The 60,948-nt window shown below is 41.1% G+C and overlaps 2 protein-coding genes and 1 long non-coding RNA gene across 3 annotated transcripts in view; all 3 read right to left on the bottom strand.

The window, feature by feature from the left end:
- Positions 1-1,864: 1,864 nt before the first annotated feature.
- On the bottom strand, positions 1,865-24,285 carry LOC110368546. The gene is made up of 3 exons (XR_002428173.2): positions 23,888-24,285; positions 18,564-18,687; positions 1,865-3,006 (listed from the first exon to the last, which is right to left on the bottom strand). It is a non-coding gene; the product is annotated as an uncharacterized LOC110368546 (long non-coding RNA).
- Positions 24,286-25,419: 1,134 nt separating this feature from the next.
- twist1b (twist family bHLH transcription factor 1b) lies at positions 25,420-26,733 on the bottom strand. Its single transcript, XM_021316409.2, has 2 exons — positions 26,013-26,733; positions 25,420-25,850 (listed from the first exon to the last, which is right to left on the bottom strand). Exon 1 carries the CDS (start codon positions 26,575-26,577, stop codon positions 26,068-26,070), a length of 510 nt encoding a protein of 169 aa, XP_021172084.1. The 5' UTR covers positions 26,578-26,733; the 3' UTR covers positions 25,420-25,850; positions 26,013-26,067.
- A 31,911-nt stretch (positions 26,734-58,644) lies between these two features.
- The window catches only part of macc1 (MET transcriptional regulator MACC1), a 7,687-nt gene continuing 5,383 nt past the window's right edge, over positions 58,645-60,948 (bottom strand). Inside the window, exons 3-5 of the mRNA XM_012862679.3 lie at positions 60,888-60,948; positions 60,583-60,771; positions 58,645-59,665 (exon numbers count right to left, since the gene is read on the bottom strand). The exon at positions 60,888-60,948 is cut by the window's right edge and continues 1,990 nt beyond it. Of these exons, the coding sequence (XP_012718133.2) occupies positions 59,462-59,665; positions 60,583-60,771; positions 60,888-60,948 (454 nt within the window). The 3' untranslated portion in view covers positions 58,645-59,461. The remainder of the gene's footprint in view (positions 59,666-60,582; positions 60,772-60,887) is intronic.

Raw genomic sequence — 60,948 nt, 5'->3', positions numbered from 1 at the left:
TGTATTTTCTCTGCTCTTAACATTCTGGACTATGTCTTTGTGCATGAAAAGTGCTGAATGAAAACAGAACATTTAGAAGTCCAAATACAGCTTGTTTGGGTGGAAGGGGGATAAACCCAAACCTTCAGGGTGCAAGAGCTTCTTAGGGTTAGGAGCGTGTCTTAGAAAGGGCAAAGAGTTGGCCCTTTTCTCAACACTTACTGAAGCTGATTAATGAACACATCTTACTTAAATTGGTTTATGACCTCTACAAGATGTTATTTGGTTGGTTTTAGTTAACTTGAAACAGGAAAGTATTTTTTTCCCCCCCATCTTAAACTAGTTAGTCAGTATCTTCATATCATAAAGCTAGATCTGTACCAATGTTGTCCTCTTTCTCAAAATTGGTTTAGAAAGATTCAGATTCATCTTTTTAACGTAGCATCATCAGTTTGAATATTTCTAAAGCTATGGAAAAGTTCAATGTTTCTCATTTCATTTGAGGGTGTTTTTGAATTTCATTTCATGCCTCTGTTTCCTCATGTTCTTGTTTATTTGCTAGATTTATTCCGTGTTCCTCCCTGCCTGCCCCTGTTCTCAGCTGTTGCTCTTACTCACCTGATTACTTTCCCCTGCTCTCCTACCTTTCATTCACATAGAAACACTGTTTTACTTCACTAAAAACAATTTCTGAAAACCTAAGGTGCGTTCACATTGAAGGCGAATGTGGCAGGCAGAGCGACAGATTTACATATCCCTATGCACGGTAGCAACACCGGAGCGATGTGACACAAAGCAACGCTAAGCGAGGCCAAAGAGGCCGTTCTAGCGACACAAAACGAGCGATTTTGTCGGTTGAAGTGAAGCCAGAGCGACCCCACACCTGCGATGGATACGGAGCGACAGTTATTGGGAGTTGAAAAAGCTGAACATTTGTGTCTTGTCATGCCACGACAGCCAATCAGGAACTGGGTGTGGCTGTGGCGTGGGGGTGAAGGAGTGCGGCGGAGACAAAGCTGTTTTAATTCAACATGGAAGACAACCTGACAGTGGTGGTCTGCGGTCTATGTTGTGACGTGAAAATGTGGGGTGCAAAGAAAAAAGAGCCGTTTTACACCTCCCCAATATGGAGAAACCATGTGGTTGTTTTGAAGGATTCCGATTGGCTGAGATAGGCTTTAGCTTTGCGGTATACACCAATGTGTTTGGCATGTTCAGAACAACATTCAGTGGCGGATTTGTTTGGGTTTGTTCAGATGAAATCTTCTGAAAATGATCCAGAGTGTATGATATTATTTTTAAAAACGATGTGGAGAAGATAATTGTTTTCATAAAGACGCGGCTATGTGTGGCCCCATTTTTACTGAGAAACTTTAATGCAAAACCTTTTGAGTCAAAAGAAAGGAAGTGAAGTCTTAATGTCATAGTGAAAGAGATTACATTGGTTGTTGCAGCTCCTTGACTATTTTTATTATATTTTGAGAAAAGCACAAAGTATAAGAAACATAACAAACTAAATTAACTGGCACCACACTGAAATATTGTCATGTTTGTAAGAGAAGTACTCAAATGCAGATATACAAGCAACATTCTTTAATAATAATAATAATAATAAAGGAAAAACTTACAGATATAGAGACACAAGGAAAATATGCATAAAGCACAGGCAAACAAATTGAGAAGCTGAAAAAGAGCTAGTATATTGGAATAATCCAGCAATCAACAATGACAAATGATGAGCATATACTGTATACTGAGGGACAAGTGGAGATCACACTGGGTGCAGGCAAGTTGATCAGGAGAGCATAAGAAGCAGCTGGAGTGCAGGAAAGCGGAGGAAGGGTGACTAATTCATACGAGTGGAGCAGAACTGCAGTAACAACTATCAGACCAAGGGGAAGTCTTACAGAGAACTAATTATTTCCAATGTACAAAGAACAGAAAACAAGAATAAACTAAAAAACTAAACCTAAAGGAATTAACTAGTTTGGCAACACTAGTGATGAACATAGGTCTTTTATTATGTTCTATAGGGCTTGCCATAAACAAGATAGGTCTTGTCTTGCATACACTACCGCCACCTTCCAAACAAAGTGGTGGTAGTGTAATGGTCTTTGGTCTTCAAGACCTTTAACACTTGCCATAATTGATGGAACGATGAATTTTCTCTGTAGGAGACTATCCAGCCATGAGTTCATGACCTTTACCTCGGGTGCGCTTGGGTTACGGCATTTTTGATTGTGCCAAGTGCGGCACAACCAATTATATTTTCACTGGGACAGATTCAATTGTTTTAGCTCATTCCCCTGTGTGCATACAATCATCAATCAAAAGCTGAATGGTTTATTTGCTTCAATAACTTTTTTTTGATCACTTTTAATGGTCTGACCATTTTGTTTGACAAAAAAAAAAAAAAAAGAAAAGTACAGGAGGTAACACAAAGCTTACTGGCAAAAACTAGTTGGAACTAAATAGATCTTGCCGTCTAGAAAAACCAACACTGCCATATTCTGAACATCATTTGTAAATTAAGTGGGACATTCTTAACAATAATATGCAAAGTGCTATTTAATTACATTTTAAAGCTAACATGTGTTCAAGCATATACATGTCACATACTTTATTTTGGACTGAGCCACTGTATCACCCTTCTAAATGGCTTGTGTCCAAAATAGGTACAAGACACCCCTATTAATTAATGTTTTGTTGCTATTCTGGTTCATTTTTTTGCGCTTCTAGTAGTTATTTTTATTTTTTATAATGCTGCTGAATTTATATATGGCCAAATGCATCATAAAAAAGTTGAATGCACACCGCACATATTTTTGTGCATAAAGGCACATTGTGTAAAATAAGATCACCACTTACAAGACACAGGGCTTACAGCTTTGTGCCAAAGCTACAAAATAGCCAGTTAAAGCAAAATGTCTTTGGGCCGCTCAAGCTATTGTAACTCTTTATAGGAGAAAGATGCTTGACGGCATTCCATCATCTCAACACGTAGTTTCATAAATATAATGTGCAGTCCTGCAAGATAAAAGGAGAACATAAATATTATTGTCCATGAATCACTGCATTTGCACATAAAAGAGTGCCAACATTGTATCTTCAAAAGGGCTGACTGAGTTATCACATACATCATGGCTGCAAGCACAGAGCTTAATCTCGTGGATTTTCAGAAACTGACATCAGACTCTCTCTTTCCTTAAGAGTAGGTGCATGCCATTTTACTGTGATGTCTCTTCAATTAGATGTCGAATAATTTTAATTACAGCTTAAAAGATGACATCCCATTTTAATATTTATATTTAGGGTCCCTGAGCAAGACCCTTAACCCCAGATTGCTCCCCAAGGGGATGGGTTAAATGCAGAAAGCAAACTTCATTGGAATGTATGTTGCAATGACAATAAAGATGGTTATTATTTTCATATTTTTGGACTGGTTTGTAAATTGAGTAATTCTTGTTAAACCACCAGAAAGCAGTAAATCAATGACTACCAAAGCAACTGGCAAAGCACTACAGTCCTCTAACGTGATTTTTGCACAGATAATTTTTATGTGGTGCAACCCCAGTTCCTCCCTCTAACAGGTTTAGTCAGTTGTCAGTCAACAATTCCCAGACAATATCTGAAGCCCCTGGCAGATCCGAGTTTTGGAGCAAAGCTTGGATGAAGATGAGAGAGTATTTGGAGAGAATAGGAGGTCTGCCTTCCATAAAAGATCTGGTATCCTGTGAGGCAGCTTCACTTCATGATCATAAATTGTCTGGCTGAAAACCGAGGGTTCCGTCATATCCCGACGTAGCAAAGAAATTTCAAAATCAAAAGACGAGCTGGCGTTCCTGGTGACAGTTTAACATCGTAGGGGGAAAGATTTCAGAATTCTGTTCAGTTTTGTGGAGGTTTTGCAATGAGAAAAGGCAGCTCCATAATGCCTGGAGGTCAACACAAGTTGAACAATATTAGAAAAAAAAAAGAAAGAAGCTTCCAGCTTAACCCTTGAGATATGAGTTGGCATATATCATCATACTTTAGAGCCATTTCTTGAAGGAAATGTACTTTTTAAACAAATTATAATCTGCATTTCCATTGGTCTTCAAAACAGTTTTCAAGCACTTTTAGATCAGTTTTTCTGAAACAAAAAATAGCATTTTGAGGCACTAAATGAGTGGGGCACGATCATATGGATAATGATGTAGGGTCTGTATCTGAACCAGGAGCGCTTGCTCCATTTGGCCAAATTTGGTCCTACGCCGCTGTCCGCTCTTTAAGTTAAATACATGCAGTGTGCTTCCAAACTCAATGAGTATTTGTGATAAAGATTTTCATCCTTTTAGAAATTCAGATATTTTGAGTTTTAAGATGAATGTCTGTGATTTGGGACTATTTGATACAATGTGATAGCCCAGACTCCTTCATCTCTGGACCAGAGTCGGTGCAGCGCTGAGGTCCCTGGCCTTCTCCAGGCTTGTGCTGAGTCTACCTCCAGTCCATGCGTGTAATGCTGTTTGTAATGAGAAATCTAAACAGGGAACAGCAGTGAGGCATGACAGGAATGTGTTTCCATTGGACGGGGCTCTGTGCAAGAAAAAAAAAAAAAAAAACAGAAGAAAGAAGAATAATATAAAGAGGCAGAGATGAGTCAAGTAGGAGAGTTCACTCCGGCCAAAGCGGAAGACTAATGTTATTGTACATTTGCTGTCACTCTGCCAGTCCTCCCTCACCAATTGGTTCTTGGTCTTCCTACCAGCTTCCCCCCCCTCCCCCCCTCCCGTTCCCTCTCTCTCCCACTGCTTCTCCATGCTCTGTTTGCTCAGGTGGACAGTGACACAGTTTAGAGGGAGCTCCAGTCACCCCCGCCTCCTGCTCCTGGCTGTGTCATCGGCTCTGAGTCTGAAGTCGAAGTCCCAACCAGGTCCCCCCAGGGTGGGAGGGAGCAGGAAGTCGAGCGACAAACACTAGGAGGTAAAACACAAACAAAGAACATGCAGCAGAAATACAAAGAAATGAGCAGATTAAAAGAAGGAGGGGGGGGGGGGGCAGAAGATGACGGCAAGATGAAGGAAAATCCAGACCACCCATTTTGAAAATTAGAGAGTGGTTGTGGTCTCCCGAAGCCGTTTTGGTTTATGGTCCACGGAGGATGTCTTGAAACAGCTCTGTTTGCAGTTTATTTTATCATGCCACACTGTCTCGGAGCTCTCTGTCAGGAATCTCATTCTGCAAAGACTAATTACAGTGTAAACACTGCATTAAAGCGTGCAGGCCACTCCACTTCACTATTTACCTTTTCTTCCAAACAACTCTGACATCCTTTCACGGATTGATTTTCTTCATAGAAACCTCCTTGGCTGATGTTTATTTGTTTTGAAACTGGCATGCACTTCTTGCTGAAAAAGATGGATCCAGGTTTTTGGGGGAGAATAACAAAGCTCGGTTTGAAAGACACAAGGTTCGGTCCCACCTGCGACCTGCAAACTGAATTTCAACCCGCAGCTGAGGAAAACCAGGTCACCGAAAGAAAAGTAAGCGTTTTAAAAAGAGGGGTTTCAAAAAGCTAGTGTTGAAAAGCATTCAGCAGATGCACTGGGTCGTAAAAGCCTTGACTTTATAATTATTATTTTTTTAAGTTGCAAAAAAATCTCTGGGGAAACAACTGGGTGCAAAACTTGAGTCTCTCATAAAAAAAGACAACCAGGAAACTGCTTTATTAGCACATGGACTGGTGCTGAGGAGTGGTCACCCAGTGTCAGTCACCTGCGTGGCCCAGCCAGGGAACCTAATTGTTACCACATGGTCCCAAAGGCCCGGAAGAGAATGCTTTTTAAGGCCAACCAAAGAGTTATGGCCTCCCAGATCTTTTAGCATATAAAATAAACACGAGAACTGCTACTGCAGGCAAGTTTACGTGAAATGTGTCACTGTTGGCGTCCTCTACATGCATTTTGTTCATTTCACAGAGCCTGCATACGTTGCAGTCTATAGCTGGGATGTTATTAATAATCACAATTCTTGAATTTCTGAGAAAAACTCTGCAGGTTACATTTATGTTTTTCGCAAGGATTGGGATTATTATGTGACAGGCAAAAACATTACATGCACATCAAGGTTTGTGTTTCCTCTGGTCAAATTAGTTGGCCGTTTAATATACTATAGATTTTGATTTATTTTATTTAAAAGGTCAGATCAAACCAGTTGATCATATCTCATTGTATTAATATAACAAACGGATACAGAGAAGGAGAATATGGTTTACTATGAAACATACTGCGGTATGTAACTTTAAATGAGCTAATTCCCATTTCTCTTTAACAACTCAAAGATGAGACAACATAAGAACAGCATTCAAAAGGTTAGGTATCTATGCGGTGAGCTTTCTATTGTTTATATAAGAAACAGAGGTTACCTGCCACCATATGTGAGAGAAGATTCACTATAAAAAGGACTTTTGTTGTTTTAAAAGAAGGACAACTTGGATATTGAGGTGCTATTGGAGCTACCAGCACCGATAAATGATCAGTCTTGTGTGTTTCTTTCCAAGAGGAAGTCGATCCTACAAAGTTCTATGACAGACAAAGACTGAAAGCTCAAAAGGATAAAACAGAGCAACTCTGCTGAATCCAACCTTCCCGTTATCTGCTGGATTTTGCGCTCACTCCTTTTTTGTTGCAGCCTTAATTAATTATAAATGTGTCCTGACATACTATAAGTTTGTACATCAAGTTGCTTTGCATTGTCTCTGTACTGAAATGTGCTATACAAATAAATTTGCCTTGCCTTTCATTCATAACTCTTACTGATACTAAAAATAGCCACGTTGATGGCTTCTTCCCTCAATAACTGCTTCCACACAGAAGAGTGGTGTCATTGCAGTGACCTGGGAGAACTTATGTACAGTATATATAAAGCGTAACAGCATCTCATGATATCTGATCTTGCAATATTAAACGTCACCTTATTTCTCTTCAGCCTAGCTTGTTGCTGTCATTGTGTTAGGGGTTTCAAATACAAAGCTACCTGCTTTTAGCTTGACACAATGGATCTATGTTTTAGACTCTTATTTTGAATTAAAGCTAGGGTCGGCGACTTTTCCGGAAGTCTCCCCAAGTCCCTTTTTGAACAACTGTGCATGTGCAAGACTGTCTTACCTCGCTACCTTAGTCCAGATCCACTCTGATCTTATTTATTTCTACTGAGACCTTCCTCTTCTTCTCATAAACTCTCAGCCATGTTCAAAGTATACAGTAAGAGCAGCGGAGCTATGACGAACGACAAATAACACCAAAGCTAACTGCTAACCTAGCAGCTAAGCTAACGGATACACAAGCACTAGAAGCGCACATGCTCAGCCAGCAAGCGGAAACTAACAAAGGACGTGGACACACACAGTGCCGTTACATGAGCGCGTCAGAATGACTGGCATGTGGAACAACCAATAGATAAGGCAATACACCCGGAACATGAGGGACAGAGGGGGTGAGCGCAGAAACTGAACAATCATTGCGCTTCAGTGCAAAGAGCAGTGATTGGTCAGAGTTTTACAGGCCTGCAGTTTGCACAGAACTTATTTTTTTAAACCTCCTTTTTCTGAATATATAATGCATTGACTACTTTCAGGATGGAAGGACAATTTTATCCAGTATAAAAAAAAGTGTTCCTGGATTGCCAACTGTAGCTTTAATTGAGGACATGGCTACCAAGCTGTGGAGCCATTTTGTGGATTATTCCGTCAGAGACCTTCTGTGGGATGTACAGCAAGATTTTGTTACTTACACTTTGCGGAAGCATTGACGACCTATGAATTGTTTATCTTTTTGGGTTCTTGGTAAATAGAAAGAAATGTGAGCTCTGTGAGAATACGCTGACTGGCTAACCATAATGATTTTGAAGACTTAGACTTAGACAAACTTTATTGTCATTTTGTATGCACAGAGTGCATACAAAACGTAATTTTGTTGCATACAGCGTAGGACAATGTAATGAGATTGCAATTGACATAAAAATAACATTACAATATAGAGTGCAGCAGTGATAAGAATGTAACAGCGCAGGAGAAAAGCAGTTTTTTTAAAAAGTGTGCAGAAGAATGGTAAACCATGTTTATAGTGCAAAGATAATGGTGCAAAAAAAGCATTAATTTGTTAATTAATGTTGGCAGTGCAAAATAATAGTGGTACAAAATGCAGTACATTTGCTGTGTCCCTCAAAGCTTTTGTGCTTATGGACTACTCACACTGAGCTCTGGTTTTTAAATGTTTTTCTGCTGCATCTGATTACCTCTACCTTAAAGTAAATAGATTGGACCGTACAATTCTACACTAAAAAGAGATGAGCTTTAAAATATGGTTTGACATTCATAAAACCTTTATTGTATTTGTGAAAACACAAAAAAGTGAGTATATTTTCAATGTTTTCTGGTGATAGGAGCATGTTGGAATGTAAAAAAAAGGATGAAAACTACAATATTTGAAGTATTCAAACCTGGACTGAATTATCTTCAACTAATTATGTAAAACACAGTTTGTGATTATTTTTGACTAGTTTTGATAATTATTATTCCCTTTACTCTTGTTTATGAAAACACTGGAATTTTAAATGTTTCCAAACTATGGCTAAAATATCTTCTTGTGTCCTGCTCATGATCTTAATAATGTTTACCTACTAATCTAATGAGCTGATTATCGGACACTACATAAAAAAATAGAATTTTGAGTCACAATAATATGCTTTCTATAAGGAATTTAGCTGTTTTGAAGTCAATGCATTGTTAAGAGTACTTTGGTGTTCCTGTGTGTTGCAGCGTTCTCTTTAAAAAGGTTTGACTGATGTGTATACGTTTTGTGCGATTCCTGCGCTGACACCTGAGGAGTGTTGACACTCAGGTCGGGGCCGGTGTGCCCGGCAGCTGGCTGGGAGGTGTAATAGGTTGTCTTACAGAGCACAGACAGGAAATGAACCCTGGTATCTAGCTTGAATCAACCACATCTGGACTCAATTATTCATCCGAGTTGTTTTTGGCTGGTGATAAATGATTTCGTCTCACTGCTGACACCACTTCTCGTGTGCAAATATAACTATGATATAGCTCAACGTAAGAAAAAAACATAGACATAAAAAAAATTCTACTTGACACCAATGTATTGATGTTGACGCAATCCTGAAAATATTTGGGGTTTTCAGCCTCCTCTCTCTTTTCTCTTTTGCTCTGAAGTTATTCTCTTTATTGTGATAAACTGTGTTCATGGTCCATAAATCCGCACAATTCCTTCTGTACTTTCAAAACAGAGCAAACACATTATTATTCTTATCTTGACACAACGATCTAACGCTGAAACTGAAGTATTTTGGTGCACTTGTACACTGGGTGGAGAAGGGCAAAAAACATTCAGAGTCCAACTAAAACACTGGCATTTCTGGCGTGACCGCAGGAGAACGCCTAATGGCTCCTTGGAGGCTACGAACTGTTGACAGTTAATAAGTCATAAAATTTCCCCTTGACGGGGATGCTAGATTCCATCGGCAGGGTACACACAACAAAGAGCCGGAAAGAAAACGGCTTTGCGATAGATATGGGCTGGAATCTCTCAATGGCTTCAATAGAAAGTCTCTAGAGCATGTCCTGATTTCAGAACTGATTGTTTTTCTCTCTAGAGTACATTGACTTTTTTTCTGCTTTTGGAGAAAATGGAACATTGAGAATGGAGACAGACCACTGCAGATGACTGACCTTCATATGAACACCTTATATGATAGCATTCGTCATCTGTTTTCCTTCGCCTTTGGGTTGTTTGCCATTGTAACGGCGCACAGCAGGGCGGCAGTGCTGACCCGTGCTGTCCTCTGCATTTCCAGGCTCTGCTGTGATGAAGGGAAGTCTTTGCCTGTGTGATCCCTAACCCCTGATGAGGAGGGTTCTCAATTACAGCTCCGGGGTCCTCCGAAGGGCCCCTCTCTGCTCTTTTACCATCACTACTATTAAACCCCTGCATAGGATAGCTTCCCTTAAAATGAACAGCTATTTTCTGAGCCAAACTCCACCAGATTACTTAAACAGTCCCGTCTGTTTTCTTAAATATACCAAGCACGACTGGTCAGAAGGAAATTTATACCTGGTACTTATTTTATAACCAATGGACTTGAAAATGTTAAGTAAGATAGTCACAAGTTAAACTCCGACCGGCCAGTAGGTGGAGCACTCGCTCGCTCGCTGTCGTTCCAAACCTCGGTTGTACTGTTTGCCAACTGGGTGCCAGGTTTGTTAGCATTAGCAAACCTTTAACTTATCTGTCTAGAAGGAAAACGTCAACCTCCACGCTCAAAAGTTTGATCGATGTTAACCCTCGTTTTGTTAAGGTGGGTGTGTGGGTGGTGGTGGTGGTGGTGGGGGGGGGGGGGGGCGGGCGGGACAGCATCAGGATGGGGAAATACCTCCTGTTGCGCTAAACTTTTTTATTCCATCATGATGCACTGAAATCGAGGACATTTCAGGGGACAGCTTTTGCCGGGGACAGCTGATCCGCAACAGGGACTGTCCCCGGAAATTGGGGATGTCTGGTCACCCTGGCTTGGATGTGAGAAATGTAATGCCGAGAAGAAGCCCTTACTCAGCGCTATCAGGGAGCTACAATGATCTGGCAAAGCCTGCAAGTATATCCAGCTGCAACCATTGACACGGCAAACCCCCCACCCCACCCCCCGTCCTACAATACAAGCCCAAAGAGTTTAGGGCTAGGGACAGGGAAAGGCATATTTACTGGGGGGCGTGTTTTGAAGTGGCTGTGACTGCAGATAAACCTTTTCTCAACGCATGAGCTCCGTCTCACGTGACTTCAACCTACCATTGCTATTGGTGCAGAATTCTTTAATTTGGAAATTGACATCGTAACCAGATGTAAATATTTACATGTTTTCAAACCATCAAAATTTATTAAACAATTATTTATATACTATATGTCTATTTCTCAGTAAAATTAATACTTTTGTTCTGCATCACTTAAGACGTTCTGCGGATGTATTATTTATGAAAAATTAATCGTTTTGATGAAAACGTAGCTATGACTTTTAACTGTGTATAATTAGTTTTTAACAAAAACAGTTGAAGCATCCCTGCATTTCGGTGCAACTCCGAACTAAAGCAGAATCCGAAACAGAGGATGTGGCAGATAACAGTTCTTTTTCATGTGCTGGAATCTCCTCACATCTTATTGGCATCATTTATAGCATAATTTTCTTCTCAACCTCAAGTCTTCATAATATATACAAGAATTGTATATATTATTATCAACCATATATTGTGGGAAACAAACAATAATATGCATCATAGTTTGTCTCCTTACAGCTGTTGATGTTCATGCTTAGAGCCCAGGCCCTATGTCTATGTCTAACCCTACTATGAAGGGTAAAACGTCCATGGAGGGTCAGCGTGGACTCCACCAAGCTCACAGTATGCACATAGTACACCCAAGTATGTCGGAGCCTTTAGGCAGCCCTTTAGGCAAAAATACACCTAGTAAGTTAATTCAATATAAATGTTACGTTTACTTTGGTCTTGGGAAGAATATTTAGTGCGCCTTAAAATCCAGTGCGCCTTATATGTGGACAAAGACACACAAAGTGCCTTTCGCTGGAGCCAATGGTTCACCGAACTAACTGCATACTCATGTATATATATATATATATATATATATATATATATACATATATATATACATATATATATGGCCATTTACAATCCTTGTGCTGACAAGTGTAAGCTTACTTTCAGTTCAGTTCATCGACTTCATCGCCTAAATATTCTGGACTAAATTCACAACTTCTGTATTAACATCCTGTTTTGTCTGAAATAGAGATTTCAAAATTCATATAAACTATTCCCAGAGTGAATTATTTTTGTATAAAAGCAAAATGAGTCAGACATGGTGACTGAAAAGAAGCCCATTAAGACTGTCTGTAATTGCAGCCACTTTTAACTGACCTTCAGTCTGGTATTCCTCTTAAAAAGAAAACCTTGCTTCTGTTCAAACATAAAATTGTCGTTCCCATAAACTGAACCCATCTGGGCTGTTATTTAGGCTGCCATGTTCTGAGAGAAGGTTTGATGTATTAGAAAGAATAAAGGTGCAAGTTCATCCCTCTGCTCTTCTCTGCAGGTGCAAACCTTTTTGGGGAGTCGTGCCCAGAGAAAGCCAAACCAGGGTTAAAGAAATACTTTGTTTAACCTTTTGGTTTGAATTTGAGCATTTACCTTCAGTGTAAACGGAGAGGGGCAGATTCAGAGGTGGGTTGTAACTAGTTACATTTACTTGAGTAACCTTTTGAACAAAATGTACTAGTGGTTTTACTGCACTGTACTTCTTACTTGAGTTATATTATGAAGAGATATCCCTGCTCTTACTTGAGTAAAATTTCTGGCTACTCTCTCCCTTTTTGAGTATCTTCACTGAATAGAGTCTTTCAACCAAAAATGCACCAGAGAGACACGCTTCTACAATCAATATTAAAGTGAGATTTCTTTTTTGTGCAAAAGCATCTGCTGAGCTTTATATTGAAAAACATTGTTAAGAAAAGTGTGTCTTCTGCCTGAATTTGTTACTTTGCAATTGATATTGTTTGTGATTATTTTATGTTAGTTGCCAAAATACCAGAACTTGTACACAATTTTATATTTATGCCCGACAGATTACATCATTTTAAAATATTCATAAATCAGTTGTTATGACCAGTTACTCAGAACTCGAGTAGCCTCCTTACTAGATACTTTTTTTTTTTACTGTTACTTGAGTAATTTCCTAGTTGGATACATTTTACTTTTACTTGAGAAAAAATTTTGTTGAAGTAGTGCTACTCTTAGTTGAGTAAAGGTTTTGAACACCTCTGGATTACATCAAGACTGGATCTCCATGAAGACTGTGTGGATAACAGCCACACACCCTGTGGTCACTTTTTATTGTCTTTTGGCTTTCTGTGGAACATTTTTTAAAAGTTGCTTTGGGGAATGTAAACCTTCACACTAAACTGAACGCTCTGCTGGTCCACAGGCTTAACACGAGGTTCCATCCATTTGGTAAACATGCATGCTGAACTGGAAGGCCCACACATACATTTCCTTGGTTGTGTATTGTATTCTGTAACTCCTGTATCTGATTTACAACTTACATGGAGGTTCACACGTAACTGGAGCTAAAGTTTAAGTTGGATTTTGTGAAAAGCTGTTAATGAAGTCTGACTGTGGTTAAGGCTAATGATGGGAGGTCCAGCTCTTGTTGATGGATTGCCTCTTTTGGCCTGACAACCTTAAGGCAAATGGCTTTCCAGTTATTGTCACGCTTAGGCTTTGGTTTTCGCCTAATTTAGCACATTGGCGAGCAATTTTTTTTTTCAGTGTTTTAATATTCATTTATTTTTCTCACTATTGTTTAACGTTTTAATCAAACCTTTAAAACCCGAACCTTGCTTACATTTAAATCCAGTTCCCCATCTCTCTGTTGCTATGCGTACCTGGGATTTACCACTGCGCCCCCTGTCCTTTGGAGCATTTTGCCTCCCAGCTCACACATTTCTTTCTGTTAGTGAAGATTAAAGTTAATTTTGAATTATTTTTGCTTCAAGAATTTTTTCAAATTATCAGGGGTCAATAATAGACAAGAGATCCAAAATGTCCGTTTTCTTCACTCTCACTGAATTAACAATGGCCTCTTTGCTCCCGCTTCCAAACCAATGAAAGATATTTTTTTTCATCAAATTCTACACAGCATATTTTCCCAAATCTCATTTTATATTAAACAACGCGTCTGAGAAACTGTTTTCATTTCTATACGGTGTTTTCACGTCTCTCAGCGAACGGACTACTGCGGCGTTGCTTTGACAGGTGTCTGCGCTGCGTTTCAAGACACGGGGTTTAACAAGTCGACTGGACGCCGCAATAACCCGGCTCCGTGTCGATGATGAAGTACAGCTATAGGTTGTGGAGAAGAAAAAAAAGAAAAAGAAAAAAAAAAAGCCAGCGAGAGTAAAGACAAACTCCTGCAGCTCCACCTGAGAGCAAAGCCAACAAAGTTCTAGCTGACTCCTCATCGTCCCTGGACATCCACAGAGGAAAACTTGTGTTTTTTGTGTCCTGTGGGGTTGAAAGAAGAAAATCTATTTACAAAAGCATGAAAATATTTTATCACTAGCAGCAGGGGCAGGAGTGTTTTAATGACCTGATCCACAGGCCTCTGGCTGGCTGTGGGCTTTCCCAAACTGCACCGAGCTCAGTGATCTGCCTGCCAACCCTTGGGGCAGCATTGAGATGAAACAGATAAGATAATTGTCCCTAATGAAACCCAGATTTCTGTGTATGTCTGGACCAGAACTAACTGGGACGTTTTTTTTTGTTTTTTTTCTGATATTTTTCTGGAAGGCGGGGGGCGGGGTTGGGGGGTGGGGGGGTATTCCATATTGATCTCGAATTCGGAGAGAGACGCTGTAAGTCAGTCGGTAATTCAAACCAGAGCTCGCCGCACCAGTCCGTGGAGCTCTGATACCGTTTGAAGTTCTTGCGAGCAAACGCTGCTCCATCAGCCCGCCGGACCCTGTTGTCATGACAACTCTAATTATCTTCTTTTTACGGGCCTGGTTTTTACACAGGAAGGGAGCCATTATGTTCTTTGGGCATTTGCATCTCTCTGGGGCAAGTGTTAAAGGTCAGGGAAATGAACCAAAATAAGAGTACGAGAAAGCCAAGCAGTGCAGTTGGAAGAAAAGGTGACTCACTGAAACAGATTTCTTTCTTTTTTTTTTTTTTGGTGGGGGGGGGCATTTCTTGAATTACTCACTAGAACATGTGTTTCCAAGGACAGTAGAAAAGGATCCAGCTCTCTGTAGATTACAAAAACGTCTCCAAACCAGAGGGAGTTGCCTTTTTTAAATGTCCCCCCGTTCCAAGTAACACTTCAGTTACGTTTTGTGTGCTTGGAGTCATAAATTAAAGCTCTGCATCATGCGAAAAAAGAGATTTTGTTTTGGTTTGAAAACTGCACACAAAAGTGGAATACTTTTTGCTTTGAAGCATCCACCGACTCTTTTAAATCAGCATGTAATTTTATTAATGCCTCGGTTTTGCCCGACGGCAACACGTGTCAAGTTGCAATGCATTATTTATCCTTTTAATGTGATAACACACTTGCAATGCAAGACTAACACAGGACTGTTTTTCCTGACGGCTTTCCAGTTTAGTTCAGTCGTCTTCGCTGGCGAGGAGGCGCGTGCATTTCTTTGGCAAAAATGTTCCCCAGAACCGGACTGATTGAGAAAAAGCAGAATCTGGCTGGAGACTGAACTGCTGCTGTCCCGTGAAAGATGAAAGATGCTTCTGATGTCTTGTTATAGCTATGCATACTTTTGCAAAAATCGGATACGGACAGCCATTCAACATGAGAATTAGGTTCGCCGAATCAGGCACGCATGTTTCATATACTTCAAATAGATCCACCAGTTGAATTTTGGCAGGAAATGTAGGATAAATGTAAAACTGGTGTGGTGGTTTAAACTTTGAGTTCTTCCAAAACTGTTCATATCCCTGAACTTTAATAAATGTTGGTATTTTTACAAAGCACAAATGCCGGTGTGACTTATTAAGACTGTGTTTGATAGGCCGACACAAAGTAGTGCTTAGCAGGGAAATGGAAGGAATATAAATGATTTAAAAGGTAGATTTCTCTGAAGCAATATTTGGGGGATTGGCAAAGGAACAATTAAATGTAATGTAAAGCCTAAAGAATAAACCTTTATCAATAATAAATTAATTATAATAATATAATAGTAATAGTAATTAACTTGGTTGGAATGGTGCGGCCTAATGTATTTAATAATCAGATTAATAGTAATATTAATTTGTACAATTCAGCGCTTGGAAAACCGCACGTCACCAATTATGAATCACGGCTGGCAAGTTTACATCAAGTATTTCAGCCATAGTCAAAAACTGTTTTACCATTTTGTTTGCTTTTGTCATTTGTTGCTCTCTTTCTTTCTTTCTTTCTTTCTTTCTTTCTTTCTTTCTTTCTTTCTTTCTTTCTTTCTTTCTTTCTTTCACTCATCTCAGTTCGCTCGCGCAACCGATTTCGACCCCTCCTTCCCGCATGTCAAACGGCAGTCTGTCCAGACTCAAGTGACGTAATGAGGGGGACAGCATTCGGTCTGATTCCAAACATTGATCTGCTTCATTCTGTTGAAAGTGAAATCAAATAAAAATGTTTGACGTTTCTTTTGTTTTAGGTAGCTACTTACTGGAGCTGTTGCTTGTGCTTTATGGACACAGCTCCTCTGCTCCTCGCATGGCACTGCTGCGGTGAGGGTGTTAGCCATGCGTAAGATGGACCAAACCGTTGTACCGACAATGGTTTGGGGAAAGGTATACATATATCCGTTTTTCCCTACTGTAGCTGAATGTTGGATTTCCTTTTTTTGCAATTTGCTTTTTTTTTTATTTAGGTTCCTCTAATGATTTATTGGGAGGGGTACATCAAACTTTTTCCCAGTGTGGGGAGGGGTCCTGGCATCCCCAACCCCCCCTGATTTCTGCCTATGCCTCCACACCAGTCTCACATCTTTCACGGTCTCCCTCGGGTTTTCTTCCTGAATCGCCCTGTGTACAACTCCAGCAATCTACCCATCATCTGTGATCAACTTCCCCATCCCTGTGGAAGAAAAGCCTCCTCACAGTACAGCGTTGCTGTGAGGACGTGCTCAGGGGGATGTGCAGTGTTAGTTTTCTTCCATCTAAGTCTAGAAAGTTTTTTGTTTTTGTTTTTTTTTATCTCCTGCAGTTGTGGCTTTCTTTCTTGAATGGGTTTCTTCCACTGAGCTATATAATACACTGGAGTGGTGATTTTGCCGAAAAACTGAAGTCACTGGCCGCCATCTTGCTACTCCCTACTCTCACAGAATCCCATAGGATTTGGTTGCAACAACAAGCAGTTTTCTGGCTGTGTGAAAACGTTTCACAGGTAATTCTACAGTCAGTGGATGTACTAACACTATTAACTACTAGGAAATTAGGTGCTGAAATATTTTACATGTTATTCATATTAAATATATATATGTATATATAAGTATGTGTATATGTGTATATGTATATATATGTATACACATATGTAAATATATGTTTTTGTACATTGTTATTTATATATTTATAAATGTTAAACAAATATATTTAAATGCATAAAATGCAAAATATTTCAGCACATGACTTTCTCAGTACTTCATATTTTTAGAACATAACATAAAACTATATGGCATTTGACATTTTAAAAGTCTTAAGCCCCCCCTGAACATGAGAAAATCCTCGTTATTCGATGCTGTAGCGCACATATTCCCTAGTTACTGGGGGGAAATAGGGAGTACCAATATGGCGGCTGGTGGCTTCAAAGCGACTCGTTCAAACAGACGGTGATTAGCACTCTAGTGTATTATATAGCTCAGTGGTTTCTTCATGTCGCTCCTCCATGTAGACCAGATTTCTGCAGTGTGGGACCAATAGTGGTTTTTGTCAACAGGTCTTTGCTTCTTCTCTGTTTAATGCTCTCCCTGACCGGCCAGCCTGTCAGTCAAGGCAGATCTCTATGAGACGGTCAGTACACGGGATATTGTTTCTCAATCTAACCCTTTGTTAAGCTACCCCACGCCTACGTCCCTCGTTTGCCTGTTGTCTATTGAGACTAAAATGAAATTGATCACAGCTAGAGCTTGTTTAGTGAGCAGGTGGTTCTTAAAGAGGTTTGAAGACAAATGCATGTCGCCTGTTTTTATTTCTAAAACGATACACCGCTCTGTGTTGCTCTGTCACGTAAAATCGGAATAAAATACATCGATGTGTCAGGGTGTGATCAGACAACATGTCGGGAAAAAGTTCAAGGACTATGAATATCTTTGCAAGTTGTTGTAATATTTGCAATATCTTGGCTAAACGTGAACATTGAGGGAACAATATAATCAGCGGCTATGAGCAAGGTCAGCCGTGGTGCTGATTGTATCAGTCTGAGAATCGGGCCTGAATAAAGAGCCTTAAGTGGTGCTGCTCTGCCAGGGGGTCACAGATAGCAGCGAATCAAAGAGGGAGCCAGAGGTTGACCAAACAAATGGTCCTGCCCCTGTCCCTCATGTAAAACTATCTGCCAAACACCAGTGGTCCTCTTTGAACTTGATTTAGCACCAAGGTCACAAAGAGCCGGTCATGTGTATCGAGGAGGCTGTGGCCAGCAGCCTGACAGCAGGCAGATAGAGCAGATAGAGGCCAGTGTCCTGCGTCCGCACTGTGCCGGCCTGTTACTTTAAACATCTTAAAAGGGATTTTTTTTTCATGTTCATTTTGTTACAATCAATGACATTTGCATGCATAAAAATGGCAAAATTTTATATGACAAATTTTCATACATGCTTACAAAAAACATTAGGTTATACAGTAACAATTTGAAAAAGTGGCTTTCAGAAGACATCAGCAACCGCGTTCAACGTCATATTTGATAACAATGTGACAACTTTTAAATGCACTAAAATCAATATTTTTCAGTAAATTTTGCAATACAGAGTTTACATTTGCTAACCTTGTTATCAAAAACAGCATTTCTTTTTTAATTGTTGATGTTCTTGTCATTGTCTTGGACACCTGACCTGGAAGCGTCGCTGTCAGCCGACTGAGGGGACGCCGTCCTGCGCGTGAGTCTCCTCCTGAGATGTGAGGAAAATACGCAGTCAGAACTCATGTACAATATTAAAGCCAAGCGACAAATTACTTAAAAACTGTAAATCATCCATTGGTTGCGGCTTTGTTTTAAGGATGACAGTGTCATTAGAGGATCCTAAAACAGAGATTCTGAACGCACCAAAAGGTACATAAATACACGACGTATTTGTAACTTAGAAGGTGCAATTTTTTTTACTTTGCAGCTTGAGTTCAATACGGTGTGTTGCGCATTCAAGTCTGTCATGTTAGTTGTGACTAACATGACAGAAGTGGTGCTGGCATTCCCATTATGACTGTGTTTTTTTTTTCTTTTCTTTTATGGTGTGTACTTATATCAAACCAATGTGTTTTTCGGTGTTCTCCTGTGTTCATTCTTACTCGAACACCAACATGGACAGGGAACAAAGTTTTCCACTGATATCCAATTGGATTTTCCCCGCTTCCCCCATAATGCCACTTCCCTGCTAAGAGCCTAATTATCTGAATGAGAGGGAAGTTAAAATGACACGAGGGGAATAAGGGGATCTTTGTAACGCTAGGTAACAACACATCAATTATCAGCGTGACATTAGACTCCTGTCTCCCAGAGCTGCCGGGGCCGGTGGGCCAGCAGGTTAATGAAGCCAATGGGATTAATACCCAGGGAGTCGAGCGCCTTTAGGGACAGGAGCAGGGATGCTGCCTCATTAGAGGCCTGTTCACCCCTTGGGGGCGGTGGGGGCAATATGCAAGGACTGCACGTTTCATTCCGTCGTCCTCAATAAGGGACAGATTGTGCCATGCCTGAATTCACATGTAAGCGAAGGCCACTCAGATTTAAAGCTTTTACCAGCTTTGTGTTGCAAAATTGCTTGTGCTGGTAACGTAGTCATATTCATGTCCGTAAAGAGTCATTCTTCTGCCAGAATTAGTCAAAAATCAGGTCTGAAAGATTAATCCTTTACCTAATACAGTGAACGATTCCGCCAAGAAGCAACGAAATTTTGTATTTCCATCAAAAAATAGGAAATATTTAGAAAAATTAAAAAATATTGCACACAATCAAGGGCTGTCATTATTATCAGTAACTCGTAGGCTCATTTTCTACTGACGTAACTTAGTAGGAGGAACATAAAAACAAGATAAGACAAAGATACTAACACTGATTAGACAGTCTACTGTTTCTAAAGGGGAGTTTTCTGAGAAAGCGCTGAACAGTCAAATATTACCTAAGCTAACTTAAATCACAAGGTTTTCTTCACCTCTCTCAAGGGTTGTGGCCTGATTTGGAAGAGAAAAGCAAATCAAAGGATGGAGCAGTTTAATTCGTCCAAAACACTTGAGGACGTCAGCTTCTCAGACCAGAAAGCCACCTCAGAACACCTGTGTCACCTGTCCGGCACCCAGACTGGATCACCTTTACTTTTCACGTTCACATCTCAACTAACAGAGGAATATCAGCCAGCGTTGCTTCAGCCAGAGAGGGTTGTTCTAGGGCGAGAGGTAGCGACTGACATATCTGACACAGAGGGTTACATATTTAGACAGCACGCCGGCTTGCTCTGGAACCAAATTCAAAAGTTTATCCCGAGTCTCAGAACTCTTAGGCCGTCGTGGTTTTCTGGAGAGGAGACGTAAACAGGTCTGATCAGCCAATCAGAGATGGAATTTGCAAAGCACGTGGCCATGTTGCATTTGCACTGACGTTTGGAAAAACTCAATCCATTAATATTTAATTCCAGTTGTTTAACCTTAGAGAGAGAGAGAGAGAGAGAGAGAGAGAGAGAGAGAGAGAGAGAGAGAGAGAGAGAGAGAGAGAGATATGTTGTAGATGAACCTATGTATTGCAAGCTGGAGCTTGAATGATATAATCATTCTGCTGAATAAACAGACTCCCATTATTCACTATTTAAAGTTTTGAAGTATCATGAATTCATTTTGGATTATTTTGAAGCTTTGTAATGTTTATAATAATAAAATAGACCACACGTATAAGAGATACATACACTGGCAGGTGTTCAGGTAAGATTTTTGACTATAGGGCCGTAAAGACTTTGACGCAAGAGGTTTTTGTGGCCAAGTGTAAATAAAGGTAAAGTCTGAACTGGTGCCTAAAATTATCTAGAATCTAAAAGATTTTTGAATATAATTGAAAATTATATATTTTTATGAGTTTGTGCATATCATACAGGGACTGATAGTTGCGTTTTATGATTTTTATGAGATTCTCAGCCCAGTTTCCAACCCTTCCCTTCTTCCCTCAGGAAACAATACTTTGTGTTTCATGCTAAGCCCAAGGCAACAGTTCCACCCGGTCCTGATTGAACATAAACAGAACCGTTTGAAATCACTGCTTTGGACTCCACTCCATCTGTATGTTTATACTTCCTGCAAGGGGCCCTCTATTTATGGACAACTGAGGAGCACAAATAATCATCCCCCTCAAGTGAAAGATCTGCTTTTATTATCTGCAAAGTTTTGCAATGCCTTTGTGTACGCTCACGCTGCCTTCTGATTGCCTGTTTATTATTCCAGCGTATCTGCTGAGCCAATTGGAGAGAGAGAGATCTGGCCAATTCGTAAAGGTGCCAAGCCTTTTTCTTTTTTTTTTTCTCCCCAGCCCCTTTCCTGTCCGTGACATCATTGTGTATACCTCTGAAACACACCGATCCGTGTCTGTTCTGCAGCCTGGGTGGCACACATCACGCGAAACAAAGGTTAAACACAAGGTGCACGCTCTGCGCTCTGTGTCATTTGGATGTCCCGGATGCTCGTACCAGAGTCCTGGCATCACTTTTCCTTTTCCCCTTTGTTGCCTGCATGCCTCTTTCTGTGACTTGTTACAGTTACAGATGAAATCGCTCATTTATTCAGTGTAGCATGTGGCGACAAGCCTCAAAGCAGCCTTTAAATTGACACTTTGGGATTTTTCTCAGCAACCAAAGTGTTTGTTTTTGTGTTTGCTGAACAATCCCAAGATTTTATCTTTTCAATTTTGTGTGCAATCGTTTGCGGCGAAGGCAAAGACCTTGCAGTGTTTTACAGTTCAGATGAGAGTTTCTCGAAAAAGAAAGGCAACTTAATTCACTGGGAAGGCTTTGGCCAATATTTTATATTCCCTTCTGAAAAACAAAGTTTAGGGGCTGAAACAGGTTTTTGCTTTTACAGGAAAAGAGGCATATCGTTTAATTCAACTTTCTCTGAAGTAGAATAAGTAAGGTAAACTACAAAAACAGAAGGTTTTTAGCTTTTGGGGCAAATACTTTGGAGGTCAAACACACTGTTGCTTTGTTTTAAAGGTTCATTCTTTCCTTTTCTTTCTCAATAAATCGAGTTGTTGTTTTTTATTTAAAGGTTGGAAAATAATGCTGTAAATATTGTCGAAGGATTTTACAAATAAGTTTGCTTCAGGTTAATATCATGTGTATTGTAATGCATTTCAGTTATCGTCCCCATAATATCTTTGGAAATTAGGTGTGATCCATGAGTTTCTGAAATACACCTGTGCTTCCACATGAACGAAAGATAAAACTTGTCAAAGTATTAAGTTAATTTCTCTTTATATAAAAAAATACTTTAAAAAAAGAAAAAAAAAACATATTTATTTTATTGAGTCACTCACACAACCTGAAGCATTGAGTGACAAAAGTCAAGTTCCCATCGTTACCATTATGTTATTACATTAACAAATGGCAATTCAAAGGCGTTGAATATATACATTTAAATGTAAAACCACACTTTTTTTTGTGAATGCCAAGCATTATTTACACATCAAAAGAAAGACCAATGTTAAATCGTGTCAGGATGTATGCTTATATGTCTTCTCTAAAACCCCACAAACATCAAATGGCCAATGGTGGACATGACTATAGAAATTATAGAATACTTTCTTTTTTAGTGTTGATGTATTACCAAGTTTATTCACCTTGTGTATTTTTCTGTAACTTATTCCTAAAATACTTTTTCTGTATGAAAATTTTTTCTGTATGAAAAAAGGCAGCAAATGTATACAGACAAACTTTCTATGATTTTATTATCATTCTTTCAACAAGGATATCATATTCTATGTACACTCACAAAAAAGTGTACCATGTTTAGCTCGTTTAGGTTTTCTACCTATTTTTCCTGTTTTTGTGAACAACCAAATTTATGTTCACGTGTTTAACACATGATACGCCCTCTCAGCAATCAGTCACATTGGTTACGTACTCCGCAATCAACAGGGAAGGTTTGCAGTGTTGCTGTCTGTTTCTATTTAGCCTCTCATCTGTTTTTTTTTTTTTTTTTTTTTTTTTTTTGCTTTAAGTCCATAGGAGCATTTTTTTCTTCTTTTTTTCAGATCAACTTCTCAAATATCTACTATGCTTGCCGTGTTTTAGGCTAACTGCACGTCTCAAAAATAAATTATGAAATATATATTGTTTTTTTTTTATAATTTTTAAAATATATCTGAAAATTACCAAATCAGTAGTTTTGCACAATGTGCTTTGCAGCTGCATAACAACTTTAATTACATAATTAAATAAAAGTCCAAAATCTGTGTAAGTTGACACTTGACATTTATGAACTGTTAAGGCCGTTAAGGTCGTTTTCTAAAAATACTTGTAAATAAGTTAGTTGTGGAAAAAATAACTAAAACAATGGTTGCTGATATTGTGTATGTTATGTGTCACCTGATAATAATAATAATAATAATAATAATAATAATAATAATAATAATAATAATAATAATAATAATAATAATACATTTTCTTTTTCTTCTTCTTCTTATTATTATTGTTGTCAAAAATGTTAGCCTTTTTAAAAAAATAAAAAGTATCATATTTAGGTAAGCATCCATCTATCTGTGCGTCAGGCTTAATGGACCCTGCATTGATTTTTTTTTTTTCTGAAAGCCTGGACGGATCCATTTTTTGCTCCGTCTCGCAGGTACTCTCCCCCTTTCAGGGGCCTCCTTCCTCTTCCTCACACAGTCACACACGCCTCACGAAGTAGCTGCACTAGACTTTGACTGGAGCAGGACCCTTTCGTGTTGGATTCTTGTGAAAACATCCCCGTCCTTCATTTGCGCTTTTTGCTTTACAGCCAAACAAACAAACAAGTACCCCCCCCCCCCCCCCCCCCCCCCTTCCACACACACATATACACACTCACACACACATACACAGCCATAAGCAGCAGCAGACTCCCTTTTCTTAAACTTACCGTCTATAGTCTGAGCAAAGGCAGTTTATCGTCTCATGGAGATATTCCCTTTAATAATCCACTCGGATCTCCAATTTGCTGATATCATGAGGGGCTTTAAAGGTTACAGACCGAGGGGCCTCGCGGTGTGCAGACCGAGCAGTTCGGAGCGCTCTCTGCAGAGCTATGCGCTGAACGGCGAGCCTCTGCGCACTCTGAACATCTGCTCATTTCACGTGACTTTTTTTTAAAAATACTAACATCTGTTCTAAATAGGTTTCATTCTGCGCCTCTGCATCGTGTCAGTTGCCAGCTCCTCTCTTTCTGAGGCAAAGGGGAAGGAACGGCTTATTTTACGCCGCACGAGGAGCTGCGTTTGAAATGCATTCAAAAGCAAAAACGAGCTTTTTTTTTTTTTCTTTTTTCTTTTTTACGCCAGCAAAACGGCTCAGAATGTTTGCGGGTTCAATTCTCGTCCTCTCTCCTTCAGCCCTCCGGTCCTCGCGCTTCCAACGTGTTTTTGTTGCCCTCGCGTACAACACTCTTTAGAGCACCGCATCCTTCGCGGCCTTCTTGAATTTCATAGACATCTGGGAATTCCATACGTGCCTCGCGAGCCAATTACACACCTACAGCCGCGCGCGCACTTTGATTTGGACCGCGACGAACGTCCCCCGCCCCCTCCGGATCGGCGGAGATCAATCACAGCGCGATAACTGTGGGGCTCTGAAAGATTTATTTACTGACAATAATCGAGGAATACCTTGTCTGTCCAGGGCGTCCGTTGCGCATGCGGATCTCTGGGGTCTCACACACACACACACACACACACACACACACACACACACACACACACACACACACACACACACACACACACACACACACACACACACACACACACACACACACACACACACACACACACACACTGCAGGCCGCTGCTGCTAAAAACGTACACGAAGCTCCTGAATGGTTAGCAGGAGGCTGAGGGCCACTAGCTGACGTGACCTCGGCGTAAGACACAAGCTTCAATCCAACTGTAAACAAGGCGAGGAAAAGAGAAACACGATGCTTTTGGATCTTTAATTCAAATGCAATTTCGTGAAAAGCTTTTCGTCAATATACACCGTTTTATTTTTAAGAAAATTGGGTGAAACCTATCAAATTAATGTTTTTTTTTTTTTGATTTGCGGCACCGTGACGCATTTCTTTCGAGTTCCTTTGCAAAAGAGAATAAAGTTTGCGTTTATTTTCGACCCTATCGATTGGGGGCATTGCAGTGTCGTCATTAATTTTAACGCAAGCGAAAGGACACGATAGTTCACACCACGCGTGAAGCTTTATGGTTTATATTCTCTTCGCAATATTCACAGTATTGTTGGAGAAATGTGAAAATAAAGATTTGGAGGGGGGAAAAAAAGTCGAAGTGAAGAAATTCCATCGTCTTTTTCTTTATTGCAAAAAAAATATATACAAACATTTACAGAAAACACGGTAATATAAAAAAGTGGAATGTGTTTATTATTATTATTTTTTTTACTTCTTTTCCATTCCAGACACAGGATTTATTTCTCAAGATAACAGGTTTCTTCAATAAATAAATAAATGCATTCTGAAACTTTTCCTCTTTCTTTCTCTCTTCTTTTTGTTGTTGCACAGGTTAGTTCCACAAAGTCACCCATCAGCTATAGGCAATTTGGTCTCATTAAAAAAAAAAGTCAAAATGTATGCATTCAACAAAAATAAAGACAGAATAAAAGAAAAAACAAAACATATATTTCCAACATTCTTCGTCAACAACATTGAAGCTCATCAGAATGGGGGCCCGGCCTCCGGGCCTCTCTATATATTTATATATTTCAAAATGGTCCCCACGCATGCAGAGCCTCAGAGTCGTCTTTGGTTTGAGTGATCCCATGTTTCCAGCATTGGACTCCAGAATGTCCCTTCAGAATTTGAGAAGCAGATTCAGCAGTCATACCTGTGGGTTACACAAGGGGTTATTTGGCATGACACCCAGCAGAAACGCAAACGTAGCCCCGGACTACCGGATCAAGAGGCTGCGTGAGATTTCCACAATCACTGGAAGCATTTCTATTCAAGTTTGGATCATGCACATCAGTGGAACACACCCTAAGCGTACCATTTTGGGCAGGAAAAAAAAAAAAGAAAGAGAGAGAACAAAACGTCTCCAGATGCTAGTGAGATGCAGACATGGACCAAGCGCCCTCCATCCTCCAAACGGAAAAGGCGTAGCTCAGCCTCTCGTGAGCCACATAGCTGCAGCTTGACATCTTGGAGTCCAGCTCGTCGCTCTGCAGCACCTGGCAGAGGAAGTCGATGTACCTGGCCGCGAGTTTAAGGGTCTGTATTTTGCTCAGTTTGTCCGAGGGCAGCGTGGGGATGATCTTGCGCAGGGCCGCGAACGCCTCGTTCAGGGACTGGGTCCTCTGTCGCTCCCGCACGTTGGCCATGACGCGCTGCGACTGGAGCTCCTCGAAGGACTGGGGGCTGCTGCTGCCGGACTTCTTGCCTCTCTTCCCCGGGGTCGGGCTGTCCGAGTCGTCCCCGCTTTTCCTGCTCGTCCTCCGCTTCCTCCCGCCGCTTCTCTTCGGCCGCCTGTCCGGCTCCCCCTCGCTGTTGCTCAGGCTGTCCACAGGAGAGACGGGGGAGCTTCCCGACTCTTCCCCCAGATTTTCCTCAGACATCTCCCACCTGAGAGGACGCAGGGCCAGAGAGGGCTCCGAGAATTCACTCCCCTCTCATGAGAAGTCAGGGAGATGGTCCACCTGAAAGATCCGCCGCAAAACAATCCATAAATAGGCTCCTTGGAGGAAAAAACTCTTCTGTTAGTGGAGAAACTTAAGAACTTCTTATAGGCTGCATGGAGTAAACTTTTTTTTGTTGTTTGGGAGAACGGGATTGGCTGAGATGTTGGAATACGCGGATTGAGGGGCGGGAACATCCCAGAAACCTTTTGGAGACGCTCTGCGCAAAGCTACAGTTTTGTTTGTTAAACCTTTCAGAGGCGCATCTTAATAAATGTGAATGCAAAAAAAAAAAAAAAAAAAAAAAAAAAAAAAACACACACAAAAAATATTTCAGTTATTCAATTGTAAAAGTGAAACTCCTGTATTTGGCAGATGCATTACACACACAGATGTATTTAAAGCCTTTCTTTCTGTTCATTCAGATCATCACGTCTTAAAAGCTAATGAATATCCAACCTTCAGTTACCCAGAGAATAAAATAAATTGACCCAGAACTATTTTATTACGGCTTGAGGAATCATGGTGTCCAGCAGACAGTTACCGACACCTCATACAAGAAAAGTTTACGCCAGGACCTGGCCTTCAACCTGGGTCGTTCACACAGTGCTGTACACATACAAATTCATGGAAAGTCGAGTGGAAGGAAAAACGATGGTAGATAAGATGCACAAGCAATAACGGTAGCTGCAGACTAACTAGTGAAGAATAAACGACATGCCATTTACACTTTTGATGATGTGGATCTTCTTTTGCATGAACAACTGCATCAGTTCAGTGTGGGATGGAGGTGATCAGCCCCTGGCTCTGATGATAAGTTAGTAATGAAGCCTTAGTCGTCGTCCCCCCCCCGAATTTCTCCGTGAGGTTTAGGACATGCAAGTTTTTTGGCTAGGGTCATAGAATCAAGTTTTCATACTTTCTTCAGTGTCCATTCTTTGGTTTTCCTGATTCAGGAGTAGCTTAACGCTAAGGAATGCAATCATTGTAGTCCATGTTGTGGATATGTCTGCGTGTGGTGGCCCCTTAAGCACTGACTCCAGCTCCAGTTCACACTTGATGGACCTCCTCCATTGTCTTCAATTATTTTTGTTCCCAGTCCTTTCAAAAGTGCATTTATTCCTGTTGCTTGTAGACATTTTCTCAAGGTCTGGTGGACAACTGTCAAGTCAGCAGATTTTCCCATGATTGTGTATGACATATTATTTCTGCATTAACATAATTTTACCGGTCAACTGTAATATACACATTTTCACCAAAACTTAATCCTGGATTGTCAGCAGCTGGAATTCATGATCATCTTAATGAACAGACATACAAACCGCAATATATCACCCAGTGTGTAATATTCTATAAAATATATTAGTCATACTTTTCATATTAAATTATTAAAATAAATATATTTTTTTTGCAAGATATTTAGATTTTTTTAAATTGAACCTGTACATCATTTTCACAATTTATCAAGGAAAGATCATCAAAGACACAGACCTGGACCAATGCACTTGTACTCTTGCGTGTGAAAAGAGCCCAAAAAAACAATTAAACCTCTATAGCTGTAAAATAAATTATGCACTTTCGTTTTTCAGAAAAATACAGCCTTGATTTGAATATATTTGAGTATATTTGTTAGTATATTAGAAGAAAACATCTTAGGAAATAATATTGTTTCAAACTGGTTTTAACAATCCCTTCAGAGGTCGACTTCTTTAAGCCACTGGCCACCAGGCTGGATGAGAAGCCCTTTTTATTTCGCCACCATGCATAGAGAGAAAGATGGCTGGGGAAAGGTAAAAAAAACTCTTTTGGAGAAGGAGTGGAATCATTTGTTATGGATATGACAGAGAATTACCTTTCACGTCCTTCCATCACAAACATGAATATATGGAGCTTTCAGCTTTGCTTCAACTATGTGTTTTGCACAGATGAGAACAGGACTTAGCTTTTCAGGATCAGCGACTCTCGCTGGGCTTTAAGTGAAACAAATGATTAAAATCCAGAAAGTTACTCAAAGTTACTGTAAGCGTGTTGTGAAGGATCGCTGATCCTGTGCCCCATTGTAACCCAGCAAATTTCATGTCAATTATTGAGGCTTTGTATGACTGACCTACAGGAAGTAGTGAAGTGGAAGGATAAAGATAAGCTGTTTTCAAAAATATAAAAAACTGTGGCAGGTATTTGGCACCCTTCGCTCTGATACCCTTGAATTGTATCTGGTCCAACTAGATGGTTCCGATGTGTCTGCATACAGACTGGAGGTGACTGGTCAGGACTGACCTTCTATCCATTCAGGTAACGAAGTTTGATTCTGATTCAGAAGTCAAGATTACTAATTAAAGTCCAGCTGTGTAGTATAAAAACAGCTGTTCTGTGGAGGCCTCAAAGGTTTGTTAGAGAACATTAGTGAACTGCATCATGAAGACTAAGGAAGGAGGATTATGAGGATGTTGTTGATTAGTTTAAGGCAGGGTTAGGTTATAAAACAACATCTCAAACTTTGATCATCTCACATAGCACTTTCTGGAGAATACTGAAAGATGTTCAGCACAACCACAACCCTAAATGGACCCAAATGGGTCCATTGTAACTCTGAGGAAACTTCAGAGATACACAGCTCAGGTAGGAGAATCTGATTACCGTACATTAATAAAAGAAGCAAAAAAAAAAAAAATTTGAGAAAATCCTTTGGTGAAAGAAAGTTTTATGTAGTCTTGTTTACAGTTTTCTGCTAGCCATGTAGAAGATTTACTGTCCTGAATGGAAGAACTGGTGTGTGGCAAAAAAACAACAACACTGCACATAGACCTGAACACACTATCTCCAAGTTGAAACGTGCTGTTGGCAGCGTCATGGCATTGCGTTGCCTTTCCTCAAGCAGGGGAAGTGAAGTGGGTCAGGGTTGATGGATGGTGCTAAATACAAAGCAATCCATCACAAAAACCTGTCAAACTAGTGTGGACATTCAGTTTCCAACAGGACTGTCCTAAACATAAAATTAGAGTTACTTTAGAATAGTTCACTTCAAAGCTTATTCATGGATTTGAGTTATCCAATCAGAATTCAGACCTGAATTAATAATTTGTGGCAAGCCTTGTAAAAATGGCGGTTTAGATGTGTTTTTCATCCAAATTTGACCAACATGATGCATGTTACATGATGAAGAATTGGCTAAATTATACTTTGTATGCTGCAGCAATAATTAGAATGAAAGGTATTAGCTTGGAGGCGAGGGGCGTACAAGTGTATTCATGCCATACTTTAAAGAACTTCATGCAAAATACATTTATTTGAGCTTTTAACTATATGATGATGCTGTATCTTCATCAAAATCGCACCCAATTGTAGTTTTGCTTTGTTCATGCATATCTAAGTGATCCTTATGAATTGTGCTCTCTGAGCAGCAACCCCTCCCTGTCCTGTAAAACAAGCGACCATGATCGGGCCTACGTAGAGTGGTCATTACCCGTCCCGTCCAGGAAGTACCTACCTTGACTGTGCCGCCCCTGCCAAGTAAACAACACACTCTGGGGTGGTGATGTGAGGACGAAAGTGATAATTTCTGCTCAAAATTGAGACTAGGTGGCTCTTTTAGCACCTAATCTGCACAGCAACAGCAGCTGTTGTTTTTTTGTACCATGCTGCAGCGAGTTTGGGACGACCCCATACAGGGAGAGACGGCGTCACGGTGATGGCAAGCATCTTTCTTCCCGGTTGGAATAATAGCACCAGAAAACAACTAATGTTTCATAACAAATGAATACTCTGTAATGCCAAAAGGCAATATTTAATCATATATATGGCTATAGCACAATGTAGGACCTTTACATTTTTATTTGGAAAATAACTATTTTACCTTTCATTTCACAAATTTTCACGATTTTGTGCTGATCTGTCACAGAAACCTCCCAGAAATGCATTGCCTGCCCTTGCAACATGTAACAAAATGTTATAAATGTTTTTTTTGCACTTTATTTTGTGATTAAAACACCTAAAACCTTGATTTTAATTTCAGCTAATAGACCCCTTGCATCTGACGTCACAGTCACGTGATCGGGGGTGCGCGCCTCCATCTTGGTGGGCAGGCTAGCCTGACAGCCCGTCTACTACATGAGAAAACGGGTGATTTAGAGCGTACTTTTAGTTCGTTTATTTATGGGATCTAAACAATGCCTACGACTTGTTGCGCTCCCGGTTGCACAGAGAGGCATTCCAAATCGTTGGATGTACGTTTCTGTCGTTTACCGAAGGATGAGGAAGGAAGAAAGAATTGGATATTTTCAATGAAAAGAGCGCAGGCAGACCTTCCCAATGGACTGGGGGAGCGATCATACTACGACAGAATTTGCAGTCTACACTTCATCTCCGGTAAATACAACTTAATTCTGCTCTAGTCATTGTTCTACTTAAATAGCGGCGGAGGGGAGGTAGCTATCGCTACACAGGCCGGAGAAGCGCCCCGTGTAGCAATAGCTACCTCCCCTCCGCCGCTGTCTGAAGCAGCAACAGCGGCTTCTCCGGCCTGTGTAGCTGTTGCTGCTTCAGACAGCGGCGGCTCTCCGGCCCGTGTAGCTATCGCTACACGGGCCGGAGAGCCGCCTCCGCCGCCGCGGCTGCTGTCTCCGCCGCCGCCGCTGCGGGTGCTGCTTCAGACAGCGGCGGCGGAGACAGCGGCGGCTCTCCGGCCCGTGTAACGATCGCTACACGGGCCGGAGAGCCGCCGCTGTCTCCGCCGCCGCTGTCTGCTTCAGACAGCGGCGGCGGAGGCAGCAGCCGCGGAGGCGGCTCTCCGGCCCGTGTAGCGATCGTTACACGGGCCGCGGCGGCTCTCCGGCGGCGGAGGCAGCAGCCGCGGCGGCGGAGGTGGCTCTCCGGCCCTTGTAGAGCCGCCGCCGTCTGAAGCAGCACCCGCTTCCTGCTGCTCCAGACAGCGGCGGCTCTCCGGCCAGTGTAACGATCGCCACCTCCCCTCCGCCCGTTCAGGGGCGCTAGTACGTCTGTGTTTACGCTGCAATGTCGCCGACACCCCCACCCATTTTAACAAGACAAAAACACCAAAATAATCCATAGTGAGTGATGTTTTTTTAACCTACCGGGCGGGTCTTCCTCTCTGCTTTGTGCTGTTACACAAACATGTCTGAACATCCATCCATCCATTTTCTGACCCTCTTAATCCCTCATGGCGTCGCGGGCGTTGCTGGAGCCTTTTTCCTGATATAAAATAATTGCAGCCGTCCAGTGGTTTCAGGGGCTTTCGTGCTCTCTTGTCCGTACTGGCCTGCGTGTTTATAAAGCAGCTGTGTCGCGGTAGGGAACAGTTGGCCAGCATTTCACAGACTCCCTCCGTCCCTTCAGGCTTTTGCTGTGTGGATCTGGCAATCTGATACCATCAACCATCAACTTACTCTTAAAACGATCTTGTGATACGTTATCTAAAGAAGAAAAATACCTGGAGAACTCGTCATTTCGTCAAATGGCGTGCCAACCAATATGGCCGCCACGCAAGGGGTTCTGGGTAACGGAGTCACGTGGTTGCAAGGGGTCTATTGTCTGCAACAATGTCCAAGAAATTCCTGCAAACTAAAGTCTATCTACTTTTGTGCATCCACATTAGTGAACTGCATCATGAAGACTAAGGAAGGAGGATTATGAGGTTGTTGTTGATTAGTTTAAGGCAGGGTTAGGTTATAAAACAACTGAGCAGCAACCACTCCCTGTCCTGTAAAATAAGCGACTATAACCAGGCCTACATGGAGCGGTCATTACCCGTCCCGTCCAGGAAGTACCTACCTTGACTGTGCTGCTCCTGCCAAGTAAACAACACACTCTGGGGTGGTGATGTGAGGAGGAAAGTGATCATTTCTGCTCAAAATTGAGACTAGGTGGCTCTTTTAGCACCTTATCTGCACAGCAACAGCAGCTGTTGTTTTTTTCAACCATGCTGCAGCGAGGTTGGGATGACCCCACATGGGTAGAGACAGCGTCACGGTGATGGCAAGCATGTTTCTTCCGGGTTGGAATAACAGCACCAGAAAACAACTAATGTTTCATAACAAATGAATACTCTGTAATGCCAAAGGCAATATTTAATCATATATATGGCAATAGCACAATGTAGGACCTTTACATTTTTATTTGGAAAATAACTATTTTACCTTTCATTTCACAATTTTCACTATTTTGTGCTGATCTGTCACAGAAACCTCCCAGAGATGCATTGCCTGCCCTTGCAACATGTAACAAAATGTTATAAATTATTTTTTTCACACTTTATTTTGTGATTAAAACGCCTAAAACCTTTATTTTAATTTCAGCTGATTTTCTGTAACAATGTTCAAGAAATTCCTGCAAACTAAAGTCTATCTGCTTTTGTGCATCCACAGAGGAAGTGGTTCACCGCAAGTGTTTTCCTTCAGAGATGAGAAAAGGGAAGCTCTGTGTGCTTGGCTCTGCAGCATTAACAAGGCTGGTGATACAATATCCATCTTGTTTAGTGGAGGATTACTTTGTTTAGGTTTGAGAAGACGGTGGTCCACAGGAGCAGCATCTGGCTCAGGAAGCAGGGGGGCATTCTAGGTCAAGGGTCACAACACCAGTGAAACATCCATTTACATCTTGTTGGAGGCCTCAGAGTGAGGTATTGTTCTAAGGGGAGCACAGACTTGTTAAATTGAGGGTTAAGCTTTCTTTGAAAATCTCCACTTTTACATTTTTAGCAGAACAGATAATCACTTCCCCCATCCTTCCTCCATGCTAAATGTCCTAATCATAATCTTCTAATGAATAAAACTTGACATCAACTGTTGTTTAATATGCTACTAAGAGTAGCTCAAGTCTCCTTCAGGTGACTTCACCTGTCCTGTGCCTCTCTCCATGGTGCTGATCTCATTGCTAGCTACCTGCCAAAACAACACAGGTAAGGAAACAGATCATTCAACCATCTGGAGTAACCTTGGCCTCACTCTTATCTAAAGGGTTCTCAGCAAAAGCACAGATGACACAGGAGGTGTAAATGTGACAAGTTTATGGAACAGACTGATGAGCGAGCTCCTTGAAATAAAGTGTGGAATCTAAGTTTTAATCCTGCACATAAGCATTTTAGGAGTATCCGTCTCTTAAAACTGGCATATTTACAACCTTCAGCAATAGTAAGTAAAACTGGTTGGGGATGTTTTTGCTCTCAATCACTGCATCTTAGGGTTACTTGATTCCTTTTAATGATGTATTTGAAATTACAAGTTTTCCAGGGTGAAATAAGGTACACACACACACACACACACACACACACACACACGCTTTTTTGGTCGCAGGTCCTAGGCTATGGCACAGTCTCCTTTTTTGTGTGAGATCTGCTGGAACTTTTAAAGATAAAAAAACTCCCCTTTTTAAACTGGCTTTTATTCCCAGAGAGCACAACCATTTGGCCAGCCTTTGTTTCTTCTTTGCCTTTTATCCCTGATTGTATGGCTTATTCTCTCAACCTTGTATTTTATTGTTCATGTTTGTTTTATCTTCCTTTTAGTTCCTATAGAGCTGTACAGTACTTTGGTTTTGAAAGCACTTTATAAATAGATGATGATGATGATGATGATGATGATGATGATGATGATGATGATGATGATGATGATGATGATGATGATGATGATGAGCAAGGAGGTTGAAACTTGGACATGGAGTGTTTTTCCAACACCACGTTGAAGATTTAGGCGTGGATGAAGGAGGATAATGTAATCAAAAATGTGTTTGTGACCCTGTGTGGATGTTAAGAAAAAAGTCATCCTAGGATTCAAAATTTAAATTCTTTTGCTTTTTAAATTGGCAATGATGCAACAATGTTTCTACAGTAGCCCAAATCCCAAATAAGAAAAAAAAAACTCACAATAGCCCTATTGTGAGTTTCCTACAATGTACACTGGGAAGCAGGGATGGAGTTGCAGTTAATCTTTTGATTCCAAACACCTGAATTATTGTTTTATAGAGCAGCAGCCAAACCTAACCCCTTAAATACACAGCACTCAGTAGAAAAAAACGTCATCTAATAAATAAATAAATAAATGGAACGTTAGAAAGCTCAAGGCATACTTGTGTCTTAACAAATTGTTTTTCATGCTACAGGTTCCTTCCAGTCCTGGCTGTTCATCCATCTGCTGCCTGCTGCCAGGGAATTTTAACAGAGACCACATCCAAGAACTTGGAGAAATTTGAATCTTGTAAGACCACAAAAAAAAACAGCAGGATGACAGTGAGTGTTCCTTGCTTTGGTGTTGGGAAAGAAATGAAGAAGCAACTTGGTTGTTTTGTTCATTTAATGTTTTGTAAGATCTCACAAGGAGAGTCTTGCTTTAACCACCAGTTTAAAGCAATGGATGTGGAGAAATTGTCACATTCAATTAGACAAAAATTAGATTGTCAAAACAGTACAGTTGTAAATACACCCTAATAAGGGATGTCAGGGGACAGGTTCAAACCAGAAACATGTCTCGGTAGTTTTATTTCTGACTGAGATTGTAATAAAGGAGGCTGGAGAGGAGAGATGAAGAACAAAGAAGCATGTGACTTTGGTAAAAGACAGACAACAGTATTCCAGTTACTGAATGGTATATTTTTAATCATTAACTCTTTTGTTCAAGGGTACTGTCATTAGTACTGGATTTGATGTGAAACCATCAAATTATTGAAATATTTGTTCATTTCAGTTAGCATCTTATACTTTTTATACTTCCTTCTTTAGCATTGATTTTGCATATAAGTTGTTTTTAAATGTTATTTGGGGTCAGCACAGAGGAGCAATGGCTGGCACTATTGCCTTGCAGCATGAAAGTCCCAGGTTGGAATCCTGACTCATCCTGTATGCAGTTTAAATGTTTTACCCGTCTGTGTGGGTTTGCTCAAGATACACTAGTTTTCTTCCATAGTTCAAAAAAAAATATTCTCGTAATGATTTTTATTTGTCATTGTGACTTTTTATACATCCTAATGACTTTTTTCCTCTTCTCTTACCCCATCCTTTAGGGAGCACTGGGCAGCCACTGTGTGGCGCCCAGGGAGCATTCTGGGGTTCAGGGTTGTGCTCAAGGACCTAGAATGGCAGATTGTGGGATTCGAACTAGGAAACTTGCACCCCTCTCCAGGATGCAAGTGCCCTACTCTGACATTAGGCCCCCACTGTCCCAAATATGACTGTTGTGTTACTTGTTACTCTAAAGTGCCCTTGGGTGGGAGTGAGTCCATGCATGGTTGTTTGTCCTGTGTGTCCGTGTTGTCCTGTGATGGAATGGCAAATTGTCCAGGATGTAAACCCACCTCTCACCAAATGGCTGGTGAAGATAGGCACCAGACCCCCGTGCGGCCCCGCATGGATAAGTGGGTGTAGAAAATGGGGAGGGTGGGGAATGTTATGAGAACACACTTGTTTCAGTATAAAGATTTTATAGATGTCAGCCTCTTCTTCTCCTGTAGGGTTTCTTTTTACATGTCGTTGTGTTACAACAACAAAAAGTGCAGTCCAAGGATTTGTATTCAACCACACCCTCTACTCTAATACCCATAGCATAATACAGATTAACCAAATGAGGTAATTGAGTTAACTGTGTGAACACCTGTTCTGTGACGACCTCAGAGGTTCGTTAGAGAATATTAGTGAACAAACAGCATCATAAAGAGATAGGAACACGTCAGGCATGTCAAGGATGAAGTAGGGAGGATGTTTAAGGTAGGATTGGGTTGTAAAACAACATCCTAAACTTTGAACATTGAACTATGAGCCCTGTTCAACGCATCACGTCAAACTGGAAACTCCCAGTAGGTCGATAAAGATGGCTGTTCACACCGAACCTGGTTGTGCTGGAGGTTTCTTCCCGTTAAAGGGGAGTTTTCCTCTCCACTGTCGCTACATGCATGCTTGATATGAAGGATTGCTGCAAAGTCAATGACACAATCCAAGGGACTGTCCGCTGTGGCCCCATGCTCATCCAGGAGGAGTGAATACTCTATGTCAATTACTCGATGCAATCTGTTGGGTTTTCTTGGATAGAAAACGTTTTGACCAATGTGTCCGTATGATTTGGTTGAATTAATTGTATAAAGTGCCTTGAGATGAAATGTATTCATTATTGGTACTAGATAATTTAAATTAATTGAATTGAATTTTAATGGAAATAATTTACAAATGTATACCTACCTAATTCATGGCTCTCCACCTAAACTGACTGACACATAAGAACAACAAGTAAGCCTGCGCTCCAAAATTCTTGCCTTTATGGAAGAGTGACAAGTAGAAAGTCACCAACAAAAGCCATAAGTAGTCCTGTTTGCAGTTTGCCAAGAGCCATGAAGGTAACACAGCCAACATGTAGAAGAAGGTGCTCTTATCATCTGAGACCAACATGTTAATGTTTGGTGGATAATCAATACTAAGCAACATTATAAGCTTCACCTGTTTTGCAAAGAGTTATGGGCAAAAAGTTCATTCACTAGATAAGTAAAGCTCATTGAGTCCTACTCAAATTAATCTTTGCTTGGAGGAAAAGGTGTTTCCACAGTGTCTTCTTTCAGGGGCCCTGAATAGTTGTGCATGTTACACCTTTGAGATTTAAAATCGTAAAATGTTTTGAAAAACAACTACACCCTACTTTATGTTGGCCTATCTCATAAATTCCTACCAAAAACACGGGCAGTAAATAATACGGTCGATGTCTGGCACTTTTAAAACAAATCATTCCTGAACCAGATTAGACGTGGACTGTGGGTTTATATTTTTCAGCAGATTTCCGTGCAGGCTTCAACTTTTTGCTTAAGTAACCATGAGAAAACACAGCTGCTTCCCGTGAATATGATGTCATCACAGGACATCTCCTGTAGTGTTGATCTTTAATAAAGACTAAACCTTCACCAGTCTCTTACAGAGACGCTCTTGGAGTGATGAGTCCAAGTACATGAAAAGGAGATAATAACAGTTGTGCATCGCCACTTGTTTTTTTTTTTTTGTGCTCTTCTTTGAGAAGTGGCAAAAGAACTGGCGAAGAGATTTTTTAGTCGTTATCGCTGTGCAGTAAGTGGGTGTGATTATAAAAGCAAATGTAAATGACTGACTCATGCAATTTGACACAGCAGTCAGAAGTGACCCCCCCCCCCCCCCCTCCCTAAGCATCATTAGGCGTCCCTCCCGAAGGTCACATCAAGGCAGACATGACTCCGGCTCTCACTCACCGAGTCAGAGCCAGAGCCAGATCCACAGAGACCCCGTCTTATTTTCTCTGCTCGGGTCCTTGGAGGGCCGCCTTTCTTTATCGGCCCTCTCGTATCTATTGAAATAACAAACCGCAGTCCTCCGCATGTATAAGTCTCTCCCACAATTGACAGCGATAGTCATGTTCACTCCATTAAAAGGCTAACCACAAAGGGGTCCGGTGCCAGCTCGCCAAGATGGATCAACTGAGCAGGATGAGGGAAGACAGAAGTGCCCTCTTCAAAGAGTCGTTCCGGATAGCTCCTAATCAACCCCTTCTACACTAACAAGGTCAAGCAGCAGAGTTGGACGTTTTTCCTCAACAACAGTCTGAAAACGGTTTCACTCTTAAGACAAATCCAGAGAGGCTAACTTGACTTTTTCTTTTGATAGTGGAGGTCCAGTGGCGGTTGAGTAGGATTTGGGGCGTTGAATTGGGAGGTGATGATGAAAACAGTCCTTTGTAAAAGCCGTCTGGACACACAGGAGCCAGGACTCCTGAAGTTAGCTGTAAAAAGAAAGCCTTTGAAAGCTGAGTGCTTTGAAGTTCCAGGTTATATCGTGGCCTCGTGTAGGCATTTCTCTGTTAAGAGTACGCTTTAACTCGGTCTGAGAAAGAACAGAGAAGACTGGCTGTTCCTGGAGCCTTATCTCATGCATAGTGGAGATTTCGGTGGAATGAAGGGCTGACACCGTGCACGCCGAGGCGGACACGTGCACATGGACATGTGTAATAGATCTTTTAGAAGTGTTCATGTGATCATAATGGCTCTGTGGCACATCAGTCGCACAGTGACACCTTATTAGCCGCTGGGAACCAACATACTTCTAGTATGTTTTCACAGCTTGGGAGCTCAGGGTGATGAGGGGTCTGTGGAAGACCTGGCATCCAAGCAGTTCACTACCACACACACACACACACACACACACACACACACACACACACACACACACACACACACACACACACACACACACACACACACACACACACACGTACACAAAATAAACAAGAGACCCTCCTCCACAGGTTTGAGGAAGAGTTTCACTGACCAAACTTTACACAAAAAAACAAAAACACAACCCAAGGATTGATGAATTGAGGAAAAACACTGGCGTTACTCATTTATGCATTACTGCATGCAGCCTTAGTTGTTTTCTTGTGTTGTTAAATCCATTAAACGAACATGACACAGTAATTTCTTCACTTCTTTCAAAACTAAAACGTATGTTTCGTTACCGTTGGGCAACATCTTCTGCTGCCTTTATAAACGCTACGCGGCAGACCACACACATTCACCCGGCCTGCAGAGGAGAGACCAATGCATCGAACCACACAAAGAAAATATCCACCAGAGGAAAATCAGTAGCTTGATCATAGCTTAAGATGTGACAGTTGCTGCCTAAATGAAAAATACAGTGACTCTTTGTCCAATACTGATACATTATTATCTGTCTCACACAGTGGCTCTGCAATAATCCTAACCCATTTGAACCAGCTTTAGACCTTTCAGTAAGATCTATCAGGGGGAAATCCTAAACATGAAATTATTAGTCACTGATTGAAATTTAAGAACTTTTCTAGATTATAAGATGCAAGAGGACATTGTTAAACCTAATGGCAAAACATCCCCCAGGTGTTAAAACGTTTCAGTTTATGTAATTCCCTTCCTTTTTGCAGACACACATGTCAGCATAGCTAAAGAAACGTTACATTTGTGAAATAGTTCTCAAAACAGCTAAAACAGCAAGCGTTCACATTTCAGAGCTAGAAGAGTTTACTGCTGAAGCTTCACCAGATAGAAAAATCAACCAGAACATTGTTGGTCTTTGCAAAGTCTTAGAGAGGTCGTCCTGGGTTCACCAAGAGCGCAGCCAGCTCTTGATTACAATCTACAGTGTATTACCATGAGGTTCCACTGAATGTGGAAGTGGTGCAGGGATGTCTGGGTGCTCCCGCGTCGTGCTTTCTGCCAGGCACCACAGCGCTTCCAGGTTTAGTGGAATACTGAAGTTGGGGTCACCTTGAGAAAAAAAAAATAAGAACGTGATTTCTTTTTTTAATGTTAAAGATGAAATAACGAGAGAAAAGTCAAAATGATGAGAAAATACTCTCAATATTTTTACTTTAAGAAGAAAAAAGTACATTTTTTCAACATTTCAACTTTTTTCTTTAGCATTTCTGCTTGATTCTTGAAATGTAATTGAATCTAATTTACTCTCGAGATTCCAACTTTATGCTGAAAAAGAGAGAAAAAAAAGCATGTTTTTTCCCTCCAAGTGACATTAATACTCCTTTTTATCCACCAAAGAAGTGTGAGAGTTCCCTGACTGGCCTGTATTGCAATGCTGAACTAATTGTAAGGTTGCAGAAGCCTCCCGCACATATAGAGTCTTTCTGCAGAGGAAACCATTGCAGAAAAAAACTGCAAGATAACGGTAAGATAGGGTCGTCATTAACCCTGCCTACAAGGTGAATTCTTTCTTCTTTCACAAACACACGAGAATCCATCTTGTTTGTGACCGAACCAAAAACGCTTCTTGTGGTTCTTCTATCAAAGATTTCTTCTTTGATAGAAGAACCACAAGAAGAAGCGCCTTGACTAGTTTACCTTCCTGTGGTTTCTCATAGCAGCTGCTGCTTACGTTTTAATTTGATACAGCGATTGGCTAAAACCAACCCTTGGTAGGCGGGCACTATTTGTTGCTTCGCCCAATCAACTCAGAGAGTTCTACTGAAATTCCCTCCTTTCCACTTACGAATTAAATGGGAGCAGTCCCAGATTGTGTGCAGCATGGAGAGCGCTACACATTATCAATCTGGCTGGTCAGGTAAAGTCATCATGGAAGCCGTTTGAAAAACCTTTGTGCAATGTAGCAACACTGAAGTAAACTGAAAGAACTGCTTGAAACGTTTTAGGAAATATTTGATAAAACTTGATAAACAAAATTTAGCAATGTGGACAGATGTTACTAAAACGTTTTTGACAGGGATGCATGGAGGAGTCATCCCCCTGGTTTCTTGATGATTCGCACTTCAGACTGCTGAATATCAACCTGAGGGTGTGAGGATGAAAAAGTTGATCTGAAGTTGACATGCGTTCAGAGATGACGAGGCTGCTTCTGTAGCGTATTCTCCATCAGCAAACATTTTCTTTCATATCCAGGGTGCTCAGTCTCTGTAGAAACATCAGCTGTTGCTGAGCTTTATGGACTGGGTGGACATTGTTGTGGGAATTCATGTAAGATGAGATTCCAATGTGAAAGGAATTAAAAACTTTTGGTCCTTTATATGTCATTCCTGGTTTGGGTGGTATGGGTGCTGTTTTGCATCCTGCGCCATTTGTGCAACGTCAGCGCTGCAGAAATTTTCATTTTAAATGTTTGTACTAAATTTCTGATGACAGGTCATCAGACGTTCCCTCACATTATGAAGATCAAACTAAATTATGTAAATCAGTTGTACCTGGTTTGCTCTTCTTTGTGAGGGTAAACAGTCTATTTGTGCCACTTTTTGTCGTAGTTTTTCTTTTAGGTGTCTCTTGTTTGTTTGACCTTTGGATGACCTTTATACTTTAAAATCTTAAATTCTGGAAATGGGTCCACATGAACGACCTAGTCCCACCATGACTTCATCAGCTATCTATAACTGTGATTTTGAATTTTGCCCCTCAGGGTCCACTGTCACACATTTATGAGTTTTCCCTGGTGCCACCATGGGGGATAAACAGGCCTCTGCAGCACTTGATGGCATGCTGAGCTGGTAATGCATTCATTTGAATCTGGTGTGCTGGAGCAGAGAAAGATCCAAAACATGAAAGACTTTGGGCCTTGAGGGTGAGGATTTAGAGCCATTAGTTCATACCCTCACAATCATTCCAGGAGTAATAGTTGGACAGAACAAAAATAAAAAGCAATTTTAAGTTTCACCAATAAACATGGACTGCTCTATCCGGATTGGGGTGTGGTCTCTGCCTCAAGCAGAGGAGTTTAAGTATTTAGGTCTGTTAAAGAAATTGACCTGGCTGCGGTCACCCCAGGTTCTTTTGCTGAATACTGTGGTGTTTCTATTGTAGACGTCTGGAGTAATAAAAAGACCCTTGAAACCAAAACTATATTTTGCAATGTTTAATCTAAAAGGCAGAGGGATGTTTACAGCTTCAGTACTGGGCTCTCATACACAACAACACAACGGCTAGATTTCTGGACGGACCCATTGTGTGCACCCATTCAGGGGCGTGCCCAGTATGATATCAGGGTTCTTCACATTGTTGGATCATGCTATAATGCAAACGTGTTCCTGGCTGACACGTCTTCCCCTAATCAGTCATTCTGTCCAATCTAAGTATATCAGACTCTGTGCCTGCAGAGTCCGTTGTCTATCTGTAATTTCCGTGGTAACCGACTTTGCAGTCCCGTCTCTGTAATCTCATAATGTTTAACAACTCTGTTGTTCTGAAGCGACTGTAGGAGGGAGCAGGTCATGGACAGACACATTAGAGCTTCATCTGCAGTTTTGTGGGTGCTGCTCTGGTCTGCTGTGGTGAAGAAGGAGCTGACCCAAAAAGTGAAGCTCTCAATAAACTGGTCCGTCTATGTTCCAACCCTGACCTAGGGTCATGAGATTAGGATCATGAGAGATAGAGGTTTTGTGGTTACATCCCGCAGAGAGGAGAACCCAGGGAAGACTTTGAACCCACTGGATGGACTATATATCTCTGCTGGCCTTGTAACGGCTTAACCTCGCCTGCAAGCTGAACTCTCACGGTATTTGTGCATTCACAAACACACAGGAATCCCTCTTGTCCTGCTCCCGCCTCAATCATTGTGGACAAAACCACAAAATGGTTTGGGCCAATCAGGTTGCAGTATTATGGTTTAAGGCGAGACATACAGCGGGATGAAAGGGGGACCAAAATAAGCATGGCAGCGCAGGAGGTCGCACACATAGCTGCTGCTATCACATCTGTTTTGTCAGAATCCACGATTGTCACGAGTGTCATTATCCAAATAAGCGCGCCTTGACCAGTGTAAGTTGTTGTGCTTTCTCATGGCGTCTGCTGCTTACGACATTTTCATTTGATACCATGATTGGCTAAAACAAATCTCACTAGGTGTCACTTTGCCCAATCAGCTAAGAGAGTTCTACTGGATGTCCCTCCTTTCCCCAAACCGATATGCAGAACGGAGAGCGCTACACATTATCAATCTGGCTTGGCAGGTTGGCAACGCCTTGTGATTCCCCAGAATGAGCTGGAGAGTATCACTAGTAAGAAGGAAGCGGGTTTCAATCATTAACCTGTTAGCTCTGCAACACAATTTTAGATTAGCAGAAGACAATGGTAAGGTGGCAGCCCTCCCTGGGCTGCCACCTTACCGTGGTGGAGGGGTTTGAGTGTCCCAATGATCCTAGGAGCTATGCTGTCAGGGGCTTTAAGCCCCTAGTAGGGTCACCCAAGGCAGACAGGTCTTAGGTGAGGGACCAGACAAAGCGCAGCCCAAAATGCCCCTTATGATGAGCAAGATTATTGGATTTCGTGTTCCCTCGCCCGGACGCGGGTCACCGAGGCCCCACTCTGGAGCCAGGCCTGGAGGTGGGGCACGTTGGCAAGCGTCTGGTGGCCGGGCTTTTGCCCATGGAGCCCGGCCGGGCTCAGCCCGAAGAGGCGACATGGGTCCCCCTTCCGATGGGCTCACCACCTGTCGCAGGGGCCAAAGGGGTCGGGTGCAATGTGCAACGGGTAGCAGTAGAGGGCGGGGACCTTGGCGTTCCGATCCTCGGCTGCAGAAGCTGGCTCTTGGGATGTGGAATGTCACCTCTCTGGTGGGGAAGGAGCCTAAGCTTGTGCGCGAGGTTGAGAGGTTCCGACTAGAGATAGTCGGACTCACTTCGACGCACCGCTCTGGAACCTGTCTCCTTGAGAGGGGCTGGACATTCTTCCACTCTGGAGTTGCCCATGGTAAGAGGCGCCGAGCTGGGGTGGGCATACTTGTTGCCCCCCATCTCGGTGCCTGCACGTTGGGGTTTTCCCCGGTGAACGAGAGGGTGGCCTCCCTCCGCATTCGTGTGGGGGGACGGGTTCTGACTGTTGTTTGCGCTTATGCGCCTATCGGCAGTTCAGATTACCCACCGTTTTTGGAGTCCTTGGAAGGGGTACTGGAGAGTGCCCCTCCTGGGGACTCCCTCGTTTTGCTGGGGGACTTCAACGCTCACGTGGGCAATGACAGTGGGACCTGGAGGGGCGTGGTTGGGAGGAATGGCCCACCTGATCTGAACTCGAGTGGTGTTTTGTTGTTGGACTTCTGTGCTCGTCATGGATTGTCCATCACAAACACCATGTTCAAGCATAAGGGTGTCCATATGTGCTCTTGGCACCAGGACACCCTAGGTCGCAGTTCAATGATCGACTTTGTTGTCGTTTCATCTGATCTGCGGCCGTATGTCTTGGACACTCGGGTGAAGAGAGGGGCGGAGCTCTCCACCGACCACTACCTGGTGGTGAGTTGGCTCCGATGGCGGGGGAGGAAGCCGGTCCGACCGGGCAGGCCCAAACGCACTGTGAGGGTTTGCTGGGAACGTCTGGCAGAGTCCCCCACTAGACGGAGCTTTAACTCCCACCTCCGGGAGAACTTTAAACACGTTCAGAGGGAGGCGGGGGACATTGAGTCTGAATGGACCATGTTCCGCGCCTCTATTGTTGAGGCGGCTAGTCGGAGCTGTGGCCGCAAGGTTGTCGGTGCATGTCGCAGCGGCAACCCTCGAACCCGCTGGTGGACACCAGCGGTAAGGGAAGCCGTCAAGCTGAAGGAGTCCTACCGGGCTTTTTTGGCCTGTGGGACTCCGGAAGCAGCTGATGTGTACCGGCAGTCGAAGCGGCAGGCGGCTCGGCTGGTCGCCGAGGCAAAAACTCGGGCGTGGGAAGAGTTCGGAGAGGCCATGGAGAAAGAATTCCGTACGGCTTTGAAGCGATTCTGGTCCACTATCCGGCGTCTCAGGAGGGGGAAGCAGTGCAGTACCAACACTGTTTACAGTGGGGGTGGTGTGCTGCTGTCCTCGACGTCGTGTTTCGGTGGGCGGAATACTTCGAAGACCTCCTTAATCCCACCAACACGTCTTCCATTGCAGAAGCAGAGCCTGATGACTCTGGGTCGGGTTCTCCCATCTCTGGTGCTGAGATTGCCGAGGTTGTTAAAAAGCTCCTCGGTGGCAAGGCCCCGGGGGTGGATGAGATTCGCCCCGAGTACCTTAAGGCTCTGGATGTTGTGGAGCTGTGTTGGTTAATGCGGCTCTGCAGCATTGCGTGGACATCGGGGGCAGTTCCCCTGGATTGGCAGACTTGGGTGGTGGTTCCCCTATTTAAAAAGGGAGACCGGAGGGTGTGTACCAACAACAGAGGGATCACACTCTTAAGGTAAGGTCTATTCAGGGGTTCTGGAAAGGAGGGTCCGTCGGATAGTCGAATCTCGGATTCAGGAAGAGCAGTGTGGTTTTCGTCCTGGCCGTGGAACACTGGACCAGCTCTACACTCTCAGCAGGATTCTGGAGGGGGCATGGTAGTTTGCCCAACCAGTCAAGACCATGGTCTTGAACCGAAAAGGGTAGAGTGCCTTCTCCGGGTTGGGGAGGATGTGCTGCCCCTAGTGGAGGAGTTCAAGTATCTTGTTCACGAATGAGGGGAAGATGGAGCGGGAGATCGACAGGCGGATTGGTGCAGCGTCTGCTGTGAAGCGGGCGCTGTACCGATCCGTTGTGGTGAAGAGAGAGCTGAGCCAAAAGGCGAAGCTCTCGATTTACCGGTCGATCTATGTTCCTACCCTCATCTATGGTCACGAGCTTTGGTTCGTGACCGAAAGAACGAGATCCCGGATACAAGCGGCTGAAATTAGTTATCTCCGTAGTGTGTCTGGGCTCTCCCTTAGAGATAGGGTGAGGAGCTCAGTCATCCGGGGAGGACTCAGAGTAGAGCCACTGCTCCTCCACGTCGAGAGGAGCCAGTTGAGGTGGCTCGGGCATCTGGTCAGGATGCCTCCTGGACGCCTCCCTGGTGAGGTGTTCCGGGCACGTCCCACCGGGAGGAGGCCCCGGGGAAGACCCAGGACATGCTGGAGGGACTATGTCTCCCGGCTGGCCTGGGAACGCCTTGGGATTCCTCCTGAGGAGCTGGCCCAAGTGGCCGGGGAGAGGGACGTCTGGGCCTCCCTACTGAAGCTGCTACCCCCGCGACCCGACCCCGGATAAGCGGAAGAAGACGGATGGACGGACGGACGGAGAAGACAATGACAAGACGATGGGTGGATGGATGGATGGATGGATGGATATACAGTTGTAAAGGAAATGCACCTCTGGCAACTAAAAAAGAAAGGAAATTTCACATCAAAGATGAATGTGTACAAAATGATCAGGCTAATCGGTCCACGAGGAACTGCTTCATCCTGTTTCAACACTCAGTGTCTTGGCTGCAAAATAAAGAATTTGAGTAATGGACAGCATGTTTTTATAGGATCACACCCACGTTTAGAAATGCCCTGAAAGCAAGCACTTGGCAATGACTTTGACAACAGGTGGAAAAAGGTCATTTTCTCAACACTGACTTAAATTACATAAGGCAAATGTATCAGGAATAGTGTTGGTCATTGTCAGAATGATAAAAGGAAAACAAAGACATACAAACACAATATTGGTGTCTGTTTTTATCTATTGGTAAAACTCCGCCAAAGCGCATGCCTTGCAGCCTAACCGGCAGACTTCATGCGTGTGACGGGTCTGACGACATTAGTCCAGCGTGGTTCTTCGCTCCAACCACATGTGCTGGGAGGACTCCTACCACAGTCCCTGTTAATAAGGACTCTGTGAGGAGAGAGGAGGTCAAACAGAGTGCTGCAGCTGCACAAGAGGATGAATAACGTACGAGGGAATGATGGGCAGAGGTGTGGGGCGTGGGGGTGGAGTACCTGGGGAGCGATGAGGGCAGAGGAGACAGAGGAGAGGGAGGTCTCCAACTCACTGCCAAAAACAACAGAGGAGGAGCCAAAAGCATGTGCTGCTCATGGACAGATAGACGGACGGATGGATAGATAAATAGTTAAACCTTTTTACAGGAAGTCACAGCTAAATGACATGTCGTATACAAACTACCTCTCCTCTGAACTGCAGCTGTGTTCCCATCTCCCCCACGTTTTGCTTCACCTTTACTACTCCCTGAGTGACGGTTCGAGGCAGCCTCCTCCTCCTCCTTCCTACAGTTAGAGCAATCAGTCACGACACAATGGGCCTACCTCTCCAGCTCTGTTGTTTTTGGAACAGAAAACCTGCAGCCCTGCTTGTTCTCCCCCTCGATCGACAGAAATAAACCAAAGAGACACTCTTTTCTGACAGATTTATCACCACAGCAGATCTCAGCCCTATGCAGATCTGTAGTTTTTCTCAATCAAACTGGGGAAATGGGTGATCCTTGCCATCCGAATCTACTTTGTAGAGTTTTACTACCCAAACTGCCTGTTTTATTTCACTGCATGACCATTTTTTTTTACCAGTTTTGCTCTCTGCGGAGGGTGAACTCCATTTTAGACATGGAAGGCTTACGTCTTTTAGAGAGTTCTCGCTGTAAAGTGTAGACACCTGCAGCGTGTGCCTGTTTTCACCATCTGCTGGAAACGTCTAAAGGAATGTGCCCATAATACATGACTAAGAAGCAGTGGTTTCTGTGAAAACCATTGATACTTGGCCAAGCTTGACGTCTTGTATGCTTTTTTGCAACTTAAGATCTCCATCTCAGAAGCCTTTTAAAGCTAATGAAATGCCCATATATTTTATTTCCACACACTTATTTGACCAATGTCATCATCTTAAGGATGTTGCTTGTCATGAGTCCTTGGAATATTTCAAAATTCAGGGAGGCTTTAGGATCTATTAACCTGTCAGTTGCCCTTAAAGTTGTCTGAACTGCAGTAACCTCAGGGTGTTGTACAAATAAGGTTTGATAGATTAATAAATGTTAGCAATTACACCAAATTTGTTCCCTCTGTGATCTTCTTAAATTTAAATATGGTTTGAGTCAAGAAAAACACTTCTGCAGAACGAAACTTTGTATTTACCTTCTTCCCTAACCCCATTCATTATCCCATGAAGACTTTTTTTTAAATTTTCACACAGCTAAGATTTCTATTTGAACCTGTCCAGCGTTTTTTTTTTTCATATGGGAACCATTGCACTGAATTACCAAACTATAAATACAGTGCAGTAGGTTTTTGCACTGAATCGGCAATGGTAAAATATGCTGCCACATACACAAATCATTAAAAAAAGCAAAGTCAATGACCAATAGTCAAGTTTGTTTTCTGAAGATATGTTAGCTCCGTCTTACAGAGTTACATTTTGTTTAAAGGACATAGTTTATTTAGCCTAACATCTCAACCAGTCCTTCCCAAAGCTGGGGTAGGGACCCTACTGGGGGCCGTGAATCAGCAATTGTGGAGTCTTGAGAGCCCATTCAGATCTCAAACTAAATAACAAAAATGGTAAATCATATTCATGCTGGAAATAAACACTGTAGTTTTTTGTGAACACAGTGCCATGAAAACCCCTTTGGCCTCTTCCGTATTTATCTGTTTTTGCCTTTTTGTCGCATTTGAATGCTTAAGGTGATCAAACTATTTTTTGTATCTCACAAAGACAATTTAATGAAAATACAAAATATAGTTTTGAAACCATAATTTAATTTAAGGGAAAATTTAGGGGAAAATGTTAACCCAACCATCTGTTGGGTTACTATTCAATTACTGTGTTATTGACTAATTTTCACTAGCCATACTAAGGCCTGATTACTGCCAGACCTTTAGAATCAAGAAATAGCTTAAACTGAACCCATCTGACAGTAGAAAATAGACTAAAAGATCACAAAAACCAACACACCTGCCCCAATCTCAAAATCTGATGCTTTGCGAGAGAACATCTACTGCACTGAAGTTCTCATGCCTCAGGTAAGGTCAGTGTTCACGATTCCAAAATAAGAAAGAAACACATCCATAGGGGAGATCCAAGTCGAAAACACCTGCTGATCAAAAAATTAAAATAAGAATAATAAAAAAAATAATAAAAGAACAAAACAAAAAAACAATATAGCCTGACCGACATTTACCAAAAAAAAAATATCTTTATTAAGACTTTTAGGCAAACTCATGTGTGTACCTTTACATCTGGTATAAAAGTAATACTGCAGCTTGGAAAATGAACATCATGTCAACAGTCAGCTGTGGTGGTGGTGTAATTGTAAGGATTGCTTTGCTCTTTCAGGATCTGGACATCTTAACGACTTCAATAATGACAAGCAGAAAATCCTGAAGGACAATATCCAGTCATCAGCAGCTCAAGCACAGTTGGGTAATGCAGCAAGATGACCCAAATCACAAAGCAAGTCCTCGTCTAAATGACAAAAAATAGGAAAATATTTTTTTTTTGAGTAAATCTAGTCTCGTCAAATTGTGGACTTAAACATTAATAACAATTCTGCAATCAAAAGTAAAACTACATTTCGTCACAGCTGTCTGTCAGTTTAGCATTAAGACTTGCTGTCTTAATGCCAAAGAGAGCTCAACAGATATACTTTCCCAAGTGTAACATTACTGCTTTTGCTATAGTGTTCCGCATTATATATATGCAAAAAGTGTTATTAGATATTTATTTGTATTAGTTCAAGTTCAATGAACAAAGAAACGGAAAGGTAAAATAGAAAGAAAGGAAGAGAAAAAGATGAGGCAAAATGTTAAAAGGGAGGAAAGGTGACAAAAATAGAGTGAAGGCAAAAGAGGGTAAAAGTTAACATCCCTGGATTCTGCTTATACCCCTGCAGAATATATATATATATATATATATATATATATATATATATATATATATATATATATATATATATATATATATATATATATATAGATAGATAGATAGATGGATAGATATGTATATGTATATGTATATATATATGTATATATATATATGTATATATATATATAAAGAACAGCAAAACCAACCAAAAAGTATCACAGGTAAAAATAACCAACACCTTGAAAAAAAACACTTAAAATATGTAGTATTATTTAATACAAGATGTATATAGTGATAGCCAAAGGTAGTGATAGGGTTTATCTGTATAGAAATGAATGGGTAGACACCTGGATCCATACTTCATACTTTGTGGTAACCTGGGATGCCCCAGGAGCGGGGACAGCCCAAAAGCCAACTTGACATACCTTAAACCTGGCATACCGGGTCCATATTCCAGCCCCAACCCCCATTCTGATCTCAACCCTGACGACCCACGTGCACATCCACCCAGAGATGGGGCCAACACAATCCCAATGGGCCAGCTAACCAGAGCCCACCCCATGAGCCCAGAGGTGTTGCCTCTCCCACACCCTGCCCTACATTCTTAAGCCCCAGACCCTATTGCCAGGGAAGTCCAGAAGTGCCAGTCACAGCCGACCCCCAGGACTCAACGCCCATCCCCAGCCCAGACCCCAGCAAGGTGGCCCGCTCTTTCTCCAGGCCTCAAACTCCGGATGGCAATCAGAGAACAAGAGTGTGAAAAAGACTCCGAGCATGCCTCCGCCTGTTCAAATGTTGTGTTGTTGCATGTTGTTCTCAGTAAAGTCAGCTTAAATAAATAGAGTTCCCCCCTCAGTTCTTTGTTAAAGTAGTAGGTTCCAAGCTTTTAAAACAGCTTCCAACCCCTCCAGCTGGTCCTTTCATCGTAGAAACCCTAAAAAAAAAAAAAAAACAACTGTAAGTATACCATTCAAATATTTAACTTGTGGTTTAATATATAGATTAAAATATGAAATAAAAAATACAAAAATGCATGATGGTGGTAGAAGTATCCACCACAGGCAGGTTCGTTTTGGTAGGTTGAATTTTTTCATTAGAATGGAAATTCTTTTTCAAAAACTGCGTTCTAGCAATGACACAATTATGCCACCTCATCTCATGCTACACTATGCAGACTCTCTGCTTGCACTGTTAAAGATTAACTCAAAATGTCATACTGTACACTTGAAATGGCTCCAAAGGTAGGGCAGTTCATCTTATTTTCCGATAAATTAGATTTTGATTATTTGACGGCTTGGAGGCAATCAAAAACTCTGGACAGAACACTGAGTTTTCATGACAAGATGGTCAGGCAACTTTTAAGTTAGACATTTAGACCCACGTAAAACCAGCTTTCTTTAGATATAAGATGCTTGTTAAAATATAAAAACAACATGAGATAAGCTTTGGATCAATGCTAATCTTGGAACCTCATTGTAGATATATTAACTCTGCCAGCAAATGTAAGGCAAAACTTCTTAGTGTAAGATTGTTTAGAGTCACTCCAACAAGAATAAACCATCCAACTATAAGTAAAGAAACCTGAGATGAATCTTCATCCCAAGTGAATACCAACTTATGTTAGTAAATTTCAACTTTATGTAGCCTCAGACGCCTTAGGAGATGAAAAAAAAAACCCCACTGGTATTTGTCTATTAATTGTCTCTAATATTTATTAGCGTTGTGTTCCATCATTACGAAAGCCAGATAATTTGAGCCTGGTTAATGGAAAAACAGAGAGGGTGCTGTACAGTGAGGTGTCCAAGGATGTTGATGGCCTATTACTCACAACTCTCTCTATGCTGCTGCCAAAGGCTGCAAGTTCTTTTTTGTTTTGTTTTTCTCACTGTGAGTCATTCTGTAAGAGAGCTTCCTCCTTCTCCAGTGGTGGCCATAGATGCTCCATGCAGGCTGCTAGTCAGATGAAAAGCACTGACCTCTGAGCAACAATCAACACCCTGTAACCTGCAATAAACAAACAAATTCTGCTTTAAATGGAAATTCTGAATCACAGCAGGCTTGCCAAACTACAGCTGCCTCTTTGGGTTTTGTGACCAGTCCCGACATCACAGACGGAAACCTGACTTTATTTTACAGGTTTGCCTTGCTGTGCACTGTAAAGGCAAATGATCCTAAAATTCTGTTTTAGAGCTTTCCCACTGAACAAAGACAGATGAGTCAGCTCGCCCTGTACTGTTATTAAAACCCAACTCATGTCAGGATTCTGGCTGTCGGTGTTTATATGTAATCAGGTTTCCGCTTCTCAATAAATGGAGCTTTATACGGAGGAATCAGCATTTGTTAGCATTTAATCCCCCTCAGACTCTCTGAAACAGCAGTGACAGATGAAGTGCAGCAAGGGAGACTGCAAAGTCATGTTTCTGTTCAGGCTTTTTTCCCCTAATTGCTATACTTTCTCCACTTTCACATCATATATAACCAGATTATTAGAGTCTATTTTGAAAGTGCTAGAGGATGGAATAAGGAGCAGGGCTAAAGGGGGCTGGGAGATACCACCTTTAGTATGTTTACAGCAGGCATAAATCACCAGGCTAATAAATTAAACGCTAAATGACTTCTTGGCCTAAACATATATCATGAAGGCAAACCAAATGAAGTCCTATATGCCCTAGAGGACAGAGGAATGCTTCTGTTCATAATAATGATTTGTGGATGGGCTCTTGTGAATGTGGGCTTCAGAGACTGGAGTCAAAATCTGAGAGTTCTCACTTCTTAGGTGCAGCTGGCTTACGTGCATTAGATGGATATAAGGTAATTTGACTAATATAGGTAGGATCCTAAATCTACACTAAGGTTTGTCCAAAAAATACACCGATATATGTTTATTTATTCTTAAATATTCACGTACTCTGACGACACCAGTGTAAAAATAAAATGGTACACAGTAATAATGTTATAGTCCTGCTAAAACCCTGATTTCTTCCTTGAGAGTAAAGTTTGGACTGTTGGATTATGACCAAAGCCGGCTGCTTCAATTTCGGCAATCTCCCATAATACAATTGCGCCACCCAGTGGACCAAATGTGCGGAGTCCACTGGGCGCATTCGCCGTTTCTGCACCACAAGGACACATCAACATTATTTTACTGTAAACTGACTGTGTGTCCAAATCTCACTGCATTTACACAAATCAAATAAATCAAAAAAATCGACATAAATGCACATAGTACATTTTTAATTTTCTGGCCTACAGTTTGTGTTTGTTTTTTGACCTGAGGAATGAAGTTTTTTTCCCTGTGGAAGTTACGCAAAGTATATGAAACCCTGTAGATAGATAGATAGATAGATAGATAGATAGATAGATAGATAGATAGATAGATAGATAGATAGATAGATAGATAGATAGATAGATAGATAGATAGATAGATAGATAGATAGATAGATAGATAGATAGATAGATAGATAGATAGATACATAGAACATAATATTTCTAGCTTCTCTCAGTCATGCACGTTCCGTAGCTTATTTTGATTTAAGGTAAGGATTGTAACTACTGGATTTTAGGCAGAGCCAGTGACAACGAACTAAACCATCCAAAAGGAAAGAAATGGGTGGCCAAGGTTTTATCCAGGTTGAGTTTATCATCAACTTCCCATGAGATTATAAAATATTTAACAGCCCTGCCGAGGTACTTGCTTTGAGTTTGAGTGTGACCACGAAAAACTTGTATATCCTTAATTTCCACAAACTCTTTGGTCGAACGTGTTCACAGTGAAAATGGTATGACAAGAATAAAAAAAAGAAGTCCTCAAATTTCTTCTCCCTAGTTGTCCAGATGTTAATCCCACATCTGTTTTCTATGTTATAATGCAGTTTTTTCTTTACCAGCATTCTTTTGTTGAAGCTCTACATGCACATAATACAAATATAGTTTCAGTATCCTTATATATATATATATATATATATATATATATATATATACATATATATATATATATATATATATATATATATATATATATATATATAATAAATAAACTTTGTCAAGCATGAGTTTCCTACATGCAAGATCTAAAATCGAAAGCATGCAGAAAGTTGTCAGTTGAGTTTGGATGTGCTTAGAGTAAAATATGATGGTAATGTGTTCCACTGGAAGCGGTAAAGTACATCACTCACCAGTGTCTGCACCTTCTCAGTTTACTGTTGTGTGGTAATTTATGTTGGAAAGGATTTAACCATTAGTATTTTGAAGGTATCCTATGAGTTGGGAGTATTGTTGTTCTCAAACAGGAACAATAATTGTGCCAAATCCTCCCTAATCCCTCCCAGATCACCCAAATAGACATTGTAGCATTTCTTTTCAGCTCTCAGTATATCTATCACCGATGATCCATTGTTGCATGCTTTTGGATATGCAAACTGTTGTGAAAGTTGTGTTTGCGTAAAGCCAAGAAATTTGCATGGAGAATGACGTAAAAACAGTATTTATGTGCAGTATCTTCCTCTGGTTATGTTGAGTTCTTTCTCAAAGTTTTCATTTCAGTTTAATTCAGTATCTTTCATCAGCCTGCCACTTGTTTTGGTCCTATGGGGGAATGTTTGAGAGATGCAAAGTTTTTGTTATCCAGATTTTAATGTGGACCTATTTTGAACATAATGATCCTTCTTTATTTTGTAAGTTTTATTTGTTATGAATGCCAAAATGTTGATCATTTTCTAAATGAAAAACTGATTTCAGTTCTTAATGGATGCTTTCATTTGCGAAGATTATATTATTGTACAGTAAATTTGATGGACTCAAGTAATGCTATTACTCATATGCGGTGAATCATGTTTGAACCAGTGATTCAGGAAGAAAACCTTCCTCCATACAAACATCCAACCAATATCATAAAACACAGTAAGCCCTTGTTCTGTTTCCGGATGAAGTATAGAGAGAGCACAGCTCAGAGCTTTAAAATACAGTGGGATGTCAACGCTTTCAGCCAATGGCAGTTCTTGCACGAATGGCAACCTGGGTGCACCCCTCCTTTGCCGTCCAATGACCATACGCTCAAAGCAAAATATTCTCCCTGATCTTAGTACCAATTAAGGGTACCAGTTCCCCATTTATTGGACACAAACAAAAAAAAAACTGCATGAAAGCACTCAAAAACTTATTCAAAGTGCAACTGACAGCTAAATTATACTGTTTTATCTGTTTCCTGGGCCCCTTCCAGGACTGGACTGGGACAAACGACTGGCCCGGGTATTTTGAGTAGAGCCTGGCCCACCAGATATTGATGGAAATATGATGAAAACTATAAATGGAATCAAACTTTCTTGTAACAGTGCTTGCACAGTGTCTTATTGGTGTGTCTTATCTTGTCTAGTAAACTTAAACCTACACCATCCTCCCAGTCCCATTATTGTGTGAAGGACAGAAACCAAACGGCTGTTTGGTCTAGTTAACCTCCTGAACAATCTACAGCCGTGGGTCTTGCCTCGTTCTGCAGGTGTTACATCATTTTCTGCGACCCATCATATTCTGTGACTCCACCACAACAAACATAGTGCCCCTTTAGTGCACAGACTTGATATGCAATCTACACAAACCTCTTAACGTGCTCAAGCTCCATATTTACCATTCTTGAATAGCGCTTTAAAACCTTTTGAATTGTACTAAATATTAGTCACATCTCACCCAAGTTAGCTTGGGTTTAAACGCCCAACCCATACTACTTAGAAACTACATAATGCTGAAATCTTAAAAAAAAAAAAAAAAACTTTTGTCAGTGGGAGATGTAAATATTTTACTCGCTAGCAGGAATGCTTTTGAAATCAGCACACAAAGCTCTCAGTTGAAACTAGCTTTAGCAAACAGTGCAGTGAAAAGCAAACACAGCCACAGAAAATCAATGTGAAATGCTGACACTGAGTCATTTGGTCTTTTGAGGGCTTCAACAAAATGAATTCAGTGTTTATATAAGACGTCTGTTTTTTTTTTATTTTTAAATATACACTATTAAAAGTAGCAGTTTTGCTGCACTTTTCCACAAACCAACAAAAACAGGTTCTTGTTGGCTGTAGATAAGGTTTTAGTCTGAGTTATTCTCACTAATTAGAAATATTAAAACCCCTCAGTCAAACTTCAAGGTTTTTGTGAGTACATTAGTACATTAAACCATGATAAATCATTTCAAAAAGGATTTCTGTCTTTAGTGCGAAATATATCCGGCACAAAATCATTGAAAGCAAACAAATCTGTCAGGAGGAAAAACATCCTCCTCTGGTGACCCGACAGTGTTTCTGTCAGAGTTCATTCAGAAATCTGGCTGTAGTAAAACTTTAATTTTCCTCTCGTCAAGCTATCCTTTTGTTGTTTTTTGCTTGGATCGACTGTGGTGGTGAAGAATAACACCTCCACTTATCTCCAGCACTCTTGCAGACATTAAAATGGTTCCAGTCAAAGACCTGTTTTAATGTTCAAGACTTTACCCACCATGACAAAAGACATCAGTTCCAGCAAAATGAAAAGTAACCACAAAGCATGATGTTGCCACCGTAATTCAGTGTGGGTAGACATCTACAAAGTTTTGATAGATTTAAGCCACGCCAAAACGTTTTTTTTTTTTTTTCTGGAGCAAATTTCTTCTGTCTTTTAACCACATTACTTACATAAATTCAGCACACTGTTAAAATGGACTGAACTTATATAGTGCTTTTCCAGTCACCACCCAAAGCACTGTACACTATAGCCACATTCACCCAGTCGCTCTCACTAACGCACACACATTTATACACCGATACGCAGCTCGGTAGGCAACTTGGGGTTAAGTGCCTTGCCCAAGGGCACATCAACAAGTGGCAAGGAGAAGCTGGAATCAAACCCACAACCTTCTGGTTGCCAGACAACTACTCAACCCATCAAGCCACAGTCGCCCTGTTGTCACATCTTTCCATCTTTTCCCTTTTAGGGGTGGCCATAGTGAGTCACATGTCTACATCTAACCTGATCTCCAGCGTCTTCTCTCACACCAGCTACCTTCATGTCCTCTTTCACTCCCTCCATAAATCTCCTCTTTGGTCTTCCTCCAGGCCTCCTACCTGGACGTTCCTGCCTCTACATCCTTCGACTGATGTACTCACTATCCCTCCTCTGTAAGTGTCCATGCCATCTCAGTCTGGCCTCTCTGGCTTTATCTCCAAAACATCTAACGTGAGCTGTCCCCAGCAATTAGGTTGACAGAAAGGATCCTCATGGCTGACCTTCCCTCCATCCAGGACTTGTACAGGTCTAAGGTCAGGAAACGGACAGATATTATCACTACTGACCCCACACATCCTGTCCACAAGCTATTTAGACTTTTACCCTCGGGCTGATGTGACAGAGCACAATTGACAAAAACAAAACAAACCAAAAATAAAACATAAAACTGCCACTACAGACAGTTTATTTCACTCCAATGAACACTTAGTAGTCAGAGTGCCCTTAATGATATCATGCATATTTGCACTAATTCGACTGCATATTCCTCTTTTGTAAAAACACTTTATATCCACATATACTTACGAAGAAATACTTTTAGTTTTAGTTCCCTTCTTCTATATCTATAATTTCTTCACTGAGGGCAAATAGGAACGGATTTCAAATTCCTTGTTTGTGCTCCCAAACTTTACGAATAAAGCAGATCCTGGTTCATATTTTCATCTGCATCCAGAATCTGTTTCCCAATGAGGCTGTTTTTTTTTTTTTTTTCAGATCAAAAGTGCCCTTTGAAAGAAACAACCTTTAAATGTCACAATCCCCAGGTTTTTGGTTATTTTCAGGTTCCTGAGGATAGTGCAGTTCTGGTTATATTTTGCTCTCTTTGATCTTTGATATTGTTTAGTATTTGTATACTCGACTCCTGTGAGTCAGTTTTGTGCTGTTATTATTTTAGTAGTTTATTCTTGTTTCTGTTAGATTATTATTATCCATTCTCAGTTCTTTTAGTAAGTTAATTTAGTCTTATCTGTTCCTTCATCGTTTTTCTGTTAGGTTCTGTTCTTCTGACCCTGTGAGTGCGATGCTCTCTCTCTCTCTCTCTCTCTCTCTCTCTCTCTCTCTCTCTCTCTCTCTCTGCCTAATTACTCTCTCTGCCTAATTACTATTACTCCTTTCACCTATGTTACGCTCCACTCACACTCATTATTAGGTCCTCTGTTATGCTTCACCTTAACCTTGTCAATCTCCATGTTCCACGCCTGCTCCTGGTCCTCACCTACATCACCTGTAAATCTGTCTCGTCTGGATTCAATTAAACATCATTCATTTAAAAATGCGGCTGCCCTGCTTTTTGTCCCTGATTCACACATCAAAAACATTAAGCATATATTAAACATACTTTTTATAAAAATCACATTTCTGTGTAAATTTTTTGTCTGGTCTTGTCTAATATCCCAATCTTAAATGTTGTGTTTTAATTAACTGTTAGCAAAAAACAAAAACAACAAAAAAAAAAACATCTCTTTTAACGGAAATAAAGGCTGTATGTGTTTGATCTATATGTGTTTCACTTAGTAAGTTGAGTCATCAAAGTAAATTAATATTCTAATTTACTGAATTTCACTGTAGACTATATAAAACCCCAAGTACATTATAGTTGCAGATGAATAGCATCAGCCAGGTCTAGTGAGGGCGTGTTGGTATATTGGGATCAGTATTTTCAACAACACATCAGATTTCACTGAATCTCTTCCACAGGATTAAATAAGAAAATGTAATATGGTAAAGCTATACTGAATATTAATGAATCATGCCAGAAAGTTATGTAAATAACATAATATTAGCTTGTATCTGCTGAGTATAGAAAGGCAGTGTCTCAACAATTTTAAATGATGTTATTAATTAATAAAATGGTGATGCAATCACCACTGCTACAGCTACTTTAGATCTGATCACATCCATTGATAAGGACTAACTTGACAGAATTCAGACAGTCTTATCATTGTGTATTCATTTATTAAATTACAATATTTCTGCTTCTCTCAAACTTTACAGTATAAAAAATAGCACATATATGCAAAATAAGTTTATGACACATAGAAAGTGCCTTCTTTTGTTTACTAATCTTATGTAACTTTAATTTTGGAAAAGCAGTTTTGTTTCCACCACATCCTATTTAAAAAAAAAAGACATTCACACTCTCAGCACTGCAGACCTCATGACATTTAGGAAAAATGTTTCTTCTTCCAGTATTTTATATCAGAATACCAGTGTTTATTTATTTGCATAACTGTTTTAAAAATGTTCAAAACAGCAATTATGGTAAAGACCCCCTTTTTTAAGTCAAAAGATTGCACGCCTGATTTAATCAATGCATCTTAAAAAGAATATAAATTAGAAGAACAAAGTGTCTAAGTCAGTTGTTCATTTAACGGTTTGCATTAAAAAAGTGCACTTGAAGGGTAAAAATACAATTACAGAAGGATCTCCACTGTAAAAAAACAACAACACACAGACACACAAAAAAACTAACTAAAACAAAACTAAAACAGATGTCCCCACACCAGTTGAAAATATAAAAATCGAGGCAATTAGTTGGGCATTAGTGACTTCATAAACACATGACTGAAAATCATATCACATATTTTTCATTTGCACAAACATTTTCAACACTTTCATATCCCCACCCTTACTGGGCTTGTAGTCCCGGTGATTTAGAGAATTTCCACAGAATTTTCTCTCTGTAGATAATAATATGTTTAGTTCTTTCACAAGTGGAGATAGTCTGTTTTTAGCACAACAGCATAAAGGATTTAAGGTTCTGGGAAAGCTGTTTCGTGAAAGATGTCTAAACAATTCACAGTGATGAGCACGCCGGTCAGGTGCCTCCACGGCCTGGTGATGGGGTTTTTCATTTTGTCCAGGGCCAGGTGCAGCTCCTGGATCATGTCCTTGCAGCTGTCTCCATATCGCAGACTCCAGGAGTACAGGAAGTCGTAGGCAGGCTTCCACATGCTCTGTGACAACATCAAATCAGAGTTTAAATTTTTTTTTTATATATATAAAAATGCACTGAAATAAAGAACCCTCCATCCTAATTGAAGAATCAGTCAATCGTTGAAACATATAAAAGGCTGTACAGGTCCCACCAGCTCAATACACCATAATATTGTCAAAAAGTTAATTCAAGTCACCGATTCAAAAATGAAAATACATCCATACATTCAGAATCTAATTATGGTTATTATGACTTACAGACAGAACCCCCCACCCCCCAAATCCAGTTACATGAAAAATTATGACACCTTATAAAAGCATGTTTGCTTTTCTGACATGATTATTCAATATCAGTTTTAAGATGTAAGTAATGTAATTAAATAAAATAAAACCAAAGAGAAAAACAATCTTTTGAGAAATGTAAATTTAAATAACAGAGTTTTCTGGTGAAGAATAAATTGAGACACCCCCTCATTTATTCCCACTTAAAATGAGGAAAATTAGACATAGGCATGTCCTATCAGGCGTACATGACAATAACATTGCAGCAGGATACAATTGGTTGTACGTGCAATACTCCTGAAAACTAAATGCCTAAAATGATTCTGCATTAAGGACCGGGGCAAACTTTGTTCAGATTAATGATGGAGATTGGTCGATGGCTGTAAGTGGTGTCTCGCTGAAGTTATTTCAGTCAAAGGGGTAACCACGGGTAGGGTGTCCTAACTTTTAACTCAGTTTGAATGTGTTTTTTTGGGTTTTTTTTGTTGTGAAAACCAAATTTTGGGTTTCATTAATCTAGGAGTGTCACTTTCTGAATTCAGTTACTAAAATTAACTTTTTAATGTTCTAATTTATTTCAATTCACAAAATGATTGGATTGATAAAACCAGGAATGAGAAACTCTCATTTATATTCATTTCGCTGTTATACTGACCTGCATACTGACTTCACCGGTCTTCCCTCGATGCGGTGCCTCATAAGCAGCTATCTGAGCATTGGTCAGTCTTCCCAACTTCTCTGCAAGCTCCCGCCACCGACTCCCCAGCTCCACTGCTGTAGATAGAATCACTATGTTCTGAATGAGCTGCACCACCAGATTCATGTTGTTCATCTTCAGCAGCCCCTTTATGATAAAAAATATATTATTTTTATTTACAAATGCACAAAAAGCATTTACCAACATATGCCTCGAAATATGAGTTTGAGACATTTGATTGAAAGCCATTTTTATTCACGTACCACCATCAGTTCCAGCAGGAACTTTCTCCTGGACGTCGCGCCGTGGCAGTCCCCCTTTAGC

The sequence above is a fragment of the Fundulus heteroclitus genome, chromosome 3 (assembly GCF_011125445.2).
Source record: "Fundulus heteroclitus isolate FHET01 chromosome 3, MU-UCD_Fhet_4.1, whole genome shotgun sequence".
Taxonomy (NCBI): domain Eukaryota; kingdom Metazoa; phylum Chordata; class Actinopteri; order Cyprinodontiformes; family Fundulidae; genus Fundulus; species Fundulus heteroclitus.
Note: the sequence above shows the minus strand (reverse complement) of the source record. Positions and strands in the feature narration are given on the sequence as shown.

Excerpts from the sequence above, each read along its gene's own strand:
- twist1b (XM_021316409.2), bottom strand. The coding sequence starts at position 26,577 with ATGTCTGAGGAAAATCTGGGGGAAGAGTCGGGAAGCTCCCCCGTCTCT.